Consider the following 72,089-nt stretch of genomic DNA (forward strand, 5'->3'; position numbering starts at 1 on the left):
CCCAAATGAAAGAAAAAGGGAGAGGCCCAATTTACTCCCTCCTCTCAAAAGCCATCGGCCTCTCTCCCTCAATTTCTCAATTCCCCCAAATCAAAAAGAAATCGGCGGCTCCTCTTCCTCGCCGTTCGCCGTTCGCCGCGCCGGTCGTCGGGTCGCCGCTGTCTCGCCGTCAACGCCGCCAGCTATGGACCGGCGACGAGCCCTTGCCGCTGTCGTCGCTCAAAGATTTGGGGAAAAACAACGCCTCTGTCCGACGCTGCCATCCGCCATCCGCCGGGAGCCCGTTCTTCCTCCCCGGTTCGCTCTTGTATTTGTACCGTCGATTACACAGCAGCGGCTTCAGAGCCATCACTCCAGCTCCTCCGCGTTGCTGCGCAGTCAGACAAAGAGGGAAGGCATCGCCTCTGTAATTCCCCCTATGTTCATTCTCGTTCGTTCACGGCGACTCAGCGCCGTCGCCGACATCCCCGGCTGAGGCAGACGCTGCTCGGTCCGCCTCGAAGACCAGCGCCACCGCCGCCGCTTCGCGAGGCCTCGCCGTTTCTCCATGGCGGCATCCGTCATCGCAGCTCACCGCTGCTGCCTCCCGTCCTTTCACGGCGACTCAGCGTCGTTGCTGACATCTCCGGCGGAGGCAAGCACTGCTCGGTCCGCCTCGCAGACCAGCGCCGCCGCCGCCGCTGTTAACCGGCCTTAAAGCTAAGTTCTTTTACTCCCTTACATTACATAGTATATTTGTTTGAAACTTGGGCAGTAGCTATGTTGGAGACTTTTTGATTATTGTGATTTAAGGTTGATTTTGGAGGGAACATTAGCTCCCTGGAATGAGTCTCTACATAAATGTGCTACTGTAAATTTTGCATTTTGAACGTGGAAAAACTGAAGTGCTGGTCTACTTTTCTGTGCTTCTATCGGCTGAAGTTTTGTTGTAAAACTTATAGTTACTGTGTTGTGGTTTAAAGTCTATCATGATGTGCCTAATATTTGATGTTCTAGAATGGATGTAATAAAATGGATGTGGTGGTTACCTCTTTGAGTGGCTGGCGGATTTTGGTTCAAGCTGGTGGTGCAAGGGAGCTCCGTCACTCCTTTCCTTACTATTACTCTCTGCTTACTCTAACTCTCCTTACTCACTCTCTAACTCTCCTTACTGCTGGAAATTTTGAAGTATGTGAAAGGGAGTTCATATGTGGTGTGGAGGGGTTTTTATAGGCTGATTTTGTGTACCTTAGGAGAAGTTAATGAGGCTGACCTCGTTTGGTTTCTTTCCCAGCATATCTCTTGTTTTTGATCCTCAAAGCAGCCTTCTTCTTGACACATTTTGGTGTTACTTGGAGTACTAGGTGTTTGACTAATTAATTTAACTTGTTCTCACATGCTCTCTTAGTACTTTAGTTCATAATTCTATTTGTTTGCAAGCTGCAGGAAATCTCTTACTTCCTTGATCTCCACTACTTTTGATCAAAGAAATTTGGTGTTTTGCTTAGGACAAAGGGCTTCTCATTTACTTATTTTGGTGGTTTGTGTGACTAGGAAAGGCTGGTGTGTACTTAGCTATTAACTTCCATTGTTTGCTTGTGGCTGGTGAGAAAACAGGTGTTGCATTAGTGTGGAGGATTTGCAGGATGGACTTGCCCCTTTTGGGTAAGTCTTTGGTCTTCCAACTAAAGAGAGGTTGTCTCCTTCCTCATGGTAAGAGTTCCTTTTAGTTTCTTTTGTTCTTTAGTAACTAAGCTGGTCTCTACTTTGCAGGTTGGGAAAGGGCTTGGGCTGCCAAGCTGCTGTCCGAGACGGGCTTGATGCCTCGGGCCCAACGGGCTGATCGGATACGGGCCGCGACTTTCGGCCCGGATAAGAGGCCCGATGCCATTTGTTCCATGCACATTTTATCTTTTTAGTTGTTCATTTTATTGCCTATGTAACACTATTTGAAAATTCGTGATATTCTACAACGTATTTCCAATTGTTTAGTTCATTTGATTACTTTAGCTTTTACTTGCAACTAAAAAGAATTAAGTTTCACATCAAAGGCTCGAGTTCCATTAACTCTTCATGAAAAGAGAACTTTACATCTTCAGTTCGACATTAACAAGACGAAAGAACTGAAATAAGGGTGCGGGTATTACATTCTACCCTCCTTAACGAAAATTTCGTCCCGAAATTTTGCTTGTTTACTAAAAAAGCTCTGGGTACCTTTCCTTCATCTTGTCTTCCAATTCCCACGTAGCTTCCTCGTGACCATGGTGCTTCCATAAAACTTTCACTGTTACAATAGATTTATTCCTCAATTCCTTGACCTTCCTGTCCAAGATTGCCTCTGGCTTCTCTTCATAGCTTAAGTCTGGTTCCAAAACCATTTCATCTTGGTGGACTATGTGTTTTGGGTCGAACACATATTTCCTCAATTGTGACACATGGAAAACATTGTGCCCATTCTCAAAACTCGGTGGGAGTGCCAATCTGTACGCCACTGGACCGACTTCTTCTAGAATTTCGTAGGGTCCGATGAAACGTGGTCTTAGCTTGCCCGTGACACCAAATCTCGAAATTCCTTTAGACGTGGATACTTTCAGGAACACTTTCTCTCCCGCCTTGAACTGCAGATCAGTTCGGCGAGCATCTGCGTAAGACTTTTGCCTATCTTGAGCTTCCTTGATTCTCTCACGGATCTGGCGGACGATCTCTATCATTTCCTCCACAGAATCCGGTCCAAACGTCTTTCTCTCACCGACTTCATCCCAGTAAAGCGGTGACCTACATTTCTTTCCATACAGTGCTTCATACGGGGCCATATTTATAGTTGCTTGGTAACTGTTGTTGTAAGCAAACTCTATGAGTGGTAACACTGGCTCCCACTTTCCTCCACGATCGAGCACCACGGCTCTCAGCATATCTTCCAAGGTCTGGATCGTTCTTTCAGACTGCCCATCTGTCTGTGGATGGAATGCAGTACTGAAATTCAATCTAGTGCCCAGCTCTTGCTGCAGGCTTATCCAAAATCTGGAAGTAAATTTTGGATCACGGTCTGATGTGATTGTTACCGGTATTCCATGTAAGCGTATGATCTCTTGCACATAGATCTGAGCTAACTTGTCCGATCCGTAAGTGATACGAACTGGTACAAAGTGAGCGCTTTTGGTGAGGCGATCTATAATCACCCAAAATAGCTGTATTTCCCCGTTGGGACTTTGGCAATCCTGTCACGAAATCCATCGCAATGTGCTCCCATTTCCACTCGGGAATTTCCAGGGGTTGCAATTTCCCATAGGGTCGTTGATGTAGAGCCTTCACTTGTTGACATGCTAGGCACCTTTCTATAAACGACGCTATGCTCCTCTTCATGCCATCCCACCAAAAATGCTTCTTCATATCTTGATACATTTTCGTACCTCCTGGGTGGGCGGTGTAGGGTGTCTCATGTGCTTCACTCATGATCTCATTTCTGAGAGCCTCGTCATTGGGCACACATAATCTTCCTTCAAAAGTGAGGGCGTTATCCGCTTCTTCGCGGTAACTCACCTCTTTTCCCGTCCTCACTTTAAGACAAATTTTCTCTAATGCTTTATCATTCCTCTGAGCCTCAACAATTCTGGCCCTTAAGTCCGGTTCAATCACTAAAGTGGCGATCCTACTTTCCACCGTCTCTGGCGCTCTCACTACCTCCAGTCGCATCTTAGCAAATTCCCGTATAAGCTCCTCATTCTGTGTGAGGAAGGTGGCCACTTGGGGTATAGTCTTCCTGCTCAAGGCATCTGCCACTACATTCGCCTTGCCTGGGTGGTAATTTATACCACAGTCATAATCCTTGACTAATTCGAGCCATCTGCGTTGTCGCATGTTCAAGTCCTTCTGCTCGAAGAAGTACTTAAGGCTCTTGTGGTCCGTGAAGACCTCACATCGAACTCCGTAGAGGTGATGTCTCCAAATCATCAAGGCATGTACCACTGCCGCTAGTTCCAGATCATGAGTGGGGTAGTTTAACTCGTGCGGCCTGAGTTGGCGTGACGCGTACGCAATCACCTTGCCATTCTGCATCAGTACGCATCCGAGTCCGGTCTTTGATGCATCGGTGTACACCACATAGTCTGCTCCTGGTGCTGGCACGGCTAGGACTGGTGCGGTGGTCAATTTTTCTTTTAACAACTGGAAGCTTGCCTCACACTCCGGCGTCCAATTGACCTTAGCTCCTTTCTTGAGCTGTTGAGTCATTGGTCTGGCTATTTTAGAAAATCCTTCAATAAACCTTCGATAATATCCAGCCAAACCTAAGAAACTTCGAATCTCATTAGGTGTTGTTGGTGACTGCCAACGTTGTACTGCTTCCACCTTTGTAGGGTCCACTCGGATCCCTTCTGCCGTTACTATATGTCCAAGGAAATTCACCTCGTTAAGCCAGAACTCACACTTGCTAAACTTAGCATAGAGCTTTTCGGCTCTCAACGTCTCTAAGGTGGTTCTCAGATGTTCCTCGTGTTCCTTCTCGTTCTTCGAATAGATAAGTACATCATCTATAAAGACTAGGACGAACTTGTCCAAGTATGGGTGGAACACGCGGTTCATTAAGTCCATGAACACCGCCGGGGCATTTGTAAGCCCAAAAGGCATCACAGTGAATTCGTAATGGCCGTATCTGGTGCGGAACGCCGTCTTGGGTACATCGTCATGTCGGACTTTCAGTTGGTGATGGCCTGATCTCAAGTCCATTTTCGAGAATACACCAGCCCCTCGAAGTTGGTCAAAAAGGTCATCAATCCTTGGTAGAGGATACTTGTTCTTGAGCGTCAGTTTGTTCAACTCTCGGTAGTCGATACACATTCTCAATGTTCCGTCCTTCTTCTTCATGAAGAGCACTGGTGCGCCCCATGGTGACACACTAGGTCGGATGAAGGCCAGGTCTAGTAGTTCCTGTAACTGTATCTTGAGTTCTTCTAACTCTTTAGGCGCCATTCTGTATGGTGCCTTCGATACTGGGGCCGATCCTGGTTCGAGATCAATTGTAAATTCCAATTGCCTGTCTGGCGGCAATCCTGGTAGTGCGTCAGGAAAGACATCCGGAAATTCTCGTACCACTGCTACATTCTCTATCTTTCGGTCCTCTTTCTCTTCTCCATTCAGATACACGAGGTATGCAGGGCATCCTTTCCTTATCATTGTGGTTGCTTGTAGTGCAGAAATTATGGACTTTCGTCGCCTCATGGAGATTCCATGAAAGATTGTGGGTTCCTTTCCTGGGTATTGCAGCGAGATCTGCCTTTCCTTACAAAGAATGGTAGCGTAGTTTTCGGCTAACCAATCCATTCCCAATATGATGTCGACGTTCCACATCAACATCACATGCAAATTGTGAGCCACTAACTTAAGGTTTCCCATAGTGAATTCTACGTTTGAGCAAGTTCGCGAGATATCTATAAGGCCTCCTACGGGTGAGGACACCCTCATCTTATGTTTTATTTCATCAGTAGGCAGTTCTAAGGTATCCACGCAAGGTGCTGATATGAACGAGTGTGATGCACCAGTATCAAACAAAATGGCAATAGGTATGTTGAGGAGAGTTCCCATACCTGCCAGATTGCCCTGCTCCTGGTTCCCTTGCTCCATCTTAGGCTGCTTCTGTCTCAGTGCAAAAGCTCTGGCCTGAGTGGGAAGCCTCTGCCGTAACTGCCGCTGGTGTTGTGGAGCTTGGGGTAGGGCCGCTTTTCCTTTCAGCTCAGCTTGAAGTGCCCGCAGTTGCGGACGCTGCCCCTGATAATTCTGTCTCCCTCTTACTCCAGCATTCTTATCCGGGCATTCTCTAGAGAAATGTCCGCTCTTTCCACAGTTGAAGCACCTATCAGTCCCAGCCTTGCACTCCCCCTGATGATTCCTTGAGCACTTAGCACGGGGAGGGGCCCTGGTTCGGTACTCCACCATCCGATTCGGAGCGGTTTGCTTTCCATCATTCTGTCGTGGCTTCAGAGCAATTTGTTGTCTCTTATCCTCATATGGGACACGATCTCCATCCCACTTCCTTTTCTCTCGGAAGTTTTGCTGGTGCTGCGGGGGTGTTGCGGCGACAAGCACAGTTGACTTTTCTTTGGGCATGGTTGCCTCAATGTCCAAAGCTCGACTCAGTGATTCGGGGTATGATAACCCTCCAAGGCTTGCCAAGGCCATCCTTATTTCGTACCTCAGACCGGCACAAAACTTATCAGCCATCTTCTCATCAGTATCAACTTGATCAGGCGCATAGCGAGACATGTCGCAGAACATTCTGTCATACTCAGTAATGGACATCCGTCCTTGTTTCAGGTTATAGAACTCCACTTCCTTGCTCTTTCGGTAACTCTTCGGAATATACTTATCATACATCCCAGTCTTGAATTCATTCCAAGTCATCAGAGCCAGCTGCTCCGGGGTCATAGTTTTCTTCCGTGCCTCCCACCAGAAATCAGCTGATCCTGTCAGTTGGAAGGTCACACAAGTCAAGCGTTCCTGGTCATTGCAGTGCAGGAAGTTGAAGATACGCTCCATGGCACGTATCCAGTTCTCGGCCGTAGCCGGATCCCCTAAGCCATTGAACACTGGGGGGTTCTGTCTCAGAAAAAGTTCCTCTACTCGCCGCTCCTGTGGAGGTGGAGGCGGCGGAGGAGGTGGTGGGGTCATCCCTCTTCCCGCTCCATTTCCTCGTGGTACATTTTGTGGCACCTCGCCATTCCTTCTTGGCCGTCCGGCACGTCTCCTTGGTGGCATTCTGTTCTAAGGATAACAAGGTTAACATGGATTTATACTCGTCGAATGTCATGATCGTACGCATTAGATTCATTAAATGCACCATTCTCTTGAACATAAGGAGCAAAATAACAAATATCGAATAACATAGCCAAGAAACATCACATGTCATAAGTCAAGGAAAAAAAAAAAAATGCCTCTAGAGAGGACTTAATATCTGATACATGTGAGGGCAAAAGGGAAATAAGAAAGCTCCTACAACGTTCGATACATGGGATAAGAAAACATGATGCTAAGCTACTACAACGAACTCGTCTGAGGCCCGTCAGATCAACCCTACTCAGAGTCGCTGCTGATCCACATCGGGTCGCTATGACTAATCCCCTGATGGAGCGCCTCGATCGGAGACAGTAGCTCCTCGGGGTGCTCTGGCACTACAATGGGCTCTGGTGGCTCTGGGGCTGCCACTGGTGCAATGGGAATGTCGGTCCCAGCGGCCAAATCCCTGCGCAACCGCCATGTACGGTTGTACAGCTCATTGAAGGAATCCAAGTCCACCGGGTGGAGGAACAGCTGTAGTACCTCCGGGTGGGGCTCCACTGGGGGTGGAGGTATCTCTGGTGGAGGTCCGACCGGTGGTGGGGGAACGAACTCCATCCCCAAGTCAGCGAGGCCGCCGATCTGTGGCTCCTCCTCAGCGGGACCATCCTCTCCCATCCTGCTCCCTTCCAGATCCTCCTCGGGGTCCTCCTCTGTGTCCTCCCCCTCGGAGTCCTCCCCACTGATCTCATCATCGTCTGAACTCTCCTCCTCTGGGTCCTTGTCGTCATCCTTATCCGCCGTGCTGCTCCCCATAGACCCGGTCTCATCACTCGAGTCGGGAGTGATCTCTACTCGGCCCCTCTCGCGTGCGGGAGCCCGAGATGACTGTCCCTCCTCGAATACCCCGTCCGCACCCTGCATGAGGGCCAAGGGTGGCAATCTGCGAAATCTCTCGCTCCCGGGTGCCTGCGTCTCTGGTGGGGGCCCATCACCGAAGTGGAAGCATCCCGCTGAGACCGCGCTCAGAAAACCGGGCATATCTCCGATAGACTCATACGTGGGAGGCGGGGACGAAGTGTACAACTCGGCGGTGGCCGTCATCCAACTCCGCCACTCCTCAGGAAACAAATCAACGAGCCTCATGATGCCCTCGTAGGCCTTCACCCCATGACGGTTGGCCTCATCCCATAACTTCGCATAGTGGGCCACAAACTCCGCCAGCGTATCCCCATGGCAGCGGCGGTAGGACCGGAAGTAGCGAACGACTGCCTCAGAATCCGTGTTGTGATTTTTAGGGTGCAATTTAAGTACACAAAACAAGTAATAAATCCCTAAAAATACTACCTCTGCAAGTATACAGACGTGCAATGCAGTATAAAAGGTGTCGAACCCACAGGGAGGAGATTAATTGCTAAAACTAGTAAATCTAACTAAAAAGCAGTAAAATAATTTAATTTTGGGTTTTTTTGATCTAGAGGCGAGTGAAGAACGAAACGAGAAGGAAAAAGAACAAGGGAATCACGATAAAGAGGGAAGACTACTCCTAGCTTGTTTCGGGTTGCTTGTTCACATGAATCCTAAAGTCTAATTACTTTCCAATATTTATCGGGATCGTGTTGATTTTACGCTCTCACGCAGCTGATCACTGATCGTGGAATTTTACACCTAGGATAAGCTGATCACGTCTCCTAGGCTCTACTCACCAACCCCTCACTCCTACAGTCGCATAGTAAGCTCGAGTTTAGCTTCTACAAACGTTCAACACATAAGATCCACCCCGGACTATCCCCTGATCAGTTTTAGCCTAGGGTTCCTTATCTATGTTAGCTCCCTACTCCAAGTTAAAGAGACATTGAAGTTAAGGCCTTTACCGGATTAAGTTTGCTAGCAAAACCCAACACGGATTGAAATAAACACATAGACAAGAACCAAAACATGGAAATCTATCAAAACACAATCATAGATTCATATTTACAAGCTTCCCTAACAAACTAGGAGTAATCCCTAAAATCTAGCCACTCATGGTGGGCAACAATACAAGAAAACAAGTAAATGCTACCATATGGGCAAGATTAGGGAAGAATTAGCCTCAAGCTTCTTCTTCTTCCTCCGAAAAATGGACTCCAAGCCTCTTTCTCTCTCTAAGAATCGCCTCCAGCCGCCAAAAGATGCATTGGAAGTCGTGCCCTAGCTATTTAAATAGTTAGGGCCCGAAAAACAGGCCCAGTAGCATTTTCCCGGTAGGGCGATTTGCATCTTGAAAAAACGCCCGATCGGGCGTTTTGTCATACTCTCGATCAGGTCGCGCGTTTTGACGCCCGGTCGCGCGTTTTGCACTGCATTGCGCAGTCTTCGTAAAACAGCCGTATCTTCTTCATCCGGACTCCGATTGAGGCGTGCGAGGTATCCACGCGAAGCTCTTTCGAAGGTGAATGGAATGGTGGACTTGTAGAAGCATTTTAAGTTAATATTGCAGGGCTGATTACTGATCAGATTTGGACCTTTGTTTTCTTCCTCCTCTCTCTTATGGATTGGTCTTTTGTCCTACAATATATCAAAATGAGTCCATTTTTCACCTAAAAATGTGTGTTAAAACAATACAATAAGGACTACAATTTGATTCACATCAAATACCCCCAAACTTAAATCTTGCTCGTCCCGAGCAAGTTAACAATTTAGCACTTTGTAGACCTAGAAATCTTTCTTCTCATATGACACCAACCCACACAAGTCCTCGAAAATTATTGGATGGACCCCGCATTCACTCGCAAGTAGGACTTTAGAACATGCAATGTGCACCAATCAACCGACCAACCACCTAAGAGCTTGTCACTCCACTACACCAATTTATGCTCGGGTAGTGCCTAGAGAGTCTCAAACCGTCATAACTAGATCATCAAAAGGAGTTCTTCCGGCTATTCTATTTTCTTAAGGTACTTGAGGTGTTTCCCCCAAACTTAAACAAAACTTACCACTAACAAGTCATTGTGATGCACAAATCAAAGGACTTTGATCATTTGGTTGTAATGGGGCTTTTGGTCAAGGTGGGATGCATAAAAGGCTGCCTTTTATTCTATTCATTTTTTTTTTCTCTTCTTTCTTTTTTCTCTTTTTTTTTATCAACATCATTTACCACCTAATGGCTCAAACACAAGCCCTTTCTTGTCACACAACAAACCCTTCCAAGATGTGCTAGCTCTTTAACCTTGGTGAAAGGGACCATCAATTAAGGCTTAGCAAATGATAAAATAACATAGGCTCATTTAGTGACTCAAAAATTTCAACAAAAAATAAGGCTTCAAAGCTCAAAATTGGCTCACTAGGGGTTTATGAAGGGTAAGGCATGTGATAATATGGATGTGAGGCTTAACGACCTATTGCCTAATCATTTTCATGCATCAACAAAAACAAGTTCACAATTCATCAAGCTTAAGTTTAGAAGATCAACCTTAAGCCCTTTTTTCATCAATTTTTCAAAACCGGAATTATCCTCTCTCCTTAGCTCAAGAAATCGGACTCCTAAGGACACTACATTCACTTGATTGAAATATGGAAGTTATAGCTCTCAAGCGGTTAATAAGTGAAAGAAAGGTTCCGCGGCCCAACTCTTAAGTAAAACTAAGTCCACACCAACAAATCCTAAAGGAAACGATGTGCCTAGTGACATTCGAAGGAAGAAAATCAAGCATGCTTATACACAAATATAGGAAGAATTTAAGCCAAAATCAACACAAATCAAGCAAGCATGCGAACACCCCCAAACTTAAATCATGCATTGTCCTCAATGTGCATACTCATGAAACGCAAAGGACAAAAATAGTAAAGAAAGGGTTTAAGAAGACTCCCTCAAATCATGTTAAGTCGGGGTGGGCGGGTCGGGTATTTCTTTCCTTCGGCTGGGTTCCTCATAAGTAGCTCGTCCTTATTCCTACAAAACAAAACTAGACAACAAACTATTTACAATACTCGGTTCAAGATCAAAAACGAGGGAAAGAACCGAGTTAAGAAAACCCTCGCGATCAAAATAAAAACTAAACAAAAAAAAAAAACATAAAACAATCTTACTACAAACCGTTGGGTTGCCTCCCAACAAGCGCCTTTCTTTAACGTCTTTGGCTAGACATTCTTCCCAACTTTATGAGTTTTCACCCGTGGGATTACCAAACTTCCCGGATCCCTCCTTCTTAACAGTTGAATCCCCATCACAGACTCAAAGAAGGGATTCGAGACCACCAACCCCCAATGTTGAGATTTTTTCTTTGCTTTCTTCTTCTTGCGAGTTGGGGGTGGTGTGGATGGCCGGTGATCATGGATGTTATGGAATAGCAACAAGCCAAGTGCTTGGCAAGACTCATGCTCAACAAATGGAGGCTTTGTACTCTCTGCAGCTCTCTTCTCATCCTCCTTTACTGCTTCCACAGTCGATGTGACCCACTCCTCTTCTTTTTCTTCACAAACATGTTGAATATGTGGATCATCTAGCGTTTCGATGCACATAGGAGGGCAGACTTCATCTTCAGTCGCGAGAGAGGTTGCTAGTTCTATCAACTCCTCCATTTTAACACATAATTCGGCCCATGTAAGATCCTGATCATCTTCAAATGCCTTATCTTTAAGAATCTTAAATCTCTCACTTCTTGCATTTTGAAGATCGCTCAAGGCTTTTTCTAAGGCAAGTTCTTCTCCAAATGTAAAATCAGGATCATTTCGCCTTTTCTCGAGATCAGATATCCTCCTCTTGAGCAGATCAATTGGATCCAATGAGAACTCCTCTTCTTCTTCATGGCCGAAACCGAAGTGTGAGCTCGAATGGCCTTGTTGCACTCCACAAACATCACATTCAGATGTCTCCCACATCTCACACTTTCATATCTCTAGATGCCTACAAAAATAGAACATCTCTACAACCTAGAACAACACAGTCCAAACAGAAAATACCAAGCACAACACAACAATATAAATCAAAGCAAGTAAGGGGTTAAGTTAGCATGATGTCACCCCTCTACCGGAAGCGAGAACCTCGACAACTCCGGGATTAGTCCTAATAATTGTGTGTGTGGTAAGGAAAGTGTTCTAGCAGAAAATCCTAAGAGTGCGAGTCAAGCCATCCGTTACCCAACCGTTGAGAAACGGTCAACTGCTTCAGAACTTGATGACCACTACGTGCTTTCCACACAAGCTCCGTCCTCCTTCCACGATATAATATCTGCACAAGAAACACACGGATTACGGGCACCCTGTGGAAAACAAAGTAAAAAAAACTAAAAATTTAACTAAACTAAACTACCTATAAAACTAAGAAAATTAAAAAAAGAAAACACACAAAGTTCTAACAACTAACGCCTCCCCGGCAACGGCGCCAAAAACTTGTTGTGATTTTTAGGGTGCAATTTAAGTACACAAAACAAGTAATAAATCCCTAAAAATACTACCTCTGCAAGTATACAGACGTGCAATGCAGTATAAAAGGTGTCGAACCCACAGGGAGGAGATTAATTGCTAAAACTAGTAAATCTAACTAAAAAGCAGTAAAATAATTTAATTTTGGGTTTTTTTGATCTAGAGGCGAGTGAAGAACGAAACGAGAAGGAAAAAGAACAAGGGAATCACGATAAAGAGGGAAGACTACTCCTAGCTTGTTTCGGGTTGCTTGTTCACATGAATCCTAAAGTCTAATTACTTTCCAATATTTATCGGGATCGTGTTGATTTTACGCTCTCACGCAGCTGATCACTGATCGTGGAATTTTACACCTAGGATAAGCTGATCACGTCTCCTAGGCTCTACTCACCAACCCCTCACTCCTACAGTCGCATAGTAAGCTCGAGTTTAGCTTCTACAAACGTTCAACACTTAAGATCCACCCCGGACTATCCCCTGATCAGTTTTAGCCTAGGGTTCCTTATCTATGTTAGCTCCCTACTCCAAGTTAAAGAGACATTGAAGTTAAGGCCTTTACCGGATTAAGTTTGCTAGCAAAACCCAACACGGATTGAAATAAACACATAGACAAGAACCAAAACATGGAAATCTATCAAAACACAATCATAGATTCATATTTACAAGCTTCCCTAACAAACTAGGAGTAATCCCTAAAATCTAGCCACTCATGGTGGGCAACAATACAAGAAAACAAGTAAATGCTACCATATGGGCAAGATTAGGGAAGAATTAGCCTCAAGCTTCTTCTTCTTCCTCCGAAAAATGGACTCCAAGCCTCTTTCTCTCTCTAAGAATCGCCTCCAGCCGCCAAAAGATGCATTGGAAGTCGTGCCCTAGCTATTTAAATAGTTAGGGCCCGAAAAACAGGCCCAGTAGCATTTTCCCGGTAGGGCGATTTGCATCTTGAAAAAACGCCCGATCGGGCGTTTTGTCATACTCTCGATCAGGTCGCGCGTTTTGACGCCCGGTCGCGCGTTTTGCACTGTATTGCGCAGTCTTCGTAAAACAGCCGTATCTTCTTCATCCGGACTCCGATTGAGGCGTGCGAGGTATCCACGCGAATCTCTTTCGAAGGTGAATGGAATGGTGGACTTGTAGAAGCATTTTAAGTTAATATTGCAGGGCTGATTACTGATCAGATTTGGACCTTTGTTTTCTTCCTCCTCTCTCTTATGGATTGGTCTTTTGTCCTACAATATATCAAAATGAGTCCATTTTTCACCTAAAAATGTGTGTTAAAACAATACAATAAGGACTACAATTTGATTCACATCAATCCGCGCCGGCTCGGAGCGGCCTACGGTGGGTATAGCGCTGGCGTGCCATCTGCACGAAAGGATAGGCTCTCAATATCGTGTAAAGGAAGGTATAAAAGTAGTATGCATAAAGTGGAAGATATAGTACTAGCCGTCGTATCGAGAGATCATTAGGGTTTCCAAGTGGAAGGTAGATCATATGAATATTTGTTTTGAGTGACACGTGGGTCCTCAAAATTTGGACGTGTTCACGTTAAAACGTAAAGGCCGTAATATAGTATGTCGTAGTTCGCGTTTAATATTACATACTTCATTAAAAGTGAGGGGTTCGCCCTAACTTGCATGTCCCCATAGATTTCATCGCTCTTGGGGGCGGTGAAAGAGTTGTCATTCACAACTACTTGTTCATAGGTATTCTAGCCTAATATACTTTCTTAGGCACTCTAGATTCGCATGCATAGTCCCAGCTATGAGTTATTAACTCCATCACCATAAGCTCAAAGATCACATAGTTGATCATGCATAGCACATTACACTTAGTGTCAAAAGCAACTCATAAAGTTTCATGAAAGATACATCTTCATAAAAGTTGCATAGTTTTTGCATGACTAAAACATTATTATATATTAGTTTTTTTTTTTTCTGAAACTTTTCAAGAAACTTAGGTATTTACCTCCTTGCTGTGGTTGAACGTGACGAGTCGAGGTGTTGGGTCCCTTTTAAACTTTCCATTTTAGTCATATTCTAGTCTAGTACTATCATTCTAGACTAAGGCTTGAAAGAAGGTTCTTGGGTTCAGAGCGAAAGAACGGTGCTCTGATACCACTCTGTCACGACCACATACCCCCTAGTGGTAGTGATTGCATCTATACGTGACTAAATAACACTTTAGAAACAATATAATGGGATAAACATAACTGATAAGTCGAACATAGGACATTAGTCTCATAGGCGAATGTGAATCAAGGCCAAAATAAAGTCAGAGTGCGGTCTAGGTTCATAAATTCCTAGTACAAAATCCTAATGCAGCGGAAAAGTCCATGACAAAGTAGTATGTATGGAGACATACTACCTTGGGCTACCTATCTACTTATTTAAGGATCGTTCCCAACACCTTCGCCTGCTCGTCCACGTTCAACCTGCACATTTGAAAATAACATGCAGGGCTGAGTATTTGATATACTCAGTGAGCACATTGCCAAAAACCGTTCTATTTTTAATTGTCAAGCCACAGCTGAGTGATCACGGGGTTTTAACTTAAAAAGGCCCGAGTCACTAAATACTTTTCTTTTCATTAAGATTTGATTGCGCAATCTCGTAACATAGATATACCATATCTGAAACTGATGTGAACCGGGAATGTGGCCACATTCCACGACGGTCACTGGACCGGCCAACTCCTTTGTTAGCTCACGGTCCCCTTATGTGTACACTAGTTCGAGTAGGGTTTGCGGCCCTACTGGGACCCGAATTCGATTTAATTTAAATTGGCATAGCCAAGCAGATAGGTAATCATAAAACAAAACATGGCATGACAACATACTTGAGCAAAGAATCACATTTTCATACTGAAATCACGTTTTAAAAGAATGCCCACCTCAAAGCAAAATCTCTATCCGTAAGTTCTTTAACTTGGCCTTAGACGACGCGTGAAGACGTCCCTTTAGGAAATAAAATGATACTTAATTAGATTTTGATATATCCATTAAGCTTAAACATGAATGCATCCTAAGTGCGTGATCATTTTATTCCTTTTTCCTAAATTCATAAGAAGTCCTTGAGCACTAAATAAATCTTGCGATTTAGTTTGGTGTGGAGGTCTACCAATTATTCTTTTAACGAAAGAGCGTTACCTCCTATATATTTTATTCAAGCACTAAAATAGACTCGAGGTCTATTCATCATTTCGTACCATAAATTATTCGAGCGCTAATACTAAAGTCCGGGAATTAAATTTATCATCGTAGAATTAATTGGCGGACCATTACTTAACCTCAATTATTTGATTGAGCAACATAGGTGGGCTCATGATTTAATTAGGCTAGAGCCAAACTCCTATTTTATTTTAATTATTAGCCCAACTTCTTAGATTATTAAAAGAATTAATCCATTCTCTATATAAAACCTTAGCCCATGTATTTAATTAATAGAGGCCCAAATGAAAGAAAAAGGGAGAGGCCCAATTTACTCCCTCCTCTCAAAAGCCATCGGCCTCTCTCCCTCAATTTCTCAATTCCCCCAAATCAAAAAGAAATCGGCGGCTCCTCTTCCTCGCCGTTCGCCGTTCGCCGCGCCGGTCGTCGGGTCGCCGCTGTCTCGCCGTCAACGCCGCCAGCTATGGACCGGCGACGAGCCCTTGCCGCTGTCGTCGCTCAAAGATTTGGGGAAAAACAGCGCCTCTGTCCGACGCTGCCATCCGCCATCCGCCGGGAGCCCGTTCTTCCTCCCCGGTTCGCTCTTGTATTTGTACCGTCGATTACACAGCAGCGGCTTCAGAGCCATCACTCCAGCTCCTCCGCGTTGCTGCGCAGTCAGACAAAGAGGGAAGGCATCGCCTCTGTAATTCCCCCTATGTTCATTCTCGTTCGTTCACGGCGACTCAGCGCCGTCGCCGACATCCCCGGCTGAGGCAGACGCTGCTCGGTCCGCCTCGAAGACCAGCGCCACCGCCGCCGCTTCGCGAGGCCTCGCCGTTTCTCCATGGCGGCATCCGTCATCGCAGCTCGCCGCTGCTGCCTCCCGTCCTTTCACGGCGACTCAGCGCCGTTGCTGACATCTCCGGCGGAGGCAAGCGCTGCTCGGTCCGCCTCGCAGACCAGCGCCGCCGCCGCCGCTGTTAACCGGCCTTAAAGCTAAGTTCTTTTACTCCCTTACATTACATAGTATATTTGTTTGAAACTTGGGCAGTAGCTATGTTGGAGACTTTTTGATTATTGTGATTTAAGGTTGATTTTGGAGGGAACATTAGCTCCCTGGAATGAGTCTCTACATAAATGTGCTACTGTAAATTTTGCATTTTGAACGTGGAAAAACTGAAGTGCTGGTCTACTTTTCTGTGCTTCTATCGGCTGAAGTTTTGTTGTAAAACTTATAGTTACTGTGTTGTGGTTTAAAGTCTATCATGATGTGCCTAATATTTGATGTTCTAGAATGGATGTAATAAAATGGATGTGGTGGTTACCTCTTTGAGTGGCTGGCGGATTTTGGTTCAAGCTGGTGGTGCAAGGGAGCTCCGTCACTCCTTTCCTTACTATTACTCTCTGCTTACTCTAACTCTCCTTACTCACTCTCTAACTCTCCTTACTGCTGGAAATTTTGAAGTATGTGAAAGGGAGTTCATATGTGGTGTGGAGGGGTTTTTATAGGCTGATTTTGTGTACCTTAGGAGAAGTTAATGAGGCTGACCTCGTTTGGTTTCTTTCCCAGCATATCTCTTGTTTTTGATCCTCAAAGCAGCCTTCTTCTTGACACATTTTGGTGTTACTTGGAGTACTAGGTGTTTGACTAATTAATTTAACTTGTTCTCACATGCTCTCTTAGTACTTTAGTTCATAATTCTATTTGTTTGCAAGCTGCAGGAAATCTCTTACTTCCTTGATCTCCACTACTTTTGATCAAAGAAATTTGGTGTTTTGCTTAGGACAAAGGGCTTCTCATTTACTTATTTTGGTGGTTTGTGTGACTAGGAAAGGCTGGTGTGTACTTAGCTATTAACTTCCATTGTTTGCTTGTGGCTGGTGAGAAAACAGGTGTTGCATTAGTGTGGAGGATTTGCAGGATGGACTTGCCCCTTTTGGGTAAGTCTTTGGTCTTCCAACTAAAGAGAGGTTGTCTCCTTCCTCATGGTAAGAGTTCCTTTTAGTTTCTTTTGTTCTTTAGTAACTAAGCTGGTCTCTACTTTGCAGGTTGGGAAAGGGCTTGGGCTGCCAAGCTGCTGTCCGAGACGGGCTTGATGCCTCGGGCCCAACGGGCTGATCGGATACGGGCTGCGACTTTCGGCCCGGAGAAGAGGCCCGATGCCATTTGTTCCATGCACATTTTATCTTTTTAGTTGTTCATTTTATTGCCTATGTAACACTATTCGAAAATTCGTGATATTCTACAACGTATTTCCAATTGTTTAGTTCATTTGATTACTTTAGCTTTTACTTGCAACTAAAAAGAATTAAGTTTCACATCAAAGGCTCGAGTTCCATTAACTCTTCATGAAAAGAGAACTTTACATCTTCAGTTTGACATTAACAAGACGAAAGAACTGAAATAAGGGTGCGCGTATTACAGGAAAACCCCATAAAAGCTTTTAGAGGAATCAGATCTACCTACAACTGGAGTACCGGAGCCCGAGGGAGGGCTGAAACTGATTGTGGACCTGGTTGATGACCAGGAAGAAGATGTGCCCAAGGTTGATGAGAGGGCAGAAAGGAGGCGCACCAGGAGGAGCCTCCTCGATGAAGTCGATGACTTAGTGCCTGACGCAACAGAGGCAGAGGAGCGCGGCTTGGCCAAGGAGAAGGCAAGGAAAGAAAAGGCGGCAGCAACCTCATCCACCCGGTCTAGGAAAGCTCCCTCCGTCCAGGAGGTCGAGGAGACCCTTTCCCCTGTAACCGAGGAACCCTCTATCGAGGAACAAGACGAGCCCATCCCTGAACCCAGCTATGACTCTGAGGAAGCTGAAGAAGAGCCGATTCCAGGACGTCCGGAAATCTGGCTGACTAAAGAATTGCTAGAGGAGATGAGGCAGTTCGACGACCAAAAGAGGATCGCAGTGTACAAGGAGAGGTGTAGCGCCGGGAAGATGGCCAAGTCAGGAAAGCAGTACAGCTCGAGGGAGCTCAAAATTATTGCATGTGATAAAGAATTCCGGGCCTGTATCCGAGCGATAGGATTTGAGTGGCTGTTGCAGCACAGTCAGGAGAGGGACAGTGGATTTAGCAAGGGAGTTTTTCTCCACTTTTCGTTTAAAGAATACCACTGATCTCGACGTGGATTCTATCACGTTCAGGATTTTCAATCAGGAGTATGAGTTGAGCATTAGGGAGTGGTCTCTGCGGATGGGGTTGTTTACTCAGGCCGAAGATGAAGAGGGGGCGTGGAATGACAGGATGGTTGGAATGCCGAAGAACACGCCTGGTTTCAAAGTACAGACGGCATGAGAACTGGTCACGCACCCTAAGTCGGGGGCGTTTAAGTCCAGCTAATCCAAGGCCTCCCACATTGAAGACCGGATTCTCCGCTTTGCTCAAACGTTTGTCAGCTATAATTTGATGGGCAGCGCGAATTCAGCTCTCACCACTACCGACCTTTACTTCACATGGTGCATGGCGAAAGGTGTTAAGGTGCACCTCGGATATTGGCTGGCGCAGGCGTGCCACCAAATGACGAGCAACCCTGGGCGTCATATGTACACCTGCCACCTCATCGGCGCTTACCTCCAGAGAAACATAGAAATGAAAATTGCCAAGACCGCTCCGCTGGTAGTCATGTGCGAACCCCCAGAGGTGTTTAGTGTTGATTATTTCTTCAACAAGGGGTTGCTGCAGACTCAAAGCACCAAGACTCTCTTCTATTCGTTGGGAGACAAGGTGAAGGCAGAGCCGGAGGAAGCCGAGGAAGCCATGCCAAGTGAAGAGTTTGAAGAGCTACGCAAGGAAGTCCAGGACGTGAAGAAAGAAATGCAGTTGATGAGGAGAGAAATGATCAAGGAGCTTGGTGGGATAAGGAAGGAATTGATGGGGAATCGGGAGGAAGTGAAGACCCTGAGGGGCAACATTGCTGATTTGGCGGTGAAGAGCGCCAAACAGAATGAGCGAATGACGGAAGCGGTGGAGATTTCAATGAAGATGTTAAAATGGTTGCAGCAGACGCTCCCCTTGACCCAGTCGAGGACAACTCCTGGGTCCAGCAGTGAAGTCAGGCAGCCCACTCAGAGCAGTCCCTCCGTCAGGCAGACGCAGCAATCGCTCAAGCAGTTGATCCCCCCGGCCGTTCCCATGCAAGTTCCAGCCCCACCTAAACCAAAGTCTATAGTGAGGAAGCCAGTACCTGAACAAGCAACACAGGAGGAAGAAGAGCTAGAGCAGCCAGCAAAGAAGAAAGTCAAAGTGACCCGACCCGGAATTCCGCCCCAGTCTGGCTCTCGAGGGAGCCAGCCCCAGAAGTGAACCACCATCTCTTGACCAAGTAACTTTTATTTTTCGATCGTTTAGTTTTTATTTTTTTTATTCTTGTTATCTACGTGTGTTTTATAATTGTTGTGTCTTCTCCCACTTAGCCCACTGCGTGGTCTAAGTGTGAGAAGTTTGTATTTTCTGTTTTTGTTGTGTTTTCTTGGTTTTCTGCTTTTATTGTGTTTCTTCTCCCACTTAGCCCAATGCTTGGTCTAAGTGTGAGAAGTTTGTGTTTATATAATCTGTTTTGTTATTTTGCATTGATCTCTCTGTTCCCCCCTTCACGACGATGGCTTGGGGACAAGCTTGAGTGAAGTGGGAGGGGGAGAGGAGTCAATGCATTACCTTTGTTTGCATGTTAAGAGTCTGTAAGTTTTAAGTGTTGTCGCATGAGCCAGTGGATATAATACGGCATGATTCCCACCATTAAAAGAATAAATCTAATCAATTACAGACTACAACTAATCATACTAATAATAGAAATAACGAAAAAGCTTAAACCTTCCTTCCTCCATCATCCATGTACCACATTTTATAATAATACAAATTTTTATTGAGAAACTCAATAAAAAGATACATATCCAAATCCTAAATTTGTCATGCCTCTACCACATACATGAAATAGTCGATTGCCATTGCCACCTGCATCGAAGTAGTTTTTTTTGTTTTATTATAAATATGAAGATTGTCATTGAGAATCATCAAGAATTACAATAAACAAATTAAACCTTAGCATGGATCATTCTCTTTTGTGAACAAATTAAATCGCTGCAAATCAACTCTTCCAACTTGTTGAATTAAGGTGCTTACGAGCAAGGGGCCGTGATGGAGATCACACATGCACCCACCAAACTCAACTGCTCACCCCGTAACAAACTTAATTACTTAATGGATTTGATCCTTTGTGGCTAATAAGGACCACGTTACATGGCCGAGTTCTTGGACGCTGTTCGGAAACTTTTCGACCGCAATCACCACCACGTTACATGGCCTGAATCACCTATCAAGTTCATTAGTTCATGTATTCTTAAAACAAAACATTTATGTATAAAATAATTTTTTTAATATGCAAACACCTCGTAGACTTACGAATATAAGCTTTTTCACTTTTGATGCTTCGCTACTTTCTAGGTCCATTCCTTTTTCTGCTTAAAACAAACTATAGGCTCTTTTAAATTTGCATATACTATAAGTATGGTAACCATCAAGTTCATGTATCCTAAATCTTGTCACGATTTCCTTCTTATACTATATACTCTTTTAGTTTATGTCATCGCCTTTATTTCTAAAATTTCCCACTATTTTCCATTAGCACTAAATAAATCCGCAAATATAGTAGATCTAGTACAACTAAAGGTTAGCACCAGATATTGAACACGAGGAATAGTTTCACAGATTGACTATCGAGTACTTGGTTTCAAATACTATTTGGAAACACATGTTTTGGTTCGGAAAAGCACAATTAAACATAAAATAATTAAATAAACAAAACAGGTTAAAAGTGAGAATGAATTTGATTTGAGAAAATAGTGGAAACAAGCAAAAAACCGGGATTTCACCACTTCAGTTTATTAAAGATACAATTACGATATCCAAACAACGACTTGAGGATTACTAGGTTGAGTCACCTAATTACTGCAGTTGACCGAATAACGTAGATAAAAAGCATTAAGATTGTCAATATTTGTTAATAACTCCTAAAAGCACAATTAGACTCTTATAAGGCCCTCACTCTTAAGGTTACATTTTTTGGGATATTAACTATAATGTCATAATTCCAAATCTAACATATGGATCATCTCTCGATTCCTACATGCCAATAAATCGACAAGATGTGTCACACAACTTTAAAGCATTATAGAACAGAATTGAACGAAGTAAATAAAAGTCTTAGATATCAAAATAGGAATCAGATAAAAATGAACGGTTACTTTCCAATCCCCAGAATTCTACTAATTTAGCTACACATGATGAAAGTAATAGAATTTATAATAAATTAAGATTGCATAAAACAATCTATGATAAAACCCGAAGGTGAATTCTTGAAAGCTTTGGTCTTCTCGTTTGATCTCTTGCTCTATTTTTCAAATGTAGAACGATCTCTTGGAAGGGAATTATGTGGCAAATCAGTCTTTCCTTTAATGATGGAGTATAAGGAGTATTTATAGAGTTGTGGGTGTATTCCTCAATATGGTAGCATTTCTGGCTCAGAAAGGCAAGTATTGGAGGAAAGTAGGTTTAACTAATTCAGCCTCCCGCTTTCAATGGATCGTTGAGACTGTTATGGAGTCTAAACCCTAAACTTCATCTCAGTGGATCGTTGAGACTATTCTGGACTCCTCTGACACTTCTCGGTGGCCGCTGACTCGTGCTCAATGGTTGATGGTCGTAACTCCGTTTCAAGAACAGCTTCCGAGACAGACTGTTGAATGCTTGACAGTCGCTAAAGTGCTTAGCGGCTGCTAACTTGTGCTTAGCGGACTGCTCATATGATCCTATTCCTCCAGACTTCGTTTCTGACCTTGTCCTGCCATTATCTATGTTTATTTTGCATATTTCTTACCAAATACGTCAAAATACCAAAATGTATAAAATATGCAATTAAAGGACACTATTTGCATGATTGACATTCAAAACTGGCCAAATAAGGGCCCTAAAAACATGCAAATCTGTGTTTATCAATATCCATAACAAAAAAATTGTCGGTGCCTTCTTAATCTATCAAGCTACATGCGTATCAACTGAGCGATGAAGATGACAAGTTGCATGCCACTGGGTTAGTCCAAAAGTTGTTTCGAGCATACATGTACTTTTTACAGTTACTCAGATATATGTATACAAGAAACCCTAGATCCACTTATAACCCTAATGAAATAAAATAACATATATGTATACAAGAAATCCTAGATCCACTTATAATCCTAATGAAATTAAATAACATTAATAATGATTTATTTTATACTACCTCCTTCCACAAAAAATAGACAAAGTTGTAAATGACACAGGTTTTAATGTGCAATTGGTAAAGTGAGAGAGATGGTGGAAAAAGATGGTGGAATAATGCTAGTGGATTGTGGGGTCCATATTTAGAATTTGTTTAATTTTGGTGGACGGTACAAAATGGTAACATTAGTCTATTTTTTGTGGATGGAGGTAATAATAAATACTCCCTCCGTCCCAAGATATTAGACCCCTTTCTTTTGGGCATAGGAATTTAGGAGAAGTTGTTTAGTGGTGTAAGTGGAGTTGGTAATAAAGTAAATTTTTACCATAAATAGAAATAGGTCAAGTATGTTGGGACACCCCAAAATGGTATATGAGTCTAATATCTTGGGACGGAGGGAGTATATTGGAAAACACATACTCCTATAAAACAAACAAGTATAAAGCTTTTGCATTGTAGGTCGAGTAATGGAATAGGTCATCACAGTAGGTGACTCGGCCAGTCATTTGCAGAAGAAAATATTTTCACACCCTAGATAGGCCTTGGCTACCTATCGTGGAACGCTGCAGTATCAGTCTAAAGGATTGACGTTGCTTGTTGAATCTCCCGGCAATCCATGATTTCTCGACCACGAATCTTCGATTATATTCCCACGTCCTTGATTGTTCATCCATGTGGGCGGATCTTGAAGAATCAATAATAGTGAGAACTTGGAAAAAAAATATGAAGGTGTTTTCAGTATAATTGATTAAAGATGAGAATGTCAACTCCATAAGACATTGCATGTAGTTGGATACTTTCTGGATCCAAACACTTCTATGGTAACAAGAAGTTGATGTTTGATAGTCTGGCAGTTATATGCATGTTTTAATCGATTGACGAAATCGAAAGAAGAAAAAGAAGATAGGGTGCTTTAAGAATTGAATGTGTACACAACCTCCGAAGATGAACTCTAGTTTCTAATTAAGTATCATAATAATCCCTTTGTCCCTAAAAAGTATGAACTCTTTCTTTTTTAGTATGTTCCCGGAAAGTATGATCTTTCTAATTTTGGAAACTTCTTTCTTTCTAATGAGGTGGGACCTATTCTCCACACACAACATTTTAAAAACTTTTTCTTTTTTTTTTATCTCTCTTACTTTCCAAATTATTCATTAAAACTCATGTCAAACCAAATGTTAATATTTTTCAGGAACGAAGAGAGTATGACTATGTACAGTGACGGAACCAGCATAGGCCAAGCCAGCGGGGGCTTGCTGGTTCCTAATCACTAGTACCACCAGATATTGTAAGGGCGCCACCCAGTTGCAGAATATGTTGAGTGCCTAAGGAAGCCATTAGTATTTAGTGGAGTAGAAGCTATTTAATATAACTTCTATTTAATTCTTGACCGAATATCTCTCTCTATATAATATACTATCCCTATGGTCTCTAGCTGCTGCCTTTTTTTTTTATTTATATATTGACAGATAATGACTCATTTATTGGGAGTATCATTAATCCCCAAGAAGTAATAGTAGTTTTATAACTCTAAGTCATATTTATTTCTTTTTTCCTGCCTACAAAACTATACTATCAATTTATAAGTTCTAATTCATGTATCAATTTTGCGTGGTGTATGAATTTAGTTCCTCGTATCATCAATTTATGTATCTATTTTTTGTGTATTAGATGGTGTTCTCTTTATTTTTGATTTGTATACTTTATTTATTTTATTTTTTTATATTAGTTGCTAATGAGAGTATGAGTTTAGGGGATATGGTTTCATACGAAAAAAATGGTACTCTCTCCATCCATGAAAAGTAGTCCTATTTTGTCATTTTGGAATATCTAAAAAAAACAGTCTCATTTCTATAAATGAAAATTTTCTCTCTCATATTTTATCCATTTTTTCTCCTTTATCTCATAATTTACCTACTTTTTCTTCACAACTCTCTTACTTCACTTTTTTTCTCCTTCTCTCTTATTTTACTAAATTTCTCATTAAAACTTGTGTCATTCACAAAAGAGACTATCTTTTTATGGACAGAGGGAGTAATATTTTAAAAAAATTATAATCTTTTTAATTTTATGGTGAATAATTATAAAATATTTTGTTATCAAAGTGTCTTAGAATCTTGGTGTGTAGTTTCTCTTGAAAAAATGTTATTCTCTTTGACTTTTGTAAAAAGGTTATAAATAAAATTAAATATTCTGATACTATTATTGTAACATCCCACTTTTTTCGAACCCTAATTTTTTTTGAGACGTGAAAATTTTTGCATTAAATGCTTTTAATGCAATGATATATATGGATTAAATTATGAGTAATTATTTGCATGACTCTTGTGACCTAATTGCGAATTGGAGTTGAACAGACAAACTTGTTGAGTATATGACGTGGCTCTTGAATAGTCAATATTGTGGAAAATATGACGTGGCCGTGGATTGGTCAAAGTCGTTGAAAAATGTGAAGTGGTGAAATAATTGTGGTGAATTATTTTCCTAAGGGATGAGTGAGATTTAATAGGATCACTAATTAATTGCATGGAATTTTCGACCCCTCCCAATTTTGGAAAGGAATCCTATTTTTCTTGAATTTAATTATTTCTTGGGATAATTATCCAAATTAAATCCAAAGTCCGAATATTCCTTAATTATTCCATAAATTTTCGGCCCTTATGTTGTTTCTAGGTGGATTTTCGAAAATCCCCTTATTTTATGGGAGAAGGGATTTTATTTTATTATTTGATCTCTTATTTATTCTCTTCCATAGATAAATTCAAATATCCTAGCATATCTTGCCAAATCTAAGAAAATCTTGCCATATCCTATTTAAATTAGGATTTTAATTAAATTCCTTGTAAGGAATTGAAATTCACGCCTACTTCCATATTTTTAGGGAGGATTTATTATTTTATTCTGCTCCGTGATATTTTATTCTACTCCGTGAAATATTTGAATTAAATCATAGGCTAATTAAATAGCCAAAAATTCGAAACCCCCTTATTTCTCCTAGCAAATCACGCCAACTACAACCACCAAATCTCCTCCAAATCTTTATTTATTTAATTATTGGATTATATCTTGCACTCTATAAATATAGGAGGAGAATCAAAACCCTAGCATCACAAAATCACGCCCCCACTCTCCCAAAATTTCGATCTCTCTCTCTCCCACTCTCTCTCAAATTTTCTTCTACTTTTCTCCATTAATTCTTCATCTTTGGAGAAGAATTGATCCTAACATCCCTGGTAAGGAATGAGGAACTCTCATAACCCGACACTTCAGTGGTGTAGCATTAACTTAAGAGAGAATCGATCCTAACATCCCTGGTAAGGAATGAGTGATCGAGTGAATCCAACAATCGGGTAAGTAGAAGGCTATCTTGACAAGCTGACAGATTGGCTAGGTAAAGGAAGGGAAAGGGCCTATTTGGAGAAGTGCAACCTATTGAATTGACCATAATCTTGTGGGGACAGATGCCTAAAAATTGAAGCTAGCTCATGTATATGTGTTTATGTGTTTATATGTTTTTCTTATATTTTCTTAGTTTTTTTTTTTTTTTTTTGTGTCTAGGTCTAGGAGTCGGTCAAGAGATAACCTTGCTTGAAATTCGCCTTATTCTTTTTCTTTTCTTGTCTTTATACTTGAGGACAAGTATGGTCTAAGTGTGAGCAGTTTGATAAGGCTAATTTCATGCATCGGTTATATGTGAAAAATGTTATAATTTGTTGGGTCTAACACGTTTCCTAAGCCAGGTGTGTGAAGAAAAATCGCTAGATCGAGGAAGTGTTGAAGGAGATGGTCTAGCGAAGGAAAGGAACGAAGTGAGCAGGATTTAAAAGAAAAGAAGGCGTGACAGAGGAGTCAATAGCTGAGGGCAACAAAGTCTTATCTATACCTCGCTGGGCCCCACTCCAACGCCTATATATAGAAGAGCATGCAACGCACATCGGAGGAATTATCACTTTTTCACTCTTCTTAGCTCACACACATTACACACACTTGGGAATGGGAGATCTGGGGTAGTCGGGTACGAAAGGTTACTTTCTTTAGAAGTTTCGCGGTTGGTAACACCTTCCGAGTGTGGACGAAGATACAATTCCTTTTAATTTCAGTTGTTTTGCTCGTTTTGCTGTCGAACTTCATTTTTGGGAGTCGACCTGGTTGTTGATGATACTTATTGTCTTCCGCTTGTTAATTTTCGTTTAGCAGTTGAATTTCAAGTCAATTTGCGTAGATCTCTCTGCTGGTAGTTTATTTCTGCAAGTATTATGTCGATCTCTGTTTTATTTTGATGTTGTGGTGTTTGATATGGGAATTTGGTGATAGATCTGTGGTTTATTGACTGTTTGGAGTTTTTTTGTTTGAATCTGAAGTGATGAAGAGTTTCTGTTGGTTGGAGTTCGTGTTGGACGCTTGGATCCGGAGTGGATTTAGCGTCTGAGGTTGGATTCGACGTGAGAAAAGAAAGTTGTTAGATGGATTCGAGTTTTCTTCTTGTTTTCTGTTTTGCTTCGTCTAGTGTCTGCAGATCTGTTTAGTTCTTCGTTGTTTATGCATAAATTTGATTTAAAATTAGTTTGCTCTGTTTTGATTTCGTTCATGTTGAATTTCGTATGAGTTTTACGCAATTTGGTTGTAGAAGACGATGTCGCTGTTAGTTAGTACTAGAGTTAGTTATTCTGCCAGCTTTTCGTACGAACTCTGTTTTTTTTCAGTCATGGTCCCCACAGTCGGTTTGTTTCCCTAGGTCTAGGTAAGTAGAGTATTTCTCTTAGATCAAGTGTTGAGCAGTTAATTTCCTTTGCAACGTTCTCTTATAATTTCGCCTAGGTCTAGCTGTTAGCTTAGGAGTTTTAAAGATTCCCAAGTCAAGTTTAATTTGTTTTCCTCAACCCAAGAAAATGAGTTGCAGCAGCCAACTCCAAAAACACACCCAAATCCTTGAACATGAGTATTACGCATCCTTCTCTGTGGGATCGATCCCCACTTCCCTATACTAGGTTTAGTAAAGTGGTTGAGGGTTTTTTGAAAGAAGTGCTATGTGTGTCCGACGACCGGGATTTCCTGCGACCAACGAGTTCCTAGACCGCGTGATCTAGTGGATTTGCTGGACCTAGGGAACCTGTTATTTCCTTTTGAACACACTGTACGCAACTCACAGACTTTTCAGTTGCAAATATATGAAAGTGGAGCGATAAGGGTGGATTAAACTGTTATGTCATGCCTATGATTATTTTGGATATTGTGTGTGCCTGATGCCTAGTTTGCGAGTGCGCTCCATTAGGCTATAGGGCTATATAAACGAATTCGGGTCTGAGTAGGGCCGCAAACCCTATCAGGCTAGTGTACACGGGAGATCGGGAGCTGTCCTTGCTAGTCGGCCGGTCTCGTGGGCGAAAGTGTGGCCACACTTCGACGCACCATGATATTGTTGATTGATGAGAAAATGGGAGGTATTGTTTGACTGGCCAGTCCATGAAATATTTTTGTGATCTAGTGGATTTGCTGGACCTAGGGAACCTGTTATTTCCTTTTGAACACACTGTACGCAACTCACAGACTTTTCAGTTGCAAATATATGAAAGTGGAGCGATAAGGGTGGATTAAACTGTTATGTCATGCCTATGATTATTTTGGATATTGTGTGTGCCTGATGCCTAGTTTGCGAGTGCGCTCCATTAGGCTATAGGGCTATATAAACGAATTCGGGTCTGAGTAGGGCCGCAAACCCTATCAGGCTAGTGTACACGGGAGATCGGGAGCTGTCCTTGCTAGTCGGCCGGTCTCGTGGGCGAAAGTGTGGCCACACTTCGACGCACCATGATATTGTTGATTGATGAGAAAATGGGAGGTATTGTTTGACTGGCCAGTCCATGAAATATTTTTGTGATACTCGATGCTATTCTTTAAATTATTGCTAAACCTCGAGTTCACTATGGTAAGGGTGGCATAACTATAAAATGTTTTGGCATGAGTCCACTGGGTATGTTTAAAATACTCAGCCCTGCATGTGTTTTTCCCTATGTGCAGGTTGAGCGGCGACGGGCGGTCGGTGGTGTTGAGACAGTTGAATCGAATAAAATGGTTGTTTGGAACTTTGAGTGTAGTCGTGTCTTCATACATGGCTTCGCTTTCTCTTAGATTGCTTCCGCTGAATTTTTGAAACTATTTATCTTTGCTTGATTTGAACTTATTTCTTTGAATTGGAATATTGTGAAATATTGCGTTTTGTTGGATTTACAACAAACCCTTGACTTTTGAGCTTAGCCTATGTTATTTATTAAATCTTGATTTTCGTGATTAAGCCGTTGACTTATTGCCTTGATAGTTCATTAAACACTTGGTCAAATCTCTTTAAATGAAACCCTAGTCTACGTTCTTGTTGCCTTTAAGCGCCTAAGTAGCAGTCGCCGTATTTATTATGGCCAAGACACTAAGCTTTCACAAAAATTTACAATCAAGATCTTAAGCTTGATAATGTAGTGCTTTTGGGTGTGAGCGGTGTTGGAGTGTTTTTTAGTAGGTAAGTGATTTAGTTACTATGATATTTATAATAACAATTATGTGATTAATTATATTTATTTTGTAGATTCATACAAAAAAAAAGCTCTAACATAATACGAAGCAAAGATTTGGTTTATGTGAAATATAACCAAAAATTGGATGATAGGAACAAACTAGTGATACCGATGGATTTGATCATATTATTCTCAATGACATTGATGAGTGCAATGAGTGGTTGGTTGGGAGTTGGACGATGATGATGATGTTGATGTTGATGGTAGTAATCATTGGGCTCATAATAATGAAGATTATTTGATTGGGATATGGTGTGTAAGGCATCAGGAGTTTGAGAGCCTAGGACATATACATGGCTAGAGAAAACGAAAGAATCTTCTATACCAAGTTCAAGTTGTGTTAGATATTCTAAGAAAAAGGAACCCATTATATCTAGAAAAGGGAGAGGCAAAGGGCTTATAGATGAAGCATTGGAAGATGAAGAATTTGTGGATAAAGTATTCGGAGGTCAAAGGATGAAGCAATGAGTGCCAATGATGAAAATGAAGCAATGGATGTCGATGATATTGATGAGGATAAACAAGAAGACTATGTTGAGCTTGATGCCTGATGATTATGATTGCTTTATATTGTGTTGAACTAAAAGACTTTAGTTATAGACTGGAATTATTAGACTTTTATATAATTGATTTTGATATTATGCTTTATTAATTGTTTTAATAGTTTTAGATGTTATATTTTTATTATTTTCTAATATTTTATTTATATACATCCCGAGATGGGGGAGTGTTATATTGTTAACTCAATACTTAATTGCTAACTATAATTAAATAATAGCCATTAGATATCCAAATCAAAGGTCTAGATTATCAGCTCTGGAATGTCAATACGATCAACAAAAAACGTCTATAAGGGTATTAAGGTCAATTTACAACAAATTAGTTGTAACTAACTTTTGAAAAATATTTCACAACTTTAAAACGCATATAATTTTCTCGATTTAAATTATTTTTTCGCACTAATATATCAAATTAAAAATAATTTCATAAGGATTCTAACGAGATCTCACTTGCATATGTTCCGATGTCAAAATTTGAAAAATATTTCAAAAAATTTCATAAATTTCACTAATAGCTCTATATCAATACACGGCACACAATATGTCAATATAATGTTTGTACAATGTCAATACGAAATTGTATTGACATCGTCATGTCTTTGTTTTAATGTATTTCATACACTGTATTGACATTGTGTTTCTAAACTCTAAATTTGATAGTTGCTATTATCTTTTTAATATTAAAAAATGAAAAACGAAATTACACATGGCAATTTGTAGATCTTAAGATTTCTAAAATCTTATGGTCTTAAATTAGTTGTAATTAGCAATTAAATGATGAGTTAGCAACTGATCAATCAGTTGCTAACTCATCAGATCAGTTGCTAACTCATCATTTAATTGCTAATTACAACTAATTAGACCATAGGATTTTAGAAATCTTGTGGTCTACAATTTTCCATGTGTAATTTCGTTTTTCATTTTTTTAATATTAAAGAGATGATAGCAACTATTAAATTTATGGTTTAGAAACACAATATCAATATAGTGTATGAAATACATCAACACGAAGATATGACAATGTCAACACAATTTCATATTGACATTGTACAAGCATTATATTGACATATTATATAAGTTGTATTGATATTAAACTGTTTCTTCAAAAATAAAAAAAAATTATTAAAAAAATTCAAATTTTGACTTCGAAACATATGCATGTAGGATCTCGTGAGAATCCTTATAAAATTATCTTTAATTTGATATATGTTGTGTGAAAAAATAATTTAAATCGAGATAGTTATATACATTTAAAATTTTGAGATATTTTTTAAAAGTTACTAATAACTACTTTGTTGTTAATTGACATAAATACTGTAATTGACATTTTTTGTTCATGGTATTGATACTCGGAGTTGAATGATCTTAGCCTTATATTTGAAGATCTAATGCATATCATTTAGTTGTAGTTAGCAATATAACACACCCTTATTCACCCCTATATAAGTTTTATTTTATTTATTTAACTAATAACCGCCATATCCTGCCGTAGAGTGATACGCATCCTTGGCGGTTTTCGAGCGGACCGCCATACATAATTGACAAGATTTCCTGATAATGACCTAATCCGCACGCTTTGTCAGCCATAACCTTAATCCAACAGGAAATTTTCGGGTTCTTATTGGATCCTAACTCATTTACTTCATGCATGTTCGTGTTGGGTTTTTGTGTCATGTAAAATTGACAGTCCTAGAATTATCTTTAGTACATTATGATACACTTTAGTTTGACATGATAACATGACACGAATAAAACCTACACGATAAAATATTATACTTACACAATTAAAAACAAGTTATGACATGATTAAAATTCATCATAAATTTAAGTCTAAACAATAAAATTAAAGTAGAATATTTTTCTAAATAATAAAAATAATAATTTGATTTTGGGTAATTGGAATCCAATCCGAAATCATCATTTTTCTATTGGGTAAACCTGATCCGAATCTAATTAATCTTGATTTGAATATACTTACTTCGGGTGAGTTCATGTCAAATTTTCATAATTTGTCCGAAATTGTCAACCAACTTATTTTCTTAGTACTTGACGTACAAGCTTAACAAGTGTCATATTTAAAAGTAAAATACAATGAGGTCATTACAATAGAAAGTATTACCATTATAATGGAGGAAAATGATTAATTCTAAGAAAATACTATTCTCTGTCTTATAAAAAATGATATGTTTGGGCGATGTATCAAAATTTTAAGAGATTTGTTTTATGTGTTAAAGTGAAGAGATAAAATATATTTTATGTATTGATTTGAGGTCGTAAAAACTAAAAATTACTTTTAAAATAGACTACATAATTGATTCTAAACGATGTCTAATAAAAATATCAATATTTATGAGTTTATCACATTCTATCAATATTTAGGCCTTTTTCCAACTTTGCCCTTGACCTGAATCTAAACGTAATTGAATCGCGGTATTTTAGAACAATATAGAAGGGCCATCATATTTTATTACCCAAAATACCCCTCAATCGGTGCAAAATGACAGCTCAGCCCTCATACATTTTCTGAGTATCTTCGTATTTCTTCTGAAAATTTAACAAAATAAATATACGCGCACATAACTCAGTTCTCACGCAAACTCTGTTTCCATTTTCCTCAAATTTGCAGGAAATAATTAAGAATTAATCAGGAAAAATGGCGACTGATCAAGAAGCTATTCAAACGTTCATGAGCATTACCGGCGTCGATGAAGCCACCGCTATCCAAAAACTTGAGGTAGTTTTTAGTAGAAATTAGTGCTATAAATTTATGTTATGTGCTAGTGTTGTTTTTGCGATATGTTTTCCAATTTTTTTAAATGTTTTATCTGATCGACAATATGCGGTGTTGTTTGATTGCAATTTGCAAGCTGCGCGAATGTATTTGTAAATGTATTGGTAGTTTATTAGGGTTTTCTTTTGTTCAGATTCTTATGTTAGTGTGAAATTGAGTAGGTTGAGACTAATTTAGTTTTAGGAAAACTAACGTGCTAAAACTTTTGCTGTTGTATTGCTGGTAGTGGTTTTATATTTTTGGAATTTAGTGACTATGGTGGTTATTTTATAAGCATTTTAATTGTTGATCAGTGTGGTGTTGTTCGAATCAGTAACCTTTTTTACTCGCCAAGATACCGGTTTTGGTGGTGGTGATGGATTCTATGGGATAGAAAACATTGATTCTTTTATTTTCATTTTAAACCAATTACATGAGATGCATTTATGGAACAATTTAGACTCGGATTTCATTTTAATTGCTCTTACAATCTGAGTCTGTGAGCTTGGAGATCTTAGGACTATTTGTAACTTGCTAGTCATTACACATATGAAAACCAACATTCTTCGTGTATGCTAAAACTTGTTGTGTTTGGTAAGCATGACAGAGGTGCTGATGCAGTGAAATAAACAGTGTTGAAGGTGGTTTAGACTTTAGACTTTAGAGTTAATTCTTCATGAAATCAGTTATTGATTATAGCCCTTATGGGACCAAGAGAGAAACACATGCCAGATTTGAAATATCATATCAGCATGTAAGTACTCTATTAGGTTTTAGAAATGTTGTGATTTTTGCGCATTATGCGCAACATACCAATGAATTTATGTTTATGGCACCTACTGAAGTAAAATAATTAAGCTGTTGAAATATTGGTGCAAATGATGCAGTTTATTTTTAAAAGTTTGTTACTATTTAGGAAGAAAATGCCAGTTATAGATGAAACATAGAAGATATGGCTATATAAGGATAGTAAAAATTAGTTGCTAGCTTCAAAAGTTGATATTCAATACATTCACATTCATCTCCTGACACCCCCCCCCCCCCTCCCTGCACACCCACACCCACAAACAGATAATTTCTTGAAGCAACCATGCTTCTTACACAATAGCTCTTTCCATATATATCATTTTAGTTTAGTCAATGGGCCGAGGGCTAAATGTCTATTAGCCCCATTCACTAACGCATAAGCTTTGTTTGGTTGATCAGTGACTCCTAGCTACTTCACCATCTCTGTTATTGTATTTGTCAAAGTTTTAATCAGTTCTATAGAAGACTTAGATTAGATGCTGGGTTAGTTAAATTTATCACTGACCCCCCCCCCCCACACACACACATTAGCTGTTTTATCTTCTTATTTTCTTAACAGAGTCAGTAATATGTAATGTGAATGGTGAATCAAGTAATTTTACCAGGCAACTACTCAGCTTGTGTTTCACGTTCCTCTTTGTTATATTCCTGTTAGATTCATATTGGTTTAAGTTAAACTCATCTAGTTTCCTTCTTATCTATCCCTGCTCTCAAACTAGGGGCTAAGTATTTTTCCTTAGCTACTATCATGAGGAAGCTCAAATTTTTCTACCAAAAAGCTATTTCATATAGAGGCACTTCCTTCCACAGTGGAGCCATCGACCTACTATTTACTCCTGTTATTTCATTTTTGCCATAATGGTTTTAAACTGTTTGCTTAAGAAACTCTAGTTTCTGTATTCTGTTATTTCTCATTTTGTTGGATGCCAACTATCTGACTTTCCTTAATTGGTTCAAGGAGCTTACTCTCTGTTCTCTGAAATTAAGCTGCTGTCGTTTCTAAGTCATTTTTGTATCGTTCTCCTGTCTTGCTTGAGCAGGAGCATCTAGGAAACCTCAATGAAGCTGTCAATGCCCATTTCACAGAAGGGGATAGAAACTTGTTAGTGCTTCCACCTTACTTCATCGTAACTTATCTATTCTGTCGTTCTGTTTGATTAAAGATAATTAAAAGCTAAAGTTAGTATGACTGATTATGGTCAAGATAAATTGCTTACTTTGTCTGCATACAGAACTCAACCGACATCTTTTATGCCTTCTCGAGCTGAAGACATGGATATAGATGATCCTGTTCCATTTGAGTCCAATAGACTTCCACCTTCCTTATTACCATTTGAGAGAGATTTAAATCCATTCTCACTCCTTGATTCCAACTTCCCTCGAAGTATTTTTGACAGGGGTGATGCTTCAAATAGGTCACCCTTTGTATCACATCCAAGAGAGGTGAGGGAGATCCCAATTGAGGTGAAAGATGAGACTGGCCGTTCTGGTGGCGCTCCCATCATTGAAGATGTAACTGAATCTATGCATGAACATGGAACTGAAGTACATGGAACAGTCATAGTAGAGGATGAAGATGATGACAAATCCCTTCCGTTTTTACCAACTACACGTGCTACTGCACATGGGATTGAAAATAGCTCCAGATTTTCTGAACCAAGTGCTCCGACTATTTTTGACGTGCCTGACTATGGAAATGATATAGAGGAAGAAATGATACGTGCTGCCATTGAGGCTTCCAAGCAGGAGGCTGGAATGTCAAGTCAGGTACCATATTTTAGCAAATTATGAATCGGTATATTTACTGAATGGTGCAATAAATCACTGCTGGCCATATTTTGTTCTGATGCAGGATGTTATCAATCCTGCTCCTGCACCGACACAGTCCCATTCAGAAGATGCTGAGTTTGAACACGTCGTTTCCTTATCATTGCAGGTTTTCTCTTCTTCTATCTGCTATATTTTTCTAACTCTAATGCTGCTCAGCTAATGGGAAAGCGGTACTAGACTGCAGAGCGGGAAAAAGCTCTCAGGGAACAAGATGGGAAGGCTACACCCTCTGGAGTGGTTCAGATACCAGGGGTGTCAGATGAGATAGGGAGATTATCTGAAAATGGAAGGTGAGCCTTTCTGTTACAAATGAGATTGATAAACTACAGTTTGCATGAGTGTCTACATGTTACGATTCTGCACATAATAATAATTTTGTTGCCTGGAGTGAGATAAGAAATTAGTATCTGCAGGCAATCTCAATTGGAGGTTGGAAGTACAACCTTGCCAAATGAAGCTGAGGATGTGGAAGAGCTACCACTTGTCAGACGTAGGAGAAGACGTGTGTCTTCAACCCCTATTGTTACTTCTGAACAAAGTGAAGAAATTGATGATACACCACCTTCCAGTCCTCCACAAGAAAATTATGTTCCCCCACCCCACCAAATTAGAAATGAATTTCCATCCGATGAGGTGACAATATAACTCTTGAAATTCTTAACTCTTTATCTCGTATCTTTATGTAGTCTTCAATGGACTAACATGCATATCGGGATAATTATTTTTTTCTATTGTCTATGCATAATAAAAGTGGGGGGGCATCTCATCTGAGGAACATGATGAAGCTGTAATGCTTGAAGCGGCGATGTTTGGTGGTATCCCTGAAGGAAGTGGTTATAATTTCCCTTTAGCACCTCATCATCTATCTCAGAATGGTTTAGGCGCCTCTATGGGTCCTTACCCCAGGCATATACCTCGTCCTCCATCACCTTCTCTTACTGCCCAGCGTTTGATACGAGAGCAACAGGTTAACATTTCATGCTTTTAGCACCAGCTAGTTTTCAGGGCTTTGATAGTTTGATTACAATTCATGCTTTTCTATCTAGGATGATGAATATCTTGCTTCATTACAAGCTGACCGAGAAAAGGAATTGAAGGCCGAAGAAGAAGCTGAAGCTGCTCAGGCAGAAGAGAAACTCAGGGAGGAAGCAATGCGCAAAAAGTTGCAAGAGGAACAGGTATATACGTTGAAATTTTTTATTAGTTAGTTGAACTTTTAGGCACCTATAGAGCTGATATGCTTCCTTGGGTTCAGTTATGTCCTGTTTATATTTTTTTTGTGAAGGGTGCTCATTGAAGTCCTGTATGACTTTTAGGTTTTATCAACATAGTATTGGATCATGGCTCTCTGTCACTGACTCACTAATTATGAGAAAACACCTTACATACTTTTTATGACACATAGCACTAGAATCAGAAATCCAGACGACCATCCATCCTACAGTGGCCTCTTTTGCTACCCCTTGCAGTGAGAATTGATTAGCATACCGGATTAGTTCTTGTTTACCCAGCCTCCACCTCTCCAGCCTATCTCATCTTTCCGTGACCTAAAATACGTTCCCATGTGCAGCTAAATGAATTTGATGAAACCTAGGTCTTTTTTTCATGGTTTGCTTGTTACAACTCTGTGGATATGTATATTATGTTGTCTTGTGCTGTGTTGTGTGCTCCTTCCTGTCTTGTGTCAGGCTTTACTTTTTCATCTTCTATTACTCAATAATTTCTGCAAGCTTTTAGTTCTATTTGTACATGTAATAAGGCCAGCATTCTTTCAAAAAATAATTCATCTGTTCTGCTATTTTAAAAGTACTATGGCCTGTATTATCAACTTATTATGCCATCGTAACAAAATATGGAAAAGGTAGTACACAGTTATATACATCCGATTCAATAGCATGAGACCAATCTCAAATCTCAATGGTTGCATTCTTTTTCTGTTGTTTTCACAAAACATTGGAAAGGGTCACTTAATATATAGGTTCAAGTGGAACATGCAGCCTTGTTCAGTGAATGGATCCTTCATAGGAATGATTATAAGGGTTTATTGCTGTATATAACACTACTACAATAACCCGTATTTGCAAATTTTGACCGAATTTTAAAATGGTGCAACTACACCATCTTTTAAAATTTTCTTTTGAAATTATGACATCCCTAAATTTATCATTGAAGTTTCCGACATCAAACCAAGGCTGTTTGAACAGTGAAACAGCATAGTTATATTGCTGAAAAAAATGATAACGTTGTAATTTGAAAACCATTACAAGGTTGATTTGTAATTGCAATGTATTAAGAAACTGTGTGAAAGTTGAAACTTTGGGTAAATTTTGTGTTGTTTGAGGAATTGTACCCTTACATAATTGCCAACTTATTAGTCTGGCATGGAATGGAGTCTTTCTGTTGTTCTTATCTGCAATGCTAGGTTTTGGTTGCTTTTGTGATGGTGTTTTGAAAATTATAGCCCCACTACAAATGCTCCGCAGAAAATTAAGTCTTGAACTAATAGTGGTTTTAAGAATTTACAGCATGTTTCATTTATATGCTTACATAATAGTACACATTTTTGCCTAAAATTACACTTTAGGCACAAGACTAAGCTTAGGAAGATTTTTTTAGTGGGTAGGGACAGTTTCTCTCTTCGAATCTTCCAGGTGTTTATAAAAATTCAAAGTTGTGAGACTGCAGAAAAATGAGAGAGTGGTCACCTGTAGGTTTGGAGCTCCTATGTTTGTTGTGCCTAGTGATTGTATGGTGTTATCTCATTAAATTGGACCACATTACTATTTGGTGGTATGAAGTGCTTATTTCCTGAAGGATGCATGTCTTCTTGTTGTCCAGGAAAATGAGAGACAATTAGCTGCAAAAGAGGCATCCCTTCCCGGGGAACCAACTCCTGATGATGAGAATGCTGTAACCCTCCTTGTGCGAATGCCTGATGGAAGTAGGCGGGGACGACGGTTTCTCAAGTCTGACAAGCTACAGGTAACATGTTGTATATCTGCTCTCCCTGGGCTAAAATATCAGGTGCTAAATGTAGATTGCCGTTGTGTTTTATTATACACGTACCAAAGGAATCTTGTACGATGAAAATGAGATTTAAATCCACTCTATTATTGGTTTATATCTGGTTAACTTTAGGTTTGGAAGATAACAAACCATATCTTTAATAGCTGAGGAAAATTTGTAAGAAATTTATAGTGATCATTTCAGATTTGTGCATCCAAAGATCCCTCACATTTGTTCACCTCTTCTCTTGGTGTTCCTTACTTAAAAAGGTCATGCATAGTGGGAATACAATTGTAAAAACCACTGCACATATTCATTCATCTTTATACACTTCATTTTATTAAATGGTTTTACCTTTTGACTAAGTTATTACATTCAGTGAGTATAATAGACTGGTTCAACATTTTTAAATATATTTGATTGGATTAGATATGCATAATATTATTATAGAATGCCTTTTGGCGAAGTTATTGCATTCGGTGTCCTTGTTAACCGAATTATGTATTGTACATCTCAATTGGTTGCACTTAACAAAATTCATTTACAGCTATTTAGCTCACTTGAGTTCATTGTTTTACAGAGTTTATTTGACTACATTGATATTGGCAGAGTGGTCAAACCTGGCAGCTATAGATTGGTAAAACTTTTGTCACACTGTTTTCCAGAGAGAGTCCTTAATATAAGAAGGTATAACTTAGGAACTTGATGATGTTTGAATGCCTGGTATTTCTTATTTTCAGGTAAGGCCATATCCTCGACATGCTTTAGGAGATGGAGAGAGACCCTCAACTTTTGATGAATTGGGTCTAACCAGCAAGCAAGAAGCCTTGTACCTGGAGCTGATATAAAATATGCTTATTGTTCAAAGCTTCAAGAATTCGGACCGTACAGTACCAATTGATCTCAACTCTTGCTAGTGATCTGAAGATGTGGGGGTTGTTTTGGTTGCGTTTGGTTGAATGATAGGACTGATATTTGTTTCATTGCGGGCATGATTTTACTCTCATTTCTATACAAGTAATCAACTTAAGTGAACTTGAAAAAAAGGTTATTAGACTAGAACCAACCGACTACATTGTGTCGTATTAAATCTGCCCTTACCTTTTGGAGATGGTTAGAGAAGTGGCCTTTTGCTTGACCTTATTGTCCCTTTCCTGCTATTAATTTACGTGAATTGGAGATTGCTATTTCTATGTATATGCTTGATTTTGGTGTTATATGATTGAGGTTTCTTCCTGCTGGATTGCTTGGACATTGTCGTAAATTCTATAGCTGAGTCGTATTCCTTTTTAGGTTGTCCCATTGTAGCCGAGTCATTTCTTTTTTTGGCAAAAAATATTTTACTCTCTCTTACTTTACCCTCTTTTCATTTTTCTACCTTTTTTTCATTTTTACTTTATTATCATTATCTTTTTACTTAACTTATTTATTTCATTTTTACTTTATTATCATTATCTTTTTACTTAACTTATTTAAAACAATTTTTCTTAAATCTCGTGCTTAAAAGAAATGCTTCTACTATAGGGGGGCTATCAAGTTTACTTGAGTAATTTGAATTTAATTCTTTAATTTTTTATAAAGATCTTTTTCATTTTGAAGTACTGTGTTTGGACCTTAGATATTGGCACTCTCGTGTTGTCAAATTTTAAAATTGATTTTCATTTATGTTTATCCTCTAAAATTAGTCACAGTACTAAAAAATGACGGATGAAGTATTTTACTTTAGTGATTTTCCAATGAAAATGTTGATAATATGGAAAAATAACCTAACTGATGGTTTCAAAAACCCATAATCAAGAATTTTACTCGAATGCTAAAAATGATGAAAACATGTATACTTACATATTTCGAATTAAAAAAAATCCCAATAATAATTTATGACTTATCCTAATGCTAACCCTAATGCTAACAAGAAAATGAATATATTTACTTAAGTAGATGTGACTGATGTACAGGGCAAATTGCTCTTATATATAGTGTCCCACACTACTTCCCATAAACTGAAAATCTATAACCCCAATTGCTATGGGAATGCCAATTACTTGACCTATGCCTGTTTGAACAGCCTCAGTTAATCATGTCTTTCTTTAATAAGAATCAATCCGATCTTTATAACGCGCCTCCTCCGAATGAAATCCAATGGGATCCACGGAGATAATGTCTTCATCCATAGGTTCCCAAGTCCCGGGATCAATCGAAACTTCGATTCTTTCTGAACTACTAATTTTCAAATGGTATCCACACTATTCACAAACATTCATTTGTGATTTCAAAAGTTTCTTATAATTTAATGCATAACAATTTTCGCATTGAAGCCACAAATGCCCATTTTTTGAGTTGCAGCGAGATCACTAGACCTTTCTCTTAGAGTTAAATCACTACTCTTAGCACGGGTTAGTATACTGGACCCCCAGCCTTGACTATAAGTTTTTAAGTATAATTGTTGCATATTTTTCCTATGATTATCACATGTTGGATAGAAGATGAAGTATAAACGGAAATAGTGAAAAGTGACACTTTTATATATTCAAATCTAAAAGTTGTTCATCAACTTTATATTCAAAATATATATTCAAGTTTGATTTCAAATACATAGATTCAAATCTAAGAGTTTTTCATCAACTTTAATATATATTCAAGTTTGATTTTGTAACACCCCTATCCGACCGTTTGTCTGCCGAATAGATGATGTTACAAAAGAGGCACCATTAAGTACCATCAAGTATGACAATTTAAAATTTTCATTTTCTTTATCTATTAAAAAACCAAATATTTAGATTATTAATACTAACAACCATTACAGAAGTAATTTAGTATAATATTTAGAGCTAACATGCCACAACTAACAATTCGAAAGATCTATCACTAACAAGACTCAGTGACCCACCAAGGATGCATCGCTGAGACAAACATGAAGAAACCTCGACAGGTACTCTCCACTGCCAACTAACCTGTAGCACACCCAACACTTTAGTCAACATTCTTTATAAACGAAAATCATGTAACTAAAATTGTGTAGATTCAAATATTTAATTTACTAATAATTACCACGTCCATCATAGTATTATCGTCATAGTAATTTCTAACATAAATTGGGTAACATCTCTTCTGAAACCAACACATGCCCAGATGCTAACAATAGACAATATTAATCACAAAATATATTAATAGTCATCAACATTCACATAGGAACAAGTATTCCAAGGGATAACTACACAACGCAATACCAAAAACCAACACATATAAATATCACCAGCATTTTAACATATCCAAACACATATTGCCCCATCAAGTGCTTAGTGACAAACCAAGGTACGCGGACCTAATAAAAAATAGAATCAGACGCGGGTTTGTGTCCTTGAGAGGACTCCGCACAGACCACCCGTTTAGGGTGCAGATAGATAATCAGACCACCCGTTTAGGGTGCAGACAGATAATTAGACCACCCATTTAGGGTGCAGACGGATAATCAGACATATCAAATATAGATATTGGACAGATTCATATCAGATAGATCCAGATAAGATACATACACACATAGGGTCTTGTTAGGTTGAGATTTATGAACCTAATTGAGAATTGAGATGCAATCTCAGCCACTCATCCAGAATATTTGTGAAATGTCAACAGCACGTAGTTTATGTCAACACGGGGGTATAATTGTAATTTTTTTAATTTTTTTAATTTTTTTTAATTTTTTTAATTTGTTTTTTAAAAAGTTCATTTTTTTGTCAACTATATATACAATTCATGTCAACTACACATCAAATGTCAACAACTTTATTCAATAAATATTATTTGACATGAATTGTGCATGTAGTTGACATTATATTGTGTAGTTAACATGAATTGTATATGTAGTTAACATGGATTGTACACATAGTTGACATTATATGTGTAGTTGACATGAATTGTGTGTGTGGTGACATGGATTGTACACATAGTTGACATTATATGTGTGTAGTTGACATGAATTGTATATGTAGTTGAAAAATAAAATAAAAATTAAAAAAAATTAAAAAATAAATTAAAAAATAAATTAAAAATTAAAATTAAAAATTTAAAAAATATATTTATTAAATAAAATATACCATGATATTACCATTCTATCCTTTCATGATTAATTAATCTAAAGATATTTTCCATGTGGAAAAATCTGGACCACTCATTTAATAAAAATGAGTGGCTGATATTGCATCTCATTTCTCAATTAGCATAAAAAATCTCAATTGATCACAACCCCACACACACATATATATAGATATATATATATAGGGATGTACTAGTATAACAACTAATTTTAAAGTTACAACGTACATCCAATCCGGTGCTGCCATGTGGCACAAAAAATGCAATATTGTAAACACTAAAATGCAATATATATTTGTAGAAGCTATAAATGAATTTCAGCAGATTGCATTTTTGTTATATCAGATTGCATTTTTTATTGTTGAGTTTTGCATTTTAGATATTGACTGTTTAATTTGCATTTTATATATAGACGGATTGCATTTATATATGTGAAAATGCAAAACTCAACACTATAAAATGCAATTTACCTACGACAAAAATGCAATATGCGGAAATGCATATACAACTATATTGCATTTTTGTGTTTAAAATATTGCATGTTTTGTCCCACATGGCAGCACCAAATTGGATGTACGTTGTGACTCTAAAAAGGGGCACCCTAGTGCTCCCCTATATATATAGTGTTGAGTTTTGCATTTTCACATAAATTGCATTTTATATTGTTAAGTTTTGCATTTTCACATATATAAATGCAATCCATCTATATATAAAATGCAAATTAAACAGTCAATATGCAAAACTCAACAATAAAAATGCAATCTGCATATAACAAAAATGCAATCTGTCGAAATTCATTTATAGCTTCTACAAATATATATTGCATTTTAGTGTTTACAATATTGCATTTTTTGTGACACATGGCAGCACCAGATTGGATGTACGTTGTAACTTTAAAATTAGTTGTTATACTAGTACAGGGATGTGTTAAAATGACAACTCCTCTTAAAATAGCACCATACCACCATTCCTAGCCAATCATTTGTACACGTGGACGAATAATCAGCTGCCATGTGGCAATCATAAAAAATTCGCAAGGGTAAATTTACGCGGACTGCAACATCCAACACTCTAGACTGCAATATCCAATACTCTAGACTGCAAGGTGACGCGACCTGCAATATCCAATACGCTAGACTACAATCTATAGATTTTGCTGTAGATTGTTGTCTAGCGTTTATACTATTGCAATCTAGCATATATAATATTGCAGTCTAGCGTGATGTCACAGTGTCATTTTAAGAGTGTTGTCATTTTAACGCAATACTCTTAAAATGACAACACTCTTAAAATGACACTGTGACACCACACTAAACTGCAATATTATATATGCTAGACTGCAATAGTATAACGCTAGACAGCAATCTACAACAATCTATAGATTGCAGTCTAGCGTATTGGATATTGCAGGCCGCGTCACCTTGCAGTCTAGAGTATTGGATATTGCAGTCTAGAGTATTGGATGTTGCAGTCCACGTAAATTTACCCTTGCGAATTTTTTATGATTGCCACGTGGCAGTTGATTATTCGTCCACGTGTACAAATGATTGGCTAGGAATGGTGGTATGTTGTTATTTTAAGATGGGTTGTCATTTTAACACAAACCTATACATATATAATGTCATTTTAACACAAACCTATACATATTATATATGTATAGGTTTGTGTTAAAATGACAACCCATCTTAAAATGACACTGTGGCACCACTTATACAGCAATATTATAAACGCTACACAGCAATATTACAAACACTACACAGCAATCTATAAATTGTTGTATAGTGTGTCGGATATTGCTAGACTAGAAAAATTGCTGGATAAAGACCAACAAATTGTTGGCCGTCTTTTTCAGATTTTTTTTTTATTTTTATTTTGCCACGTGGCGGCTTATTATTCGTCCACGTCTACAAATGATTGGCTAGGAATGGTGGTATGGTGTTATTTTAAGGGGTGGTGGCACCCTAACATGCCCCTGCGAAAAAAAAGTTGAAAAACTCGGCCAGCAATTTGTTGCTCTTTATACAATAATTTTTCTTGTCCAGCAATATCCAACACCCTATACAGCAATCTATAGATTGTTGTGTAATGTTTGTAATATTGATGTGTAACGTTTATAATATTGCTGTATATATGGTGTCACGGTGTCACTTTAAGAAGTGTTGTCACTTTAACACAAACCTATATATATATATATATATATATATATATATATAGGGGAGCATTAAGGTCCTATTGCACCCTAAGTGTCTATTTCCTTCTTAATATCAACCATTAGGTTGATGAAATGGATGGACTAGATTAAATGGGGAAATCTGAGCCCGTATTGCATTATTAGATTAATTATGTGCATTATATGGGTATAATTGTAAAACAACAATGAAGAAAAATGGAAGGTGCGAGAAATAAGCGGGATTTTCCATCTACTGATTCTCTCTCTCACTCCAACCGCCTCACTCCTCAAACCCACGATTGAATTTCATCTCCCCTAATTCCCCCCCATTTCCAAACCCTAGCCGCTACTCCAAGCAACCGAAAATCAACCCAACCTTCGATTTTCGCCGTTAAATCAACGTTCCACCGCCGTTTCGCAGTTGAAGACCCAGAACCTTCGCGCGCGGCCGTCAATTTCCAGTCGACAACAAGGTAGGTGTTAAAAGTTCCATTTTTTGGTTAATGGACACTTTGAATCGCCGATTTTCACAAACCTTGGGTTGATTTTTCACGATTTTCACAAATCGTCTGTTTATTTTTCCGGAAATCATGAAATCGCTGTCGTTTTTGTCGGGGTTTGTCTATTGTTGAAGTTTGTAGTTAATTACTGCTTTATAACTGTGTAATGGTGGATTTTGTAGACTACATCTTGTTGTTTTTAATTGATTGTTGATTTGTCTGACAAAACAACCATGGCAAAAAGAGGCAGACAATCTAATACCCAAAACACCCAAAATGCAGGTGAGCAATCTCATGTCTTCTCCATTTGTAGTCTTCAAGAAGTTATACCTTATTCAAGCCAGTTGTTTATATGAATTTTGTGTGTTACGCTACTTGGAATTGTGTCCCTTGACGTTGTGCATTATTTGTTGGTTTTTGTACATTATATAGCAATCTGTTGCATTTGCATTTTGTTAGCGTCAAGAAGTTGTTCATTATAGTAGAATGTGGTGTATATGATGAGTTTGTGTCCAGTTACAACGATTGGTTCCCTTGAATTTGTGCATTATTTGTTGGTTTTTGTACATTATATAGCACTCTGTTGTTCATTATTGTATGTTGTGATAAAATACCTGCAAAATGAGTGAAATTTGTATTCATATGTACATTATTTGCTGCTATTTGTACATTACTGTAGACAATGGTATATATTATGTATCATGGTTTTAAAAAAAAATCGATCGATTGTTGATTAAATGTTATATTCAATCGTGCATTATTTGCTTTCATGTGTACATTATATAGCAAGTAGTGTGCATTATATAATATTAATGCAATACATTATTGATTTTTGATGTTTCGGGAGATTGGATGAACAAAGGGCCGAGATGAGTACTTCTCATGAAGACGCAGAGAAAAGGAAGCTGAAGGGGAAGAAAGTCGATCATCTCTACTGTCGACGGACCTCAACCGAGTTCCTGAATTGTTTAAAAACCTAACTCCACGGCAGAAGGAAGCCGTCCATTGACTGGGATTTGGAGCTTTTGCCTTTCTTGTTCAGGAGGTGTTCAACTGATTTGAAATAGATTTGTAGGGTATTTTGTCTAGATTTATGACGATGTAAAGCACAATGGATGGTTTAAATTCAATTTCAACATTATTCTCTTCAATTTGTGCATTATTCACTGATCCGTGCACATTATTAGATACTATTGGTACATTAAATAACTAAAATCGTACATTACTTTCTGCAGAATTAAGAGTTGTCCAGTTGATATAAAGATGCTGCAAAAATAATTAAATTAATCAACTATTATATTCAAGATTAAAAAAGGAAAATAAATTAATGCAATATAACTACCAAATCATGGGAGGTGTGAATTATGGATGGGATGCGTGAATTATGGAATGAAAATAAATGGTCAACATGTCAACTTCCTTTTCTACCCTTTTTCGAATTTTTTAATATTTTAATTAAATACAAGTGGCTCTATTTTGGGCCATTAGATCTTTAAATTGAATGGCCAAGATTGAGAAGGAAAAAGAACAAAAGATGCAAAAAGGAAAAAGAATATATATATATATATATAGGGGTGCATTATAATGATAACCCCAATTTGTGTGATAACCCTATAACTAAATCTCCACCACACATTTTTAAAATATGTGGTCTAGATTTAATCTAACAAAACTATCATTTTATCAAATAAAACTATCATTTTCGAATATATTAAGGGCAAAATTGTCATTTCAAGTTTAAAATTGGTGGGAAAAAAGAAAACGATCTGAATTCATCTCAGACTCAAACACTCTGAATCGAATTTCAAACCCTACGAATCGAAGGAAACACTCAAACACTCTGAATCGCATTTGAAACCCTACGAATCGAAGGAAAAATCATCACAATTCTGGAATATGTCGAAGGAAATCATAGTTTTTTCATCGAAGAAAGGTTGGATGAAGTTTATTACTTATTTCACTTTTGATTTTGATCGATTTATCATTTTGCTGATGATTTTCTCGATTATTTTTAGATTCTGTAGTTTTTTAGTGTAGATATTTCTTATATTTATACAATATCGTTCATGCATAACAATATATGCTGCTGGTGTGTGTTTTGCTTTGTTTATGTGTGTTTTGCTTTGTGTGTTGCTATGTGTTTGCATGATGTGTTTAAATGTAGATAAAATGATACTTTCTGATAAAATGATAGTTTCAGATTATAAAATGATAGTTTCATGGGATATATGGAATAAAATGATAGTTTCTGAATGAAAAAATGATAGTTTCATGGGATAAAATGATACTTTATGTTTGTTTGTGTGTGTGTCCTGATGCTACTGCTGCTGTGTTTTTGTGTGTGTTGTTGTGTGTGTCTCTGTGTTTTTGTATGTAGAAATTGTGCCTTTGCTTGATAAAATGATACTTTGGGTGCATAAAATGATAGTTTCTGAAAATGATAAAATGATACTTTGTAAATAGTGTTTTGTTCTACTTAAGTGACAAGTTATTCCCTCTCTGCTTTTTTAAACTCATTGAAATATAGAAAATGATAGTTTCAGAAGAAAAAATGATAATTGCCCTTGATAAAATGATAGTTTCAGATTATAAAATGATAGTTTCATGGGATATGGAATAAAATGATAGTTTCATGAGATAAAATGATAGTTTCTGAATGAAAAAATGATAGTTTCATGGGATAAAATGATACTTTATGTTTGTTTGTGTGTGTGTCCTGATGCTACTGCTGCTGTGTTTTTGTGTGTGTTGTTGTGTGTGTCTCTGTGTTTTTGTATGTAGAAATTGTGCCTTTGCTTGATAAAATGATACTTTGGGTGCATAAAATGATAGTTTCTGAAAATGATAAAATGATACTTTGTAAATAGTGTTTTGTTCTACTTAAGTGACAAGTTATTCCCTCTCTGCTTTTTTAAACTCATTGAAATATAGAAAATGATAGTTTCAAAAGAAAAAATGATAATTGCCCTTGATAAAATGATAGTTTCAGATTATAAAATGATACTTTGACTTTATATAATGACATAAACTGTTTAACACACTGAAATCTTTTGTTTATTAGGAAAGAACATTCGTGATGATGATGATGATCAACGTAGAACATTAGCAGAAGAAGTAGAACATATAAGAAATAAGAAGAAAAGAAAGAATGACGATACAACTGATGGTAAGACAGCATCAAAGAAGAGCAAGAAAAAAGTTGTTCAAGATATTGCAGTCATTAGGATAGCAACTTTGGCAGGAAGAAGGAATACTGACTTCTTCGTTGACATGCTTGAATCTCTAAACGAGAATCAAAGAAGAGCTGTTAGAGAGATTGGGTTTGGCGCACTCCTAAACTTCAATATAAGAAGTTTCCCAAGAGCATTAGCGTATTATCTAATCAACAACTTTAACAGTAAAACTTCATCAATTGAGTTGAACAGTGGGGAATCACTGTTTTTAGATGATGAAGATGTTCACATAACTCTTGGGTTCCCGATTGGATCTTTACCTATCAATAAAAGCAAATTTCAGAAAAATACCCACATCAAAACTGAAATTGCTAAATTCTGTAAAGGTGGAGAGAAAAAAATGGTGCCAAAGTATGTTGTAGAGCAGATGGAGAGAGACAAAGAAGGTGGTGAGTTCTTTAAATGGACTTTTATGGTTCTCATGGAGTATGCCTTGATTAACACTCCTGCTGATGGAAATTTGAGGCCAAAAATTTTAGATTACATAGCTGATGTTGAGAAGATCAAAGAATACAATTGGTGTGGCTATGTCATATCCAGATTGCATGAAACACAAAAGAGGTGGAAAAAAGACACAGCAAAGATATTTACCGGGCCAGTTATCTTTGTAGTGGTAAGAATATATTTGTTTTCCATTGTCTATGAATCTATTTACAGAAAAACTAATATTTAGTTTTTGTTTAATGTAGGCTTGTTACGTGGACAGGATTCTCTTTGAAAAAAAATGGTGCCAAGATGTTACCCAACAGTGAAAGGATGGACTGCAGAACTGTTGAAAGATAGACAAAGAGCAGAAATGGAGAATTCAACATTTGGTCTGGGTCATATGTATGACCGATATAAAAAGCAGCCACATGAAGAAAATGATAAAGATGACGAAGAAGATGAATCTCAAGATGTAGAAGTTTTGAAGACAAATGATCATCATGATCATGATGAAGTGGGGACAACCAATGAATGGGAGAATTTCATAAATGAATGGAAGGGAGCTGCAAAGGATGTTAAAGCCTCAATGTTGAAGATGGTTGATGTCCTTGAAGCAGCGCCGGATAAACTCAGGAATCTCAATAGCTTTAAGATAATCTGTGATACAACGAGAAATGCAATGGGATTGAGAGAGGAAGGTGTGAAGCATGTTATAGAAAGTCAGGATACAATGACACAGGCTATAAACAATGATGAAACTGATGATCCTGAATGGATTGATATCATGATTGAGTTAACTAAAGCTGCTGAGAGGACATATATATTGAAAAATAAGAATGAGTTCCCTACCTTCACTCTGATACCTGAATGTGATGACAGTCCTAATGAGAATCAAGAATTTAATCGGGAAAAGGATGTGGAGAAGGAAAAAGATGATGAGGTGGAAAACGAGCAAGAGAAACAGAATGAAAGCGAAAAGGAAAAGGCTAATAAAGCAGCTGTAAAAGAAAAGGAAAAAGTTTCAGAGAAAGAAGTTCAGAATGAAGAATATGAGGTAACTTTTAAAAATGATAGTTTAAGTACATAAAATGATTGTTTATATGTTTAAAATGATATATGTTTGATACTTTTGAATCATAAAATGATAGTTTAAGCGGATAAAATGATACTTTTGCCTGATAAAATGATAAAATGATACTTTTGCCTGATAAAATGATAGAAATTGTGCTTTTGCATGATAAAATGATAAAATGATACTTTTGCCTGAAAAAAATAATAGAAATTGTGCTTTTGCATAATAAAATGATAAAATGATACTTTTGCATCATAAAATGATACTTTTGCATCATAAAATAGTATCCCTTCTGTCAATAACAATTTATATTTTTTTTAAATGAAAGCATGACAGAGTTGATAACATAATATCCACTGTCATCAAGGATATAAATGTTGAAAAAGGAGATGATGAAGTTTTAAAACAGAGAGAAGAAAATTTGAATAAGGACAAAAGGAAGAAGATGGTTTCTCAAGATCAAGATCCTCCAGTCGAAAAGGAGAAGGAGAAAGTGGTCAGAACAACAAACAAAATTGTTGAAGCAATGTGCTCTCCCTACAATGTCAGAGCAGTAAATCTGAAAGGAAAGCTGAATAAAGAAGAGAGAGAAATAATGTACTGGTTGATGAAAGATGAAGAAAGTGAACAGTAAGTTTTGAATTACATAATTATATTCTTATTCAGTTCTTTTAACTAACATTAAATATGAATTTGAAATCAGTTATGAGGTAGTTTATGAGAACGACAAGATCACATTGTTCAAGATTGACTTCCACAGCCTTGCTCCACGTTCATACGTCAGGATCAACATCATAGATGCATGGGCTGTGTTCCTCAACTACAATGAAAAATTCAAATCAAAGGCATCACCGAGTCGTCTTTTCATCAACACAACACCTACGGTACAGTAAACGAGTAAATAAATAATAGTATTACATTAAAAATTAAAATATATTTACAAAAATGTAAACATGACAGATTTACAACATTACTGCAAGGAGATCTGGTTGGACTGAAGCAGAGAGTCGAGAAAGATTTTGCTCAAACTTGAATGAATTTGTGTCACAGATTGAAAATTTCAAATGGGAAAATTATGACCTGGTAAGTCATAATTAGATATACATTACAGAACAAGGGTGCGTTATAATGGTAACCCATATTTATGTGATAAGCTAATAACCCTATCATTTTATGGGTCAAAAGTATCATTTTTACTAAAAATGATATTTTTCGTCCATAAAATGATATTCTGTTCTACAAAATGATACTTTTCATCCATAAAATGAGGGTTATTAGGTTATCACAATAAATATGGGTTATGATATGATCACATCCCTTACAGAACAACATACCTATATTTTTGAAAATGACATTTATATATAATGTTTTGAAAATTAAATATTCTTTCCAATCTGGGCGTACGAACATTATTATATCATCTGCTTCAATCTCAAAATGCAAATGATGGATGTGATTGACAATTCTCTGGTTAGTCAAGATTTACTTGAGAAGAAATATGAAGATGCACCAAGTACTCTGGTATGTTTAGTTAAATGCATTCAGTATTTATTAGTTAAAATGCATTGACTATAATTCAGTATGGAACATAATATAATTTTTAATCAACCTCATGTATGTTTTGTGTTATTTGAATAGAGAAATTTCTTCCGAACTTATCTTGGAAATGGACTCAATCCATCAATGGGAAGAACTGTCAAACTGTCAAAAACCAGATACATGAATATGCCATGGCAGAACGATACAAATAAAGTTGACTGTGGAATTTATGTGATGCGCCATTTGGAGACTTACATGGGTGGTCCTGTTCGTAACTGGAATTCGGGTTTAACGAAGAAGGGAACAGAGTCTTTCATAAAACTCCGTGCCAGATATACTGAAGCATTGCTTATTGGAGATACTAACAAGAAGGCTTTTGAGACACTTACAATGATAAAGAAGAAGTTTGAGAATGACAGCAAAAAAGAAGATATTGATGTTGAAAAGATGATTAGAGAATTTAAACCCCCTGTATACTAACTTCTATGACTTGATAATAGCGTTTTGTAATAGTGGTTTCGAATATAATCACCCAAATTATCATTTTATCTGCTACAACTATGATTTTGTCATTATATCGTTTTATCAGTCAGAAGTATCATTTTATCATTTTATCTGCTGAAAGTATCATTTTATCAACTGCGAGTATCATTTTATAATTTTATAAGTCAGAAGTATCATTTTATCAGCTTATATATCATTTTGTGAGATTAAAACATCATTTTATCCGTTGATAGTATCATTTTATCAGCTTATATGTCATTTTTTCCAGCTTATACATCATTTTATAAGGTTATTGTCATTTTATTTGCTGCGAGTATCATTTTTCCAGGTTAAAGTATCATTTTATCAGTTTATAAACAAAAGAATGATGTTATCAGCCAAAGTATCATTTTATCAGTCAGAAGTATCATTTTATCATTTTATCTGCTAAAAGTATCATTTTATCAACTGCGAGTATCATTTTATAATTTTATAAGCCAAAAGTATCATTTTATCAGCTTATATATCATTTTTTATGTCATTTTTTCAGGTTAAAGTATCATTTTATCAGTTTATAAACAAAAGAATGATGTTATCAACTAAAGTATCATTTTATCAGTCAGAAGTATCATTTTATCAACTGCGAGTATCATTTTATCAACTGCGAGTATCATTTTATCAGCTTATATATCATTTTTGATGTCATTTTTTCAGGTTAAAGTATCATTTTATCAGTTTATAAACAAAAGAATGAGTTTATCAGCCAAAATGTCATTTTATACACCTAAAATACCTAAACTATATCAAATGGCTTCAATCTGACTTCTCATTGACTCTACCACAATTTCTTGAATCATGACGACCCATCTCATGACATTTACCACACCGTCGTAGAGGCTTATTTGCTTTCCTTATTGCACTCTGCCTCTTTGCTACTTTGCCACTAGCTGATCCTTTAGTACTAACAACGTCTGGAGGATGTACATCAATTACATCAGGTACTGCCATTCCATAAAAATCCTCAACCATCTTCTTCTTTTCAATGACTGAAGGTGCTGCACAATTTCCAAACATATGCTGTTCCAAATCATCAAGACCAGCACTTAACAAAGACAAATGATCCATACTTCCTTCAGACTTTTGGACTAATCGATAAAAGTTGGAGAACAACTTTTTCTTAACTTCCTGCTTTTCATCCAAATCTGCAAGATAAAAGATAACATTATTACAATAAGTACTATCATTTCTCTGACTGAAAAATAGAATTTTTACAAATAAAGGTTAAAAATGGAACACACGTTCAAATGGTTGTTGTTCCTCAGATGGTAGACCATGTGCTGCCTTTAGTAAAGAGCTCTTCAACCACCTTCGACCAAAATATTTCTCAGGAATGAGATTAGCAGACTTATTCTTCAACAAACAAAATATATGACAACATAACAAACCAATTCTGGAAAACTTCTTGCAACTACAGTCGAATGTGTCTTGCTTACAATCATACATAACATCCAATGTTCTACCATATTGGTCCTTGACCTGATGCTTCTTGATGTTATCCTCAACAGTAGTTATAGAAACAATCTCACACACAATACTTATTTCCTGTTGTACATGTTTGAAAATAGAATCAGTGTAGATTGTAGATGCATGCTTCTCAATAGGCAATTGGGTTGACAAATCAGGAATAGTTGAGTAATCCAAGTAGTTCAATCGTGAATTGGCATTCCTTTGATCTCCCACAGCATAATTAAAGAAATTGATGAACTGTACAAGATTTGCACGTGGCTTTGTGTAGTTTTTAAAAAAGCTATTCTCCGATTCAGACATCGATGTAGTCCTAAGAAGCGACCCCATGGGAAAATCTCGAAAATAAGCAGGAACCCAGAATTCTCTATCTTCAAACATTGATCCAAACCAGTGCACGTCTTCTAATCCATACCGTTCCATTATATCATTCCATATTATATCAAACTCATCAGGCTCTAACAAATCAGACCAAACACATGCATTCAACTCTTTTTTGAAATCTTCATTACCAAGTAAAGATTTGGGCAACTTATCTGACACCTTAACCATGATATGCCACATACACCATCGGTGCCTTGTTTGTAAAAGTACTTGTTGAACAGCAAGTTTGATCCCCCAATCTTGATCAGTGATAATCAATTTGGGTGCTACCCCCATGCATCGAACAAAACAGCCAAACAACCAAGAATAGGATTCTCTACCTTCACTTGATAACAAGCCAGCTCCAAATGTAACTGGTCTAGAATGGTTATCTTTTCCAGTGAATGGAGCAAAAATCATGCAATACCTTCAGAATATAACATAAAAATGAATTATATTTATCAGCTATGAGTATCATTTTATCAGCCAGAAGTATCATTTTATCAGCAATGAGTATCATTTTATCAGCCAAAAGTATCATTTTATCAGCAATGAGTATCATTTTATCAGCCAAAAGTATCATTTTATCAGCAATGAGTATCATTTTATCAGCCAAAAGTATCATTTTATTAGTAAGAAGTATCATTTTATCAGCAATGAGTATCATTTTATCAGCCAAAAGTATCATTTTATCTGCAATGAGTATCATTTTATCAGCCAAAAGTATCATTTTATCAGCAATGAGTATCATTTTATCAGCCAAAAGTATCATTTTATTAGTAAGAAGTATCATTTTATCAGCAATGAGTATCATTTTATCAGCCAAAAGTATCATTTTATCTGCAATGAGTATCATTTTATCAGCCAAAAGTATCATTTTATCAGCAATGAGTATCATTTTATCAGCTATTGACAGAAGGGATACTATTTTATGATGCAAAAGTATCATTTTATTAGTAAGAACTATCATTTTATCTACTGCAAGTATCATTTTATCAGCAATGAGTATCATATTATCAGATATGAGTATCATTTTATCAGCAAAAAGTATCATTTTATGTCTATTAGCAACAAAAGTAATATACCTGTTAGTGTTGTATGTTGAATCAAATGAAATTACATCTCCAAACATATGATAATTTCGTCTTGAAATAGCATCAGCCCAAAAGAGTCTAGTTAACTTTCCATGAGATCCTATCTCAATTTCATAATAGAAGGCATCAGATGATTTCTTTTGAGAACGCATATAATCAAAAATCATTTGAGCATCTGAACCATCAATATTGGACATAATATCACGATAACCATTTCTAATATCAATAATATCACATCCAACATTTTCAGGTCCACCCATTATCTCCTTCAAAAGTTTGAATGTGAGAGTGGGACCAATATTACACCTGCCACAATCCTCCATAAACCTCCGATGAATAGGATCCAGATTGCGATTGGCCATCATAAAATGCCTATGCTCATCCTCAACCATTAAGTGATTATGATACTCAACAAACTGATAAACCTCATATCCTCTGCTCTTGCCATCTGAATAATATCTCAAATTGAGCTTAGCAAGACATTCACACCTAAATGACCGACACCTACGCTTCTTAAAAGACACTTCAGTTGATTGGGATGCATGACCAGGTATAAAATTCTTAGAGCCTTGTCTGTTGCAAGCCAAATACTGCCACTTAGTAATACCTTGAACTGATTTGTTACCCATTTTACGAATGCCAAAACCAACTGAACGAGCATAATGTTCATAGAAACCAACTGCTTCTACTAATGTATTGAATTTCATACCAATCATTGGCTTCAAAGCATCATCACAAACAGGAATGTACATACCTACAAATCAGTAAAAGTGTCATTTTATCATAGTATCATTTTATCATAATATCATTTTATGCACTAAAAGTATCATTTTATGCAGTAAAAATATCATGTTATGCAATAAACCTATCATCACAAACAGGAATGTAAATACCTACAAATCAGTAATAGAATCATTTTATCATAGTATCATTTTATCCGACAAAACTATCATGTTATGCAGTAAACCTATCATCACAAACAGGAATGTACATACCTACAAATCAGTAATAGTATCATTTTATCATAGTATCATTTTATCATAATATCATTTTATCCGACAAAACTATCATGTTATGCAGTAAACCTAACATTTATAAGCCAAAAGTATCATTTTAACACATAATCGACAATACATAATATAATCAAATAAGAATTTCAGTACATCAGAAACATAAACCAATCAACAACTAATATTAATCTAAAATCAAATTCAATACATGAATATGAACACAATCAATAAGCTAAATAATAGATAATGATTGTTACCTTCGTTATTTGCTACAGATTCCATCGAAGCAAATTTTCACAGCAATTGAAGAGGTAATCAATGAAAATAAGAACGCAAAATTGAAAACATCTTCCCGATCACAATTATGGAAACAAAATCTGAAGACTATGGAAAATGAATCAAATCTGGAGCCTATGGAAACAAAATAAGCGAAAAGTATGGAAACAAAATCACAGAGAAGAGGAGAGAATCAAATTGAGTGATCTGGATCAAAATGGAAACAAAATCACAGAGAAGATGAGAGAATCGAAAATCGCTGAGAAGAAACCGATGAGAAGAGCGTGAAATCTGGAGTGAATCTGGAGCGAAATTCAAAAATTAAATTAGCGAAATGACATATTTACCCTCTGCGCCTATTTTTATTAAGTAAATCTAAGTTTGAATCTCAACCACAAGATTATAAAATATGTGTGGTCCAGATTTAGTTATAGAGTTATCATGTGATTTGAGAGTTATGATATGATCGCATCTCTATATATATATATATATATATATATATATATATATATAAGTGGTCTTGTTAGGTTGAGATTTTTTAGCTTAACTGAGAAATGAGATGCAATATCAACCACTCATTTCAAAATGTCAACTGCAAGTAGATTATGTCAACTAGGGGGTATTATTGTTATTTCATTTCAATAGCCAGAATATCAAATGTCAGGATCTCATATTAAAATGTCAACAACTAACAAATAACACTTATAATTCACATATCAATACCGAGAATATCGAATGTCAACAACTCTTATTAAAATGTCAACAACTAACCAATAACACTTATAATTCACATATCAATACCGAGAATATCGAATGTCAACAACTCGTATTAAAATGTCAACAACTAAAAAATAACACTTATAATTCACATATCAATAGCCAGAATATCGAATGTCAACAACTCGTACTAAAATGTCAACAACTAATAAATAATACTTATAATGCACATATCAATACCGAGAATATCAAATGTCAACAACTCATATTAAAATGTCAACAACTAACAAATAACACTAATAATTCACATATCACTACCGAGAATATCGAATGTCAACAACTCGTATTAAAATGTCAACAACTAACAAATAACACTTATAATTCACATATAAATAGCCAGAATATCGAATGTCAACAACTCGTATTAAAATGTCAACAACTAAAAAATAACACTTATAAGTCACATATCAATAGCGAGAATATCGAATGTCAACAACTCGTATTAAAATATCAACAACTAACAAATAACACTTATAATTCACGTATCGATACCGAGAATATCGAATGTCAACAACTCGTATTAAAATGTCAACAACTAAAATATAACACTTATAATTCACATATCAATAGCCAGAATATCGAATGTCAACAACTCGTATTAAAATGTCAACAACTAACAAATAACACTTATAATTCACATATCGATACCGAGAATATCGAATGTCAACAACTCGTATTAAAATGTCAACAACTAAAAAATAACACTTATAATTCACATATCACTACCGAGAATATCGAATGTCAACAACTCGTATTAAAATGTCAACAACTAACAAATAACACTTATAATTCACATATCAATACCGAGAATATCGAATGTCAACAACTCGTATTAAAATGTCAACAACTAAAAAATAACACTTATAATTCACATATCAATAGCTAGAATATCGAATGTCAACAACTCGTATTAAAATGTCAACAACTAACAAATAACACTTATAATTCACATATCGATACCGAGAATATCGAATGTCAACAACTCGTATTAAAATGTCAACAACTAAAAAATAACACTTATAATTCACATATCAATAGCCACAATATCAAATGTCAACAACTCGTATTAAAAATGTAGTTGACATTGTATGTGTGTAGTTGACATGAATTGTATATGTAGTTGATAAAAAAAATTTAAAATGATCATCCATCCAAAAAATGTATCAGCTTATGCAAAAAAACAGTCCTTTTTTCAGTTTTACAAGTGAATTCGGAAGAAAAGCCACTACTGCAAAGAGTTAACCTGAAATTTAATGAAATTCAACTAATAAGAATGACACAATCAATTAAGTTATTTAATCATTCCCCTACTATCTGCTAATTATAATCTGATAAGAAGATGCATCAATCTCGGGTTGCTCAAAACAGCTGAAAGGATCAACTGCTAAGGAAATGCATACGTGTATCCTTTTTCTAGCAATACAAGAATTAAATTGTCCATAGCTAGAGCTAGTTAAGGAAAAAAAACACTAATTTTCTACATACTACTGATAATTAGGTATCTACCGATGCAGAGAAACAAGATCTATATATAATTCATGCTCATTGCAGAAAAAACAATGCACTCAGATCCGAAAATAAAAATCGAATTCAAAATCAACACCTACGCCATATCAATCGCAGATCCACGTGAATCCAATAAAATAATCATTCACTGCGGCCTTCGATTCAGTTGATGCAAGGCAGGAACCTAATTTTCGCCAGATTGAGCGGCAATCAAATGTTTTTTCACCACGCACACGCATCATGTGCGATGGGAGCTCAAATTCACCGCAAAATTCACATGCAATTGCATCTGCTCTTCCTGAAGAAGGCGACGGAGATCATGAGTTCGGGCAGCGGCGAGGCGCATGAGGAGGAGAGAGAAGAGGCGTAGGAGGAGAGAAAGGAAGCAGCGGCTGGAGAGAGATGAGAGATGGAGAGAGAGATCGAGAAGCAGAGAGTAAGAGATGGGAGTTGCTGTTCAAGTTTAATTACCATGAAATTACCATTCTGCTCTTTCATAATAAATTAATCATAATATATATATATATAGGTCCATAATCAATTGAGATTTTTTTGGGTAATTGAGAAATGAGATGCAATATCAGCCACTCATTTTTATTAAATGAGTGGTCCAGATTTTGTCATATAAAAAATATTTTTAGATTAATTTATTATGAAAGGGTATAATGGTAATTTTGTGGCAATTAAAATTCAGCAACTCCCATCTCTTGCTCTCTGCTTCTCGATCTCTCTCTCATCTCTGAGGTGTTCCTTCCATACACTGAGGAATCTCCTTACACAAAATTGCACCTCAAATTCGAGCTCCGTTCATCTCATATTGTATTCCTCCATCAGAGAGAGAATTGAAGATTAGAAAATATAGAAAATCGAGAAGAAGATGAAAATTGAAACCCTAGGTAGAATCTGAACACCGTACAGACTGTGCAGCAACTGTCTATCGAGATCGGTGAAACCGAATTTCCGATGAGTCTGACGGCGGAGTACAAATTCGAAGGTGTTGAGAGAGGATCAGAGTCTGATAAGCTCGATTCAGGCGGAATCGGAGGCGTGAGTGAATATTCGGCGCCGGAGATTGTCAGCGGAGCCGACGATCCGATGTGTAAAGGAGAACGAGTGCGTTACGGTGGCGAAATCAATGTTGAGTGCTGCTGAGATTAGTGTTGGAGCGAATTTCGTGAAGCCGTCAGCTTCTGCGAGGTTTAGTCACCGGAGAAATTTGAAAGCGGTTGAGCTTAACATTTCATCCAGCTATGGCCAGCGGAAGCCCGAAGACGAGATGATCCAACTCATCCACCACGCCATCAACTCCGGCGTCACATTTCTCGACGCCTACGGTCCCCACACCAACGAAATTCTTATTGGAAAGGTATTATTTATTTCTCTCTGCTTAAGTTCTGAATTCAATCGATTGAATTAGTGTATTCGAGTATTCACTCATGGAGCCTGGAGGTTTACTCTGTTTGTAATTTGTGCAGTTGATTGATCTTGTTTGTTGATTTTCCGCCGAGTATTAATGTTAGAACACTTTTGAGAAGAGCTAATTCAAGTGAAGATGTAATTGTGTAGTTATGCACTGTGATTGTGACAATCTTCATGATTATTGAGCTTAATTTCGTTGAGGTTGAGGAGATTCTCATGGAGACTGAGATTTGAATAAAGTGTACCATGATTTTCCTGAACTAGTGTGTTGAAACTGTTGCAAGCTTTGAAAGGGAGGGGGGAGAAAGTGCAAATTATAAGTGTTATTTTTTAATTATTGACATTTTAAAACGAGTTGTTGACATTCGATATTCTCGGTATTGATATGTGAATTATAAGTGTTATTATTTAGTTGTTGACATTTTAATACGAGTTGTTGACATTCGATATTCTCGGTATTGATATGTGAATTATAAGTGCTATTATTTAGTTGTTGACATTTTAATACGAGTTGTTAACATTCGATATTTTGATATGTGAATTATAAGTGTTACTCCCTCCGTCCCCGATTAAGAGTCACACTTGTATTTCTGCACTCGTTTTGTAAAAATAATAATAAATAGTTAAAGTCGATAAATAGTAAAATAAGATAGAGAATAAGGTAGAGAAGAGTCTTCTTTACATTATCCTCTCTCTTACTTTACCATTTTTCCACTTTAACTATTTATTATAATTTTTACAAAACGAGTGCAGAAAAGCAAGTGTGACTCTTAATCGGGGACGGAGGGAGTATTATTTAGTTGTTGACATTTTAATACGTGTTGTTGACATTCGATATTCTCGGTATTGATATTCTCGGCCCCACTCGAACATGAGTCTCTCAAACTGGACCAGACCCAACGCCGACCTGGCTCTGTTACCACTTGTCGGGATTGTCGGCGTCGGCAACATTAGTTTGATATTGTCTGCTTTGGGTCAAGCCCGCACGGATTTGCTTTTGGGTCACTCCCAAAAGGCCTCAAACTAGTTGGGGTTGGACAGGATTTATATACACCTTCCAATTTCCCTCATATTTCCGATGTGGGATAGGTTTGTCCTCAACATATTACAATATTGGAATCGGAATCGGAATCGGAATCCGAAATGGGGGGAAATTAAAAGACATTTTTAGTGACAAAATAATGTGAAATAGAGAAGGACGTGGGTGTGTGAAATGAAGGAGAGGAGATTGAAGTATTTATAATAGGAGAAGAAAATAAAAGTTTAATTGAAAATAAATAAATAAATAAATAAAAATCGGCTCCGCCATCGCCTGAGCCTCCGCAATGGAAGGCCGATGGGGCCATCGGCTGAGGCCATTGATCGGCGCGGGGGCGGAGGCGATGGGGAGGGGGAATCGGCCTTCCCTCTACAGTGGTGACCTGTGGGAGGCGATGGGAGGCCGATCGCGATCGACCTCCATTGTAAATGCTCTTACCAATAAAGATGGACAAAGTTAGTTAGTTTTAAACAAGATTTTATCAATAAAGAGTGGAAAACCCCACTAAGTGAGCCTAAATGGGGTTGGAATTAAACAAAGAATCCAGTTCCTTTCTGTACGATGTTAGTGCTACTAATACGAAATATATTAAAAATGAGTTGAAAAATAATAATCTTATTATTATTATTATTATTGTTATTATTATTATTATTAAAAATTAAATCTAATTATTTATATTACTGTAATCACTCGAAAAATAATACTCCTATTATTATTGTGAGCAAGATACCGCCATATCTTGAAATTTTAGGTTTAAGTGAATATACTCCTTAAATTTAATATTCAACAAACAAAATGATTTTTGAACTGTATATCACAATGCAAATTTATTCCGGGTAAGATTTTTTATAGGGAGTATGGATTGAGATTGTGACACACGTCTACGTGGCATACTTATTATATGAAGATGTCATGAGAAGATCACAGTTGTATATACATATACCACGTGTCTCCAAGTAATTTTTTTCATCAAAATGATACACCTATGTTTAAATACAATATTATATACTACTACTATTTATATTGAATATATAGTACTCCCTCCGTCCACGAAAATTTATCCCAGTTTTTCATTTCCGTCCGTCCCCCAAAATTTATCTCATTTCACTTTTACCATTTTTGGCAGTGGACCCCATATTTCACTAATTCATTCCTACTCACATTTTATTATAAAACTAATACTTTAAAAGTAGGACCCATAATCCACTAACTTTTTCAACTCACTTTTCATTACATTTCTTAAAACCCGTGCCCAGTTAAACCGGGATGAATTTTCATGGACGGAGGGAGTACTATTTGTATTATATGAAGATGGATAAAGTTGTTGGTTACAGACCTGTCAAAGTGTCAATGCCTATATATATAGAGTATATAGAGGTGCCCACAGTTTAGGAACCGGCGATTATGGTTCGGAACCGCCGGTTTCGGTTTTAGAAATTGTTGAATCGGAACCGAACCGCGAGGGTGTTTCGTGGTTACGGTTACGGTCCGGTTCTAAAACCACCGGTTCCGGTTCCGAACCGACGGTTTTCCGGCAGTTTTTTAGGGTTCTGAACCGCCGGTTTTGTACGGTTCCGGCTTGATTTCACGGTTTTTCGGCGGTTTTTCGCGGTTCCGGCACGATTTCGGTTCGAAAATTTTTTAACCTGAATCGAACCACAGTTCAAAAAATCGACGATTTCGATTCGAGTAACTTCTCACGATTTTGGTTCAAAACCATAACCGACAGTTACTATTTCGGTTTTAACTACCGGTTCGGTAAACCTTGGGCAGGTCCACCCATCTATGTACTCCGTGTTGCCGAAAGTTGCTCACAAATTTTCTTTATTGCAAATAAAGTTATGCGTTTTAATTTTGCTTTGGACTTTTGCCATTGCAAGACTATTGATTCTTTTTTAAAAAAAGTATGTACTATATTTTTATTTTTATTTTTAAGTTTGTGCAAATCAGATTAATTAAAGAAGAACTAGTTTTAACAGTGTAGATCACATTTTCATCTTATAAATCATATTTAATCATGTAATATCAAGTTTTAATCGTGCAAATCAAATTCTGGTCGATATTGTATAACCTATAGTATATTGTCGGTATTGTATTGTTATTGTGTTGTGTCAACTTATAATATATTGCGTCCTATGCAAGTCTTGATCTAGTTTGAAAATATCATATCAATGTAATAATATTTATGTCCAGAAATTTCTTAAGATATCAATTCCGAATAAATATCAATTCGGAATAAAGGTGTGTGATCAAATACTAACTAAGTTATGTTAATAACTAATAACTAACATCAATTTTGTATGTTAAAAACATCAATACAAATATATAAATTTATTAATCTTTTTATGCTGATAAAATTATATCTTTGTGTTGACATTTTAAATTTACATATTGTATTGAGATAATTATGTCTTTTATGTTGATAATTTTAATACATAATATTGAAAGTTATTAGTTATTACTATAAATTAGTTAGAACCAACCCTATATATCATAGTATAAGATACTAGATATATATCGTATTTATCAGAAAGAAAATATCTCAAAATGTGAGTAGTGTGTAAAGTTACATTACGAAATATTCGTTCTGTAGATTAAAAAGCTAGAAGATAAATCTTTTGTAATCAAAATCTTATCCTATATGAAATCACGGAAAAATATAAATGAATACGGAAAATGAAGAGAGGATATATTGAATCTTAGGAAAGAAATCAATAAATATGTGAGGCACAGTTATTAAAATCTTCATTTATATATGTATTCAGTCCGTACGCATCGATCTCACACTATATGTATTCCAATTCCATTCCACACAATTGGCTTTCCCTCTCTGCTCTGTACCAGAATCCGTATGCAAATCCGCCCAAATCTCATTCCGCCTTCAAATCACATGGGCTCATTGTTTTCGTTGCCGGCGGCGGCCATAGCCCCGTCGCAGGAGCCCGGGCTGGGGGACTTGCCGGAGAGCTGTGTGGCGTTGGTGCTGGGGCACCTCGAGCCGCTGCAGATCTGCCGGCTCGCGACGCTGAACCGAGCTTTCCGGGGAGCATCTTCTGCTGATATCGTTTGGGAGTCGAAGTTGCCGGTTAATTACGAAGATCTGCTAGCTAGGGTATTCGAAAGAGAAAACGCCTCTTTCTGCAAGAGGGATATTTATGCGAGGTTTTGCAAGGCCAATTCGTTCGATGGTGGCTCTAAGGTATTCGAATTGGATTCCAATTTGTTTATTATCACGATTTGTTATTTAATTTTTGGTGAATTGAATTTGAATGGGGTTTATTGATATTTGCAGAAAGTGTGGGTGGATAAGAGGTCAGGCAACATTTGCATGTCGGTGTCTTCAAATGGATTGACGATAAATGGAATTGATGATAGGAGATATTGGAGCCGTATTCCATCTGTGGAATCAAGGTGAGGATTAGTTTCATTTGCGTTTTCAAAGTTTGGAGAATTTTGATTTATATTAACTCAAAATATTGAGTTCAAAATATTATTTTTTGGTTTATACTTTTAGTTTATTCTACACTTTTTGTTTAATATTTTTAGTTTCTTTTCCTTTAAATCTGTGATGCCAATGCCATGATTAGAATTTATGAGTATGTTAATTTTAGATTTAATTGAAATTTACAGTATAGTTTTTGAGTGTTTAAACAAAAATAAAAAAATATAGCAAATTTGTAGATAAATTAAACTTTTTAAAAAAATTTGTGGCGTAGTAAACACCATCTATTTCAAAAGTAAGATTCATGATTCGATTAGAGGATCTAATGGAGTAATTGAATCTGTACAGTTACTAAAATAATTAAGTATACATTTAGTAAAGTGGTATCTAAAACAAGAAAAGGAATGATGATGTATAGAAAACAAGAAAAAGAATGCCCAGCTTTCATCTCCTGCGTTTCATTTACGTGGGGCTGCGTTTTACCTCATGTTGTGTTTCCTCAAAATGCAAGGGATCCATTCCCGTCGATTAGTGACTATTTTGCTGAGTCCTGCAACCGTTAAAATAATCGCGCAACTTGTTAATTTTGGGAGAGACCTCTCCCTACTTAATACTCTCATTATGTTGCATCCTAACATTTATGCACCCGTCTTCCTCCCCCATATGTAGGTTTTCATCAGTTGCGTATCTGCAGCAAACATGGTGGCTTGAGGTTGATGGGGAGATCGAGTTCCCCTTTCCAGCAGGGTCATACAGTATATTTTTCAGATTACAACTAGGACGCGCACATCAGAGGTTTGGTCGTAGGGTTTGCAACACGGAGCATGTTCATGGCTGGGACAAGAAGCCCGTCCGGTTTCAGGTTTCGACCTCAGATGGTCAGCAAGCAACAAAACAGTGCTACTTGAAGGAGCAAGGGAGGTGGATCCATTACCACGCCGGAGATTTTGTGGTCTCCAGCTCGTTCAAATCAATCAAAGTCAAATTTTCGATGACACAAATTGATTGCACGCACACCAAAGGTGGGCTGTGTGTAGATTCTGTACAAATACTTCCTGCAAAGTTCAAAGGGAGGTTGCAGCATTTTTAATGCAATCGATCTCTTTGTGGGGAAACCAAACAATCTTTGTAGAAAAATGAAGTGTAAAGGACTTCATAACTCGAAGAGATTAGGATTTTGTAGGCTTTATGCATAGAGGTATCTAGTTTGGGGTCTCTCTTTGATGGTAAAATATTCCCTTCATTCTAAGGAAGTCGCCATGTGATTTTATGCAATTTAATTTTGTGTATTGAGTATAAAGTAAAAGAGATGAAATAAAGTTGAGATGAATAGTGTTTTTATTTTTAGTAATGAGTCATCTTAGTTGTGACAAATTGAAAAAGAAAGTGGATTATTTTTTATGAGACTAAGAGAGTTCTAGACAATATTATTGTAGTGACAATCTTATAAAGATATCATTTATGCCCATACTCAAATAACTTAAAATATAAGAATTTGTGAAACACACAAGACTAAATATTCTTTCACAATATACTTTCAAAGGAAGCCATTAGATTCAAAGTCATTAACAAAAAGACCATAAAACACCTCAATTCCGTTGAAATGCTTAATTGATATGCAATAAAAGCAAATAACATGCTAACACACACATGCATCAAACACTTTGTTTCCATTTGATTGAATCATCCCAAGACTATCTATGCCCAAATTCTTGAACATCTTCATCAAATATTTGACACTCTCATTAAGGCTAGGGATATACAACAAAACAGTCATCATCGTGTGTATAGTCAAAAGTAACCAAGAAAGGGTTAATCACAAGATCCCTATTCTCAAGATTAGACAACGAAGGACGATCATCAATCATTAACACATCATTCTTGCTCAAAAAGGGATCAATCCTCCACTAAGTTTCTACGGTCATGTTTAACAACTAGAGTAGGCTCGTCGTCACAATTCGCATCAAATTTGCAAGAAGATATGTCACTCATCAAGCCAAGTTTATCAAAAGAGATTTCACGCGATTGCCCCAAAAAATTCAAGAAATGATAAAAAAAAATTATATGAGCAATATATCCACAAACCTTAATGTAACATCTCGGAATTTAGAACCCTAATTTTAGAGCCCTAGAATTAATTATTGATGACGTGGAAGATGTGAATTATTTGATAAGTGAATTTATTGCATGAGTTTCTTTGACCGGGAAGTTTGAAAAGTCAAACTTATTGATTTGGCATGTGATATATTAATTTATGAGATTATGTGGTAAATTAATTATCTAAGGGTGTGTGAGAATATTAGAGAAAATTTCCATAAATACTTGCCACCCAATTCTTGTGATTTTCGACCCCCTTGATTTTAGAGGAGGAATTCTATTTTTCCGGATTTAATTTAATTCTTGGGATATGTATCCAAATTAAATCCAAGACCCAATTATTTCCTTTTGAAGAGAGAAAAAAATCGAGCCCCTTTGTATCTTGGTGATTTTCGAAAATCACCTATTGTGGGAAGGAAGGAATTATTTTATTTTAGTTAATCCCTTATTTGATTTCCTTCCATACCTAGAATTTAAATATTCTACCAAATCTTTCCATACCTCAAGAGATCTTGCCTTACCTTATTTTAGTTAATATTCAAAAATCCATGCCTTATTTAAATAGGCATAGGGACGCCTATTTCCATCTCAAGTTGGGAGAATTCTTATTTTTATTTTGCTCCGTGATATTTTATTCTACTCCGTAAAATATACCAAAACAAAATCTTGGCTAAATAAATAGCCTAATTTTCGAAAACTAGGAGATTTGCCCTAGGATCTATTTTTGTTAATTCTTCTTCCCTACTTCACAATATTTATTTATTTAATTGTGGAGAATAAAATCTTACCAAATATTCTATTCTAATTACCTAAAGATCTTGTTGAGTTCTATAAATAAGAACCAAAACCCCAATCCTAGCCCCCCATAATTTTCAAACCCCCCCCCCCTCCCTCACTCTCTCAAATTTTCTTCTTCCACACACCAATATTTTGTCATCCTTTGAGAAGAATTAGAGTTTGAACGCCAAGAATCTTGAAGAACCAAGTCTCTACTTTGTTTCTACCGATCGTTTTTCTCTAAAAAGGTATTTTGTTTATGAGTTCTCCTTATTCTTCTTCTTCTTCTTCTTCTTCTTCTTCTTCTTCTTCTTCTTCTTCTTCTCTTTTTTCTTCTTCTAACCGATTAATCGGTCTTCTTGAACCCTCATGCATCTTGGTTGAGTGAAAGTGAGATAAAAGGGATGTGGGAATATGTTCATGTGTGTGTGTGTGCGTGGCGTGTGTGTGTGTGTGTGTGTGTGTCGTGTATGTGTGTGTGTGTTGTTGTGTTGTGTAGTGTGTGTTTGATGGCTAAATATTCTTGTGTGATAAACATGATCTTGATTAATTAGTAATGATAAGATAAATCGATGGGAAAAGGAAAAAGGTATTGAGTAGTATTGAACCTAATTTGTGATATGTGCTTATGTGATTAAAAGGTGAAACTTTGGTTGCGAAGCCGGATAACGGAAAAGTGACACTACTTGAAAACTAAGCAGTCTAAAAACTCTCTTTTATTTTATCAAAATGTTGTTTGGTGTTATAAGGGAGGTTTAACTGTTATGCCATGCCTATGTTTGTTTTAATGTGATATTGTATATGCTTATACGAATCGGGTCTGAGTATGGGCCGCAAGCCCTACCAGGCTGTGTACACGAGGGGATCGAGAGCCGTCCTTGCTAGTCGGCCGGTCTCGTGGGCGAAAAGTGTGGCCACACTTTCGTCGCACCATGGAATGTTGTGATTGTTATTTTGATGAGAAAATGGGAGATTATTTTGACTGGCCAGTCTATGAAAATATATTTTGTGATACTCGTGATATTTCTCTTAACTGCTTAAAACTCGAGTTCACTTGGTAAGGGTGGCATAACTTATAAAATGTTTTGGCAATGAGCTCACTGAGTATTTCAAAATACTGAGCCCTGCATGTGTTTTCCTTATGTGCAGGTTGAACGATGACGAGCGGTGGCGGGTGTTGAGCATGATAACTAATTAATATGGATATGTTGAACTTCAAGCGTAGTTGTGTCTTCATACATAGCTATTCTTTCTCTTGGTCGTCTTCCGCTGAATCTTGATACACTTTAGAATTTCTTTTTGGAATATTTGCATCTTACCTTCGGTTTGAGGCCTTAGCCTTTTTCTTGTGACTTTGTCTTGGATATTATGTCGTACTCTTAAGATATTTTGATCGTCATTTATGATACCTTTCTTTTTCTTTTAAACTTCTAGGTTAAGTTATTGCTTTAAATACTCTGATAATTCCTTCAATTCTTTTGGTCAATACTCTTTAAATGAAACCCTAGCCTATGTTTACTTCTTTGGAGTCCGTTTGGGTAGCAGCCGCCGCATTTATTGTACCCTAGGAGGGCGGGCTGTTACAGTTGGTATCAGAGCCTCAGTTCTTTCCGCTCTGTACCCAAGAGTCTTTTCAAATAAGTTGTCTCGTAACCTTTTGCTAATAAACTGAATATGGAAGGCTCAACACCGCGACTCGTCTCGTTCAACCACAAAGAAAGAGGTACAAATATTTCTACGATTGAAACTTTATGCTCTTGGAAATTTTGGGTTGAAAGTGTCATTTTTGTGAGAAGCATGCCTTAAGTGTTGAGAATATTGTTGTGCTTGTGAAGCGATGCTTCTTAAATGATGATTCCTAGGAGTTTGGAAATATTATGAATGTGAAGCGATGCTTCTTGAATGGTGAATTGTTGAATGTTGTATGAGAACTTGTGAGAATTTTGAAATGCGAATGTGATTACATGAGATTATGTTGAAATGTTGCGATGCTTAGACTTGGACTTTGAACCTAGCATGCTTTAGCTATACGATCATAGCGCTTGTACCAACAACAGAAACGTGGAATGACTAGTATAAGGCCGTTAGTGTATGTGGAGTTTCGACGAAACGCGAATGGAAAACGCACGAATAGTTATCTTAAGAACGAGAACCTTGGACGCGACGTTACCTTTGTACCATCACCGTTTGACCTTTATACACTTTCGCAGCACCATTTGAGATCACACACTTTCTATTCTTTTCCACCTTTTGTGACGGTGCTGACTTGTTCCTTTTTCCCCTTTATGTAGATGGTTCAACCCTATCAGGCCCTTATGCGTCGCCGTTACGCTAAGAATAGGAACTTTCCGGTGGAGCGCTATAGAGAGCTGGAATGGGACGGAGAGCAGTTCCTTCTGAACTTCGTCGCCGATTTCTACGGTCATTGGCTGGACGCTTACGCGTATGGAACTACCCATCACGAGGGAATCATGCGACTTATCCATATACTGCCTTCCCCTTGGAGCGAGTGGACCTCTCAAGCCTCAGTATCCTACACTTGGTTTAGCCCGCCCAAATACACGCCTCGAGGAGACTTCGTTGGCCTAATAGGAGTCTTACTTCCGGCCATGTCTGCCGCCGTTGACGGACCTCCACTCCATCCGCCAACGCAAAGGTACTCACCAGGAGCAGCACGTCAGATGAAGTATCGCGATGACGAGGAACCGCATGTTGCTCGCGTTCCCTGTAGAAGGACCCTTAGGATGCGCGTTTCGGCCCCTCGAAGGATCATAAGAGAGACCGAAGAGATGCTTACCTCGATTCCTTCGCCCCTAAGCGACGAGAAGAAAGACGAGGAGATGGGACCGTTCGAGAAGGGAGAGAGAGTTCGAACGCGGAGAGTGTCGGAGAGTCGGGAGAACCCGAGGAGGACGAGGGCAATGATGTCTAGTGCTCGGATAGTGATTTTGTTGTTTTTCCTTTCCCCATGTTTTGAATTTTAGAATTTCTATTTACGTTATTATTTTCTTCCGCGATTGTATCGCTTCTTTTTCATTCCTTGTACCAAGACCTTTTGAGACCACTTTTGAGATTAATGGGAATTCGTACCTTTCACTTTATTATCTGGCAATGAAGCCGTCTTCACTCTTTTCTATCCTTATCGCGTGAATATACTTGCTCGTTCTATTTTTCTTCCAAGAGTTTTTCCACCTTATGGTGCAACCTTACTATGTTCTCTCTTGCATGACTGTTTTTCCTTACAACTGCTATTGTGTGTTCTTTCTTTAGACCCTGCTTGTGAATGAGTTAAAAAATTTCTTTTTCTTTACTTTCAAAGTACCCTATCGCTGCCTTGAGTTTAAATAAGTGCGCTAACAACTCGAGTGTGATGAATCAGAATGCCGCCTAGACGCAACGCAAGGAACGAGGAACCTACCTCCCAGGCTTCGGTGGAAGAAAGTGTGACGCAACCTAGGCCGCCGTCACCACCTCCACCACCACCTCCACGAGTAGATAGGGAAGTCGTGAAGCTTTTTCTTGACCAAAAGCCTCCTACCTTCGACGGGATGGGTGAACCTGCAAAAGCTGAAACTTGGATACGTGCCTTAGAGTGCATCTTCAAGACATTGGTGTGCAACGATGCGGAGAAGATGATCTGTGTGATGCATCAGCTGACCGGATCCGCCGACTTTTGGTGGGATACTAAGTTAAAGACCATGCCCCAGGATCGCATAGACGAGATGACTTGGGAGGAATTCAAGACTGAGGTTTACGACAAGTACGTACCCAAGAGCTACCGCAAGGCGAAAGCAGCCGAGTTTCACAACCTTACCCAAGGACGTCCGTCTGTGACCGAGTACGACCGTGCACTTTGTGACATGACCCGCTATGCGCCGGAATAGACCGACACCGATGAGAAGCTGGCCGATAAGTTTCGTGAGGGCCTTAGGCACGAGATTAGGATGGCATTGGCAGTCCGCGGAACCCTTACGTACGCCGAGGCGTTAGCCCTCGCACTAGATGTAGAGGCAGCAATGCCAAAGGAGAGGAGCGCGGGGAACGCCGCCATGACATTACCCCCGCCACGACCTAACCATGATAAGAGGAGATGGGAGGAAAGTAGGATTCACTATGACAACAAACGATACCGCCCCACTCAGAACAGGCCGCCGTACGGAGGAGGACAAACTTTGTTCAATCCGAGGAGCGAACCCCGTGCCAGGCCACCCCAGTGTAGCGTTTGCGCCAAGTACCATTTCGGGGAGTGTAGAGGACCGAACTCGAATAGGTGCTACAACTGTGGAGGGAATGGTCATTTCTCGAGGGAGTGTCCGAGCAAGAACATGGGAAACGGGTCGAGGCAGAACCATCAGAGTTTCCGTCAGCAGCCGAGGGCGCCACCTACGGGCTCGGGAGAAAACCAGAATCAGCCACTGCGGCTGCAGCAGCCTGTCCGCCCAAGACTTCCCGCCCCGGCTAGAGCGTACGCTATAAGTCAGAAGCAGCCCAAGATCGAGCAAGGGAAGCCCGAGAGTGGAAATCTAGCAGGTATAGGCGAAATCCTCAATGCCCCCTATTGTTGTTTTGTTTGACACGGGCGCATCTCATTTGTTCATCTCTGAGTTATGTGTGCATACCTTAAGCTTGCCTACTAGGAAGTCTGAACCTAGGATGATGGTGTCCTCACCAGTAGGAGGAATGGTAGAGATCTCTCGGTTTTGCTTGAATGTAGAAATCATATTAGGAGAACTTAGGTTAGTGGCTCACGACCTGCGAGTTATGGCGATGAGAGACGTTGACGTAATTTTAGGAATGGATTGGTTAACCGCGAACTTTGCGACGATTCGCTGTAAGGAGAGGCTAATAACCCTACAAGCTCCGGGTATGGAACCCGCCGTGTACCACGGAATCTCGATGAACCGACGAATCGCTATAGTCTCCGCGTTACAAGCCACCGCCATGTTGAAGAAAGGACGCCCGGCCTACCTTGTCTATCTCCACGAAGAAGAGAAGGAGGGAGCGAGGCTTGAAGACGTTGCTGTTGTACGAGATTTTCTGGACGTTTTTCCCGAGGAGTTACCTGGACCACCGCCAGATAGGCAGTTAGAGTTTACAATCGACCTTGAACCTGGAGCCGCACCTATATCGAAGGCACCGTACCGCATGGCGCCTA

At 38.0% G+C, this 72,089-nt stretch overlaps 4 protein-coding genes, 1 long non-coding RNA gene and 1 pseudogene across 7 annotated transcripts; 4 read left to right on the plus strand and 2 right to left on the minus strand.

Moving 5' to 3' along the window:
* Window positions 1-5,468: 5,468 nt before the first annotated feature.
* Window positions 5,469-6,642, minus strand: LOC148934200 (uncharacterized). The gene is made up of 2 exons (XM_089062237.1): window positions 5,566-6,642; window positions 5,469-5,489 (listed from the first exon to the last, which is right to left on the minus strand). Exons 1-2 carry the CDS (start codon window positions 6,640-6,642, stop codon window positions 5,469-5,471), a joined length of 1,098 nt encoding a protein of 365 aa, XP_088918363.1.
* A 9,657-nt stretch (window positions 6,643-16,299) lies between these two features.
* On the plus strand, window positions 16,300-17,571 carry LOC148934201 (uncharacterized). Its single transcript, XR_016134754.1, has 2 exons — window positions 16,300-17,293; window positions 17,354-17,571. It is a non-coding gene; the product is annotated as an uncharacterized LOC148934201 (long non-coding RNA).
* Window positions 17,572-20,542: 2,971 nt separating this feature from the next.
* LOC148934202 (uncharacterized) lies at window positions 20,543-29,676 on the plus strand (annotated as a pseudogene).
* A 2,566-nt stretch (window positions 29,677-32,242) lies between these two features.
* On the plus strand, window positions 32,243-39,334 carry LOC125222563 (plant UBX domain-containing protein 8-like). 3 transcript variants are annotated; one of them, XM_048125246.2, is made up of 11 exons: window positions 32,243-32,419; window positions 34,303-34,364; window positions 34,495-35,029; window positions 35,115-35,198; window positions 35,270-35,382; window positions 35,497-35,725; window positions 35,844-36,059; window positions 36,139-36,270; window positions 37,931-38,074; window positions 38,679-38,735; window positions 38,839-39,334. In XM_048125246.2, the coding sequence occupies exons 1-11, from the start codon at window positions 32,339-32,341 to the stop codon at window positions 38,944-38,946; spliced, it is 1,761 nt and encodes a 586-aa protein (XP_047981203.2). In that variant the 5' UTR covers window positions 32,243-32,338; the 3' UTR covers window positions 38,947-39,334. The 3 variants fall into 3 exon arrangements, with proteins under 3 accessions (XP_047981203.2, XP_047981204.2, XP_047981205.2); XM_048125247.2 differs by having other exon boundaries at window positions 35,506-35,725; XM_048125248.2 differs by having other exon boundaries at window positions 34,678-35,029.
* Window positions 39,335-52,262: 12,928 nt separating this feature from the next.
* LOC148934203 (protein FAR1-RELATED SEQUENCE 5-like) lies at window positions 52,263-54,720 on the minus strand. The gene is made up of 3 exons (XM_089058081.1): window positions 54,583-54,720; window positions 52,909-53,924; window positions 52,263-52,812 (listed from the first exon to the last, which is right to left on the minus strand). The coding sequence occupies exons 1-3, from the start codon at window positions 54,627-54,629 to the stop codon at window positions 52,424-52,426; spliced, it is 1,452 nt and encodes a 483-aa protein (XP_088914207.1). The 5' UTR covers window positions 54,630-54,720; the 3' UTR covers window positions 52,263-52,423.
* An 8,577-nt stretch (window positions 54,721-63,297) lies between these two features.
* On the plus strand, window positions 63,298-65,407 carry LOC125218795 (F-box protein PP2-A12-like). The gene is made up of 3 exons (XM_048120568.2): window positions 63,298-63,817; window positions 63,911-64,029; window positions 64,730-65,407. Exons 1-3 carry the CDS (start codon window positions 63,374-63,376, stop codon window positions 65,148-65,150), a joined length of 984 nt encoding a protein of 327 aa, XP_047976525.2. The 5' UTR covers window positions 63,298-63,373; the 3' UTR covers window positions 65,151-65,407.
* The last annotated feature ends 6,682 nt before the right edge of the window (window positions 65,408-72,089 follow it).

Source organism: Salvia hispanica, chromosome 1 (genome assembly GCF_029641045.1).
Source record: "Salvia hispanica isolate PSC_SH4W2 chromosome 1, Shi_PSC_v1, whole genome shotgun sequence".
In the NCBI taxonomy this organism is placed as follows: domain Eukaryota; kingdom Viridiplantae; phylum Streptophyta; class Magnoliopsida; order Lamiales; family Lamiaceae; genus Salvia; species Salvia hispanica.

Bases quoted from the DNA above. Each gene is read 5' to 3' on its own strand.
- LOC148934200 (XM_089062237.1), bottom strand. From the start codon at position 6,642: ATGACCCCACCACCTCCTCCGCCGCCTCCACCTCCACAGGAGCGGCGA. The intron at 5,490-5,565 runs GCAGGTATGGGA...CGTTCATATCAG, and splicing joins ACCAGGAGCAGGGCAATCTG to CACCTTGCGTGGATACCTTA.
- LOC125222563 (XM_048125246.2), top strand. From the start codon at position 32,339: ATGGCGACTGATCAAGAAGCTATTCAAACGTTCATGAGCATTACCGGC. The intron at 35,030-35,114 runs GTACCATATTTT...GTTCTGATGCAG, and splicing joins AGGCTGGAATGTCAAGTCAG to GATGTTATCAATCCTGCTCC. The intron at 35,199-35,269 runs GTTTTCTCTTCT...AAGCGGTACTAG, and splicing joins TCGTTTCCTTATCATTGCAG to ACTGCAGAGCGGGAAAAAGC.
- LOC148934203 (XM_089058081.1), bottom strand. From the start codon at position 54,629: ATGTTTGGAGATGTAATTTCATTTGATTCAACATACAACACTAACAG. The intron at 53,925-54,582 runs GTATATTACTTT...TATATTCTGAAG, and splicing joins TCAACATACAACACTAACAG to GTATTGCATGATTTTTGCTC. The intron at 52,813-52,908 runs GTGTGTTCCATT...TTTATCTTGCAG, and splicing joins GGAACAACAACCATTTGAAC to ATTTGGATGAAAAGCAGGAA.
- LOC125218795 (XM_048120568.2), top strand. From the start codon at position 63,374: ATGTATTCAGTCCGTACGCATCGATCTCACACTATATGTATTCCAATT. The intron at 63,818-63,910 runs GTATTCGAATTG...TGATATTTGCAG, and splicing joins CGTTCGATGGTGGCTCTAAG to AAAGTGTGGGTGGATAAGAG. The intron at 64,030-64,729 runs GTGAGGATTAGT...CCCCATATGTAG, and splicing joins ATTCCATCTGTGGAATCAAG to GTTTTCATCAGTTGCGTATC.